The sequence below is a fragment of the Oncorhynchus nerka genome, linkage group LG5, assembly GCF_034236695.1.
Source record: "Oncorhynchus nerka isolate Pitt River linkage group LG5, Oner_Uvic_2.0, whole genome shotgun sequence".
NCBI classification, from domain to species: domain Eukaryota; kingdom Metazoa; phylum Chordata; class Actinopteri; order Salmoniformes; family Salmonidae; genus Oncorhynchus; species Oncorhynchus nerka.
The window spans coordinates 62,650,733-62,711,680 of record NC_088400.1 but is presented as its reverse complement, the minus strand read 5'-3'; the positions used below and the strand labels follow the sequence as shown (position 1 = coordinate 62,711,680).

The window sequence follows — 60,948 nt, the reverse complement described above, 5'->3', positions numbered from 1 at the left end:
GTTGTGACAGATCTCCTAGTTACGGGATACAGGGAAAATAGATTGCTTCAGACTCCAGTGAGTTAAGGAATGGTAATGTGCTGTAACGCCCTAAACTTACTGGCATAGAGGCACAGTGCAACCTTTCATATCTGACCTATGACCTTGCTAGGTCAGACTTATCACCTGGAGGTGAATGTTGTCCTCTGTCTGATGTCCAGTCTACTTTACTCAGGGTTGGGTCTGGGAGATGCCCCTGTGCGGTACAGGACAGGTACTGGTGGAGGTATTTGGAGGTTGTGTGTGTTTCTGAGCATGTGACTCTGAAAATGTTGACCTTTGCCACTGGCTGACCTGTCAGTGACCCTGGAGGTATTCTAGACTGGGATGAAGGACTTCCATCTGGCTCAGTGCAGATTCCTGATGAACTCATGATGAATCTTCAGATGTAGATCACTAGTTATCTAAGACTTCCTCATGCCATTCTAGTACTACGAGAATGACCTCGGAAAATGGTGCTCTTGTCAACTATTCTCTTTAGCAAGAAAACAAAAAGCTGACTGCAATAAAGTAACAGGCAGTCTGGTGGCATGTTGGGGTTGAACTGACTCTCTTCCCTGGGAAACTGACCTCTGACTTTTTAATCTTTGACCTTTACTAGTCTGGCTGACGACCTGTGTCCAACCTCTTCCTCTGCACACCACACAAGATTAGTGCAGTGACCTATAAAATGATCTGTGACTGACATCTAACCTCTGACTTTGATCTTTGACCTCCTCTGGTCTAGCGCTGGTGTCGTGTAAGGACGGGGGAACATCTGGGCAGTGTACTGCTCTATTCTGGGAGAGGGGACATGGAAATCTAAGTTTCTGTTTCACAGGGCTTTCTCTCTGTCACACACAGTCATGAACGTACACACCCAATACTGCTACACACATGTGTTTGCCAGCTGTGTGTGTCTGGTTGGTCAACCAAGCATTGAGGCACACCAACCTTTTTGCTTCACACATGATTTTATGTTGACTTGATATGGATTATTCATCCTCAATGGGACTATTTCACCTGCATCTTTCTGATAAGGATGGATATTTGTAGACATGGGAGGTTGGAAGAGTTATGAAACTAGGTTGTAACCATTATTTCTGAGTTTGTAAAGTGGTTATATTGGTGATGTCATATAACAAGACCGTTAGTTCTGTGTTCAGAGGACCAGTGATGTGTGTCATTTCGAGCAGGAGGTTTTTGTACGGCTCTAAATCACTGTGTGAAGATACTTCTACTGTTGAGATAGTGGTAACTCTTACAGTAGTAAACTGCTGCATCTTCAGCCTGGACTCCACTGATGGTCAGAGTGAAGTCACTCTCAGACCCACTGCCACTGAATCTAGCAGGAATCCCATCTAGCCGTGTCTTTACGTTTCTTATCAGGAGTTTGGGAGCTTCTCCAGGTCTCTGTTGATACCAGTACGCACCCTCATTTTCAATATCCCATTTGTACACTTTAGGGTTGGTTGTACAAGTCAGAGTGACAGGGTCTCCTGGAGAAAATGTCACTACAGGAGGCTGAGTCACAGTCACCTGACCTCTGGATCCTGAAGAGGAAAAATATTAATTGATCAACGAGTATATAAAGGATATTATTTATATTTCATAATATTTTATACAGGGACAGTAATTATTTGAGATCCATTTCAATGATTATACAAGGCGCTCAACAATATGTAATTTTTCCATTGTAAGAGTTATAAACCAACAGACCTTTGAGGCAGCAGCAGACCAGTGTCCAGATGAAGATGGTGATCAGAGTCATGGTTGTCATGGTTTCTGTTGTGTTGAAGGACAGCTCTCAGTCCTGCAGTCTGAAACTCACAGGGCTATAAACACTTCCAGAGCACTGAAGCATGAGCTGCCAATGCAAAGCACCTCCTCTATGGAAATACCCTTCCTCAGGACAGAATAATAAACTGCAAATAATCATCCTGTGAATTGCTTTATATTTCTGTTGTTGACAGTAAAATGTCACGATTGTCAATATTGATATTTGCTGCAAATGAAATGTTCCACTCTGCCCATATGCAATCTGATAACAAGTGACATTGTTGGATGAAAAACATTTTGCAGTGAATTTGGGTGAAGAGACTTTAGAGGCTCAAATCAGAGACTTCATTAATCAGAGTATGCTATATAGGTACATAAAGTGCTTAATGATTGTGGTTGTCCCACCTAGCTATCTTAAGATGAATGCACAGAGATGCTCTGGATAAGAGTGTCTGCTAAATGACTCTAATGCGAATGATAAAACATGAGTATTACCTGCTATAATATTTCCTATATTAAGAGTGTCAAATACTGTAGTTGTATGTGAAGATGTGCAATGCTTTATGAGTATAGTAAAGATGTACAACGCTGTGTGGAGCTGTATGAGTGGTTCTGTTAGTGCAGTGTGTGTTCACTCTTGTGTGAAGGAGGTTGTTGTACGACGTCTCAACTAGACTGTATCACTGTGGTTCACGTTCGGTGAAGGGACCAAACTGCTGCTGAAAAGTAAGTGTTTTTTCCTTTACTACTTACAAAACACTTCAAAGTAACGAAATACTGAACACCAGACATTCCTCTGGAATGTAACATTAAAACGTTCTCTTCTTTCCAGCTGGTCCTACTGTCAGTCCCACGGTGTCTCTGCTCCCCCCCTCCTCTGAGCAGCTCTCTAGGGGCTCTGCCTCACTGGCCTGCCTGCTGACTGACTACTTCCCTCAGGGGGCGCTGGTGAGCTGGGAGGTGGACGGGCTGGAGGTGAGCCAGGGGGTCGTGACCAGTCCAGAAGAAGAGAAGGAAGGCCTTTACAGACGCAGCAGCATCCTGACCCTGAGCAAGGCAGGCTGGGAGCAGGGAGAGCTCTACACCTGCAGGGTCTCCCACTTCCAACACACCCAGGCCTCCACCCTTCGCAGGAGCCAGTGTCTGGTCTAGGACCTACTGGAGGAGGCCCACAACAGGAGCTCTGTCTGGGGATGCAGGAGTAGACGAGGCTCTGGTCTGGTCTGGGGCCTGGTTGGAGCAGTAGTAGTGTGTTAGAGTGTTAGAGTAGTATATTGAGTAAACTCTAGTACTGTTGGGGAGACCACAGTCCTGGTAGTAATGTGTATTTTATAGATTACAGGAGACTTCAATGTGTTCTGTACTCAGACTGTTACTGTGATGTTGCTGCCTGTCTCAGTTCTAATAAAGTTGGATTTGGAAAATAACATCATGGATTAGTTGACAAATGTATTTATTGTAACAACAAATGGAAATGTAGTTGTAGAGGTTAGTAGTTTTAGTCATAACTTTATTCTTTCTCTAAATGAGAGTAAGATATGTCATCTGTCCTGTAGTGACTGTTTGTTGTATGTGCAGTCTGCTGTTTCATGCTTAGTCTCTCTCTCTCTCTCTCTCTCTCTCTCTCTCTCACTGTCTCTCTCTCTCACTGTCTCTCTCTCTCTCACTGTCTCTCTCTCTCACTGTCTCTCTCTCTCTCTCTCTCTCTCACTGTCTCTCTCTCTCACTGTCTCTCTCTCTCTCTCTCTCTCTCTGTCTCTCTCTCTCTCTCTCTCTCACTGTCTCTCTCTCTCTCTGTCTCACTCTCTCTCTCTCTCACTGTCTCTCTCTCTCTCTCTCTGTCTCTCTCTCTCTGTCTCACTCTCTCTCTCTCTCTCTCTCTCTCTCTCTCACTGTCTCTCTCTCTCTCTCTCTCTCTCTCTCTCCCTCTCTCACTGTCTCTCTCTCTCTCTCACTGTCTCTCTCTCTCTCTCTGTCTCACTCTCTCTCTCTCTCTCTCTCTCTCTTTCTCTCTGTCTCTGTCTCTCTCTGTTTCTGTCTCTGTCTCTCTCTCTCTCTCACACTGTCTCTCACTGTCTCTCTCTCTCACTGTCTCTCTCTCTGTCTCTTTCTGCTCTATTCTGGGAGAAGCAAAACCATCCCACCATGACTATGCAAATCAGGGCTGCATTCAGTGAGGAAAAGCATTTTGAACGTTACAGATAGAAGTACAATGAATAGAGCTAACACTCAATGTTCTATTTGACAGATAATGATGTCTGTTCTACACAATGTATTTCTATGTGAACATTCCAGAGATGAAGGTCAATGGTCTGGTAGTAAAGTGGTTGTTTCTATTCGGAGGTGAAGTTATGGTTATGGTTGTGTAGAGGAGGTGGTTTGGTGAACTATGATCCTGTCATGAGTAACCAGGGTAACATTGTCCTGGTGTGGGACTGTCTAAAGCTGTGTGAGGATCTTAGGCTGGCATTCAGTGAACCAGTGTTTCATGTCTGTTGCTCCTCAACACCTGCAGTAGGTCCCAGCTGCAGCAGTACAGTCTCTGTACAGTCTGACTGAGGAAGGTGCTTGTATGACTCTAAATTACTGTGTGAACACTGGTCCACCATATACACCCATACCATAGTAATCTCCTGCATCTTCAGCTTGGACATCAGTGATTGTAAGAGTGTACTCAGTACCTGATCTCCTGCCACTGAATATAGATGGTGTTCCAGGCTGAATGGTTTTTACTGTATAGATCAGGAGTTTAGGAGCCTGTCCAGGTTTCAGCAGGTACCAGCTCATGTCATTACCAATACCTGAACCTCCTGTAGCACTGAGAGACACAGTCTTTCCCAGACTAACAGATTTCATTTTTCAGCATGATTCAGGGAATTATTTGCAGATGACACTGAAATGGAAAAAGTGGGAAATAAGGACTGATTAATCATAGTAATCAAAATCATTGTAAACACCAAACACGAACAAACAGGAGCATAGGTTTCTCAAACTATCTTAAAATATTCTCAAAGCTTCTCTGTCTCTTTACATATCTTGTCTGAAGCAACAGCTCAGAGAGAAGACTTTCCCATTCAAACCTATTAGAACCAGTAGAGAGATGCTGAGACTTTCTCACCCTGAGTCAGGAACCCCAGAGGGGTTGGACTAGGCACTTCAGCTTTGATAGACACACTCTCTCCCAGGCAAACAGACTTTGATTAATCAGCTTGATTCAGGACACGTGCAGATGACTCTGAACTGGAAACAGTGAATAATTTGCTTTGAGTCGTCACAATAATCCAAATAAAGGCATTGGAATCGTGTTCCATGTGCAAACATATAGAAGCCCATTAAAACCTGTTAAAACCAGTAGACCACAATGAGATGCTGAGAGTTCCTCACCCTGAGTCAGGAGGAACGCCAGCATGATCAGCATCTTCCTCATCTGTGGCTCTAAGAAGACTGACTGGACACAACGAGGATAACACTGCAGTCTTAGTGTCAGGAGCAGTGAGGCTCAACAGCTATGGAAAACACCACTCTATGGGCAAACACACCTGCTGGGTGTGAAAGAGAGAGAGGAGACAGATAGATTGAGAGGTAACAGAGAGAGAACTTGTATATCTGTTATTTTGCTGTTAGCTGTGAGTCATTCCATTCTAGGGGTCAACTATAGGAGGATTACTAAATCATGTATTAAAGGGTAGGTTCACCACCAAATAAAAAAATGTGTCAGACATATTACATCCAAAGTGTTGTATCAAGCTGAGCCCAAATTGTATTTCATTTTAGGATGAACATCCCGCTGGTATACCATTCCTCAAATGTTAATAGCCAGGATCCAACAGACTGCACAAATGAGTCGGCCTACAGGTGATGCCTAGCCTAACAGGAGCCTTACTAACTACTGTACAGTGATGACCATTTACATTGACCCCCCCTTTTGTACACTGCTGTTACTTGCTGTTTATCATCTATGCATAGTCACTTCACCCCCACCTACATGTACAAATGACCTCAACTACCCTGTACCCCCGCACACTGACTCTGTACCGGTGCCCTCTGTATATCACCTCATTATTGTTATTCTTATTGTGTTACTTTTAAATGTTAGTCTACTTGGTAAATATTTTCTTAACTTTTATTGAACTGCACTGTTAAGAGCTTGTAAGTAAGCATTTCACGGTAAAGTCTTCAAATGTTGTAGTTGGCGCACGTGACAAATAAAGTTAGATTTGATTTGATTCTCATATTTGCAGGTTGATGGCGCCCTCTTGTGCTAAAATGGTGTCATGCTGAAGTTCAGTTCAGACAGAGAATAGTTATTTGTCCAGTAGTGGCAGGCTCAGCGTCAGCTGTTGGTAGAATTACAGACCGGGCCTGCAAGCTCTTTCACTGCTACTTGACATAAATAACTAGATAGATGTGCAAGGACTAGGGCCCCGTGTTTTGGACAGTCATGTCACATGACCTGGATTTTAACCTTTGTTTAAAGAGTTTTCATCAAACGGTCCCCTTTCTTTTTATATCAGATGGTCCAGCACCATCTTCAAAAAAATGCTTTAATTTTTGGTATAATTCTAATTTATGGAACGGCTTAAAATAAATGTTAAAATCTAGGTCACGTAGCATGGTAGACCAAAACACATGGCCCTAGCAATGACAGAAACATCTAAACACCAACACTCACCAGATATTAGTACTGTAGCATAATGGTTAACTGAACTTTACTGTCGGCAATAAAAATTGACTTTCATCACCTGTTGCTTCAACTAGCTGTCAACAAAATCGTTTTCTGATTGGTTGTACCTTAATTAAAGTCCTCCCTCTCGCTCGTTTGCTTCGCCAGGAACCGTATGCCCAACAGCTTGTAGGCACGCACGGATATTTCGGTGTGTTAAACTTTAAACATATAAAATATTTTTTACGTTTTTCGCTTCTTTTATTGACCGTAACATTTTGATTGGGTTTGTTGTTTGTGTAGGCTACGCATCCCAAAAAATCAACACGTTTTACACGGCGCCACTACAACAATGTTTGCCCAACTTCATAACCGCTATGAGGCTTTGTTGAATGAAAATAACTTTGTGACAGATCTCCTAGCTACGATGGAGGAGAAAACTGGGATACAGAAGAAATATATCGCTTCAGGTAATAGTTTATATTAAATCCACTTGCAATGTCGGACTTTGCCAGTTGCTTGGTTGTAAATGCTGCTCTGTCAATGTTGAAACATTGTAACATCACCCTCTGGTCTAGCCGCTTGTGGTTACTTTCTCGTTATGCAACGTTTGGCAAGGTCGGCACATATGACAGTTATTTTGCTGACATGTCACATTAACTAACTAGCCTACCAGCAACAGTTGTAGCTGTTAAACAGTAACGCAGTCTAGCCCAGTTAGGCCTAACACAAACAAACCATAGAAAACAAACGGTGTCACCAGACCAAATATTGTTTTAACTTGACTGTTTGTATTTATTATGGATCCCCATAAGTTGTAGGCCTAGGCTGCCTACAATATGGTTTTACGACACTCATTTGAAGTAGCAAAGGTCGGATGGCCTAGACTGCAGTTAATCCACTGTTAGTGGTCGATGTAGCTGCTTCTAATGTCTAGCTAGCAGCTGGTCCCTAGCCAAGGGGTGTATTTATAACTCCTACAGAAATACCAACTGCTATGTTGAGATGGCAGATTTTAGGGTGACCTGCTGTCTTCAGTTGAGTTGTGCTCCTTCAGAGGTTGTGCCTGTCTGTTTGTGCCGTAATGCCTACTCATTCACTGACATTGACAACAATGAAGTTGACAAGAGCACGAACAGATCTGGCACCAGGCTAGTTCTGTTGCTGTCGTAATATTGTCCTTTTTGGGGTATTATTGACACACACACGGTCTGCCAGTACTGATGTTTATGGAAATGTCCTGAGAGCAACAACAGAATTTGACATTGGACTGAGGTGGACTTTCTGGTGAGTACTGAACTAACTGGACCTAATATTCAATAAAGAGAGTATATAAGACAATGTACCTTAGAGGTGTGTGTGTGTGTGTGTGTGCGCGCCTTGGTCTGGTCAAGTATGAAGTGAAGTACTTTAACGTCTGGTGGGAAGTTCTCTGCGGCCAATGTGTGTTCAGTACCGGGAGGAGAAGTTTCCGGTAGGATATCATATGTAGTTTAGCTCTTCTGGAGAAGGAACCCCAGCCCATTAGTCTTCCATCAACGTCAGAGAGGGACTCTGTCTGCTCTACCGCTGCCTGTGGAGGGACTCTGATCACGTCACCAAGCATTCAGACATGGTGTCCACTGGGCAACCTAAGCTGTTCGGTGGAGGAAGGGGAAGGCACTGGTTCGTCACTATATTAATGACGCCTAGGACTATTGTCATGTCCAAACTAGGGCTCAGGGAAATTTCCAAGGTTGGGACTTGGCTACTTCAAGCAGCATGGCAAATGAAGGACTGTTATAGCAAGGTATTCAAACAGTCTCTGTTATGTGGGAATGGGTTTTTGATGAAGTCTGTAGCGTCCCGGTCCGTATGTGGGGAGTTCCAGCATGTTTGTGGATGACACTTGATGCACTCCAAATCAGGAATTTCACAAAACACCATTGACACATTTGAGAATAATTTCGATGTGCCCAGTGTTGCTTTTCCAAGTCATAGTTTTGTGACCATATATAGCCGTCTGCCATAACTGAAACTAGTCATGAGTCTTGAAGATCATGAGGTGTATTGATTGATTGGTGTATTGGACTATAACCTGCAGATGAAAAGCCTGGTGCCATATGTCTAAATGATTTCCCTATGCAAACAGGAGCTAAACCAAACAAAAGCCGATTACCTGCTAGCTAGGGTTACAATAGCAGGCAGCAGCTGCTTCTCTCCTTTTCTCTGTCCAGCTCTAAAACTCTGACCCTATTCAAAAAATATATATAATTTTTTTTACATGGGAATCCATTGTACATATGTTGACTGAAATGTGTGAAGGGTTAATTTGACAGACAGTGAAGTTCACGGCTGTAGGTTAATGTAGTTGCTAGTTTGTTGGTTTAGGTTAGAGCGGACCAGTATCTATGTGGAATCTCTGTCTCCTATTCCAAAGTTCATATTCCACACGGTTACACTAGATGTCTTATGTACATTGAATTTGTGAATGTCAGTGTTTTGAATAGAGTTTCACACGAAGCCTTGTCCTGTTTATTCATCCAACATCCTGCTCTAACACACACACACAGACGTATCATTATATGAAGATGCTTTGAAATGTTTCCAGATTGACTGATATCTGGTATGAATCTCTCTGTCTCTAGGTGTGGTCTCTCTGATCAGTCTGTATCTGTTGTTTGGCTATGGAGCCTCTCTCCTCTGTAACCTGATTGGCTTTGTCTACCCAGCGTACCTCTCGTAAGTAGCACCTCAACATATCTAAAAAGGGGTGTTGTCATGCTCACATCTATGCTCCAGGTGAAGGGTTAAACATGATTTATGTTCATTGATTATTTCCATTCATCACTTGTCCTGTTGTCCAATCAGAATCAAGGCCATAGAGAGTAAGAAGAAAGACGATGACACTCAGTGGTTGACCTACTGGGTGGTCTACGGATTCTTCAGTATTGCAGAGGCTTTCTCTGACATCTTCCTCTCCTGGTTCCCCTTCTACTATGCTGGCAAGGTGTGTGTGTAACATTCAATATACAGGAGGCCAAAAGAACATCATCATAGAATCTCTCTCTCAATCCCCCTCTCCTACAGTGTTTGTTCCTGGTGTGGTGTATGGCTCCGGTGACGTGGAACGGTTCTGCTATTCTCTACACCCGTGTGGTCCGTCCCGTGTTCCTCAGACACCAGGCTACCCTGGACAGTGTCGTCAACAACCTGAGTGATAAGGCCAAGAACATTGCTGATACTGTCACGAAAGAAGGTGAGGCACAGACCCACAAGTTAGATTTCTATTGTGGAGATGCGGAAACAACAGTCCCGGCTCCCGACACCTCAGTTTTTCCCCGACGCCGCTGACGCAAATTAGTACTGGTAGAGTAATTGTCACCCATGGCGTGCTCAAATGTAAAGTGACTGCACGTTGGGCTAGAAAATGATCCAGGAGAATCTGACTGCTTCAGAAAAGGCATCTGAAGCAGTCTGACTGCTCCGAACTCTAATTCACATGTAATGTACGATACTTGGTTATCCCGCATCTCTGCAATGTAAATCTAGCTGTACACACACGGTCACCAGATCTGTCAGTCAAACTAATAACTAATGTTTTTATTGTCGTTTTTTTCTTCTCCAGCTGTCAACCAGGTCCTCAAGAATGACAAGAACCAGTGACCGACCGATGTATGACCACAAGCCTCAAAGACGCCTCGACTCCAATAAACACACAGAACCACACAACCGAGTGTGTGATGTCCCATGAAGGATAATGGACCGTGTCATGTGATCAGTGGCCGGTGACCACCCTGCAGCACACAAGGGACTTGTTTGTTTTTTCACATTCTAGTCTGTCTTTTTAAGTTGCATGTATCAATGTTATATGATGAGTTTCCCATAATCCAGTCGTTGTGGCATCTGTTAATCGGCACAGCGTGACTGTTTTTAAAGACCGGTTGAAATGCAACCAGAAGCTTAGGGTAGCCACCACACAATCCAGCTGACCTCTAAACAATGCAAATATCTTAATGTAATCTGTAGCCTACTGTCAGGTAACCCATGTGCTGTAGATGTCTGTGAATCAGTGGACTCTCTCTCTCTCTCGACGGAGACACGTTGACTTCACAAATCCACCCTTAGCCAATTTCCCCCTTTGACCTACCCCAGCACTAACACACCAGATTCAATAAGTCAGACTTGATAAATTAGCTTGTTAAACCAGGTGGGTTAGTGCTGGGCTAGAACAAAAATGGCCCCATAATAATGAATTGGGAAACACGGTACCAGGGGGTAGGGGCTAATGGAGGTGTCTAGGGGTATGTTTGGGATAGAGCCATTCTGAGCTGGGTCATTTCCTACAAGGTAGCCATGTTATTTCAGTCTCTTGTAATTAGTGCATACAGTAGCATGTCTCCGCAATGTCTGCAGATCTGTGCCAAAGATTTTTACTCCATCACCCTGCCTGAACAAAATTATTTATGTATGTAAACTGAACTGGAAAGTATGTTTGTTTAGTACGTTCTCTATTCTCGTTGTCTTTAATAAATCAAACTGGAACTTGAGTAATGTTTCGTCTGTACTCTGTTCACACTTTTCCACAACTGGAGTCTGTTACACCATGCCGTTCTCAATTATTTAGGAATTATGAAATATGAATTTATTTTGGACTATTTAGGAAAGTTATAACTCATTGATCCTACTTTATGAAATACTCCCTGTCAGAGGAATCTGGGAATTCAATTCTCAATCAATTGAACTACCAGAGAGAACCAGCAGTACTGTATATATGACGGCTGGAGTGGAATAGCCCTGCACTAAGATGTTGATATACCCAGTTGACCTGTGCTCAGTACATTTACTGGTATACAGGAAGTAAAATCATCTGGGATATGTTTTGGTGAATGTTCACTCTCAGACAAGTCTGAATGGGATGGCTCTTATGTCCATGCTGGGAGTGTAATGTCTGACTAAACTGACTAATGGCCACACCTACTCACTGTCCCAGGGACTGTGTGTGTTCTCTCTCTGTGTTTGTAGTAATTTGGGAACCTGGCAAAAGTCTAAATGCACTTCCTTTAATCAAATCATAAATGCCAGACTGTGGGGGTGATAGCAGAGCATTGCATGTCTAACTCATCCTGTACTGTCTCTCTCCCATCCTCCCTGAGACTTTTCTCCCCGGCTGTTCCTTTACTCTGAAGACTGCCTTTGCTGTCCACACATACGTGTGTGTGTGTGTGTGTGTGTGTGTGTGTATGGTCTTGAGTTTACCTGGGGGACTGTGGTGTGTAATCCTTGCAGTACTCTAACTCACTGACCGAGGGAGACAAACACTCTTTACAGGCAGTACAGGCTTTAGTTCCAGCGCTGGTCCCGGAGAGATACAGATCAAATCACTTATTTAAAGTACATTTAAACATGTCTTAATACGCTTTACAAACAAATTATAATATACTAATTAAACAAACCTCAAATGAATCAAAAACAGAAACTGCAGACATACAAAGTGTACATTGACACAAAAACATGAAGGGGCAAGACAGAGTGGGCTACAGGGAAATACATGGGGTTAAGACAGCAGTAAAACATTAGGGGGTTCGGTAGGGCAGGAGTGACAGCCAGGCAGAGTGGGCTACAGGGAAATACATGGGGTTAAGACAGCAGTAAAACATTAGAGGGTTCGGTAGGGCAGGAGTGACAGCCAGGCAGAGTGGGCTACAGGGAAATACATGGGGTTAAGACAGCAGTAAAACATTAGAGGGTTCGGTAGGGCAGGAGTGACAGCCAGGCAGAGTGGGCTACAGGGAAATACATGGGGTTAAGACAGCAGTAAAACATTAGGGGGTTCGGTAGGGCAGGAGTGACAGCCAGGCAGAGTGGGCTACAGGGAAATACATGGGGTTAAGACAGCAGTAAAACATTAGAGGGTTCGGTAGGGCAGGAGTGACAGCCAGGCAGAGTGGGCTACAGGGAAATACATGGGGTTAAGACAGCAGTAAAACATTAGGGGTTCGGTAGGGCAGGAGTGACAGCCAGGCAGAGTGGGCTACAGGGAAATACATGGGGTTAAGACAGCAGTAAAACATAAGAGGGTTCGGTAGGGCAGGAGTGACAGCCAGGCAGAGTGACCGCAGGGTGGGACATTGGAGTGGATAGATCGGAGGGGTCTGGTGGGCGGGTCAGTGTGTGGACTGGTGGTTGGATGTTTGGCTCACAGGCTGGTGGCTGCCTAAGTGGGGGATGGTGGGCAGGTCAGTGTGTGGACTGGTGGTTGGATGTTTGGCTCACAGGTTGGTGGCTGCCTAAGTGGGGGATGGTGGGCGGGTCAGTGTGTGGACTGGTGGTTGGATGTTTGGCTCACAGGTTGGTGGCTGCCTAAGTGGGGGATGGTGGGTGGGTCAGTGTGTGGACTGGTGGTTGGATGTTTGGCTCACAGGTTGGTGGCTGCCTAAGTGGGGGATGGTGGGCGGGTCAGTGTGTGGACTGGTGGTTGGATGTTTGGCTCACAGGCTGGTGGCTGCCTAAGTGGGGGATGGTGAGAGCGGCAGAAAGGATACAGACAAGAAATGTACAAATGTACAGGGTTCCAGTCCTAGTGACCTGGTGCTGCAAACACCAGACACTCCATGCCAATGTCCACTCAGAATAGGATTCTTGGATTTGTTTTTATGCCAAGATGGTGGCACCTGAAAGCCTTTACTAACGGTACCCAAATCTGACAGCTGACTTTAATATGAAACTGTGCCTTTAGCCAATAAAGCAATAGGACTTTTTGGTTGGGACTGATCATGCAGTAGGCTAAGCAACCCTTTTTGTTTATCTGCCAAATATAGGCTATAAATAAGTGGGGAGCACCTTCAGCACCCCTACTTCCTGCGGCTATGGAGGGACAGTGGGATGCAACTAGAAGGTTCATTTTCTTCAGTTTACTCCCAAAACGTATTTTGCTGTTAATTCGACAGTCTGGCTAAAGTATGGCTTCACTTGATCTGCTGAAATAAAAACTCGGTAATTCACGAAACCGTGCCCGGTCCTGCGTTTACAGTCGCTAAAACGTTAGCCCTATTTGTGCGTTTCTGTGTGTTGTGTGATGACGCGTTGATCCGCAAGCCATAAGGGGATCGATGGAGACCGGTATAGATGGAGACATACCGATAGAGGGAGGAGAGACATTGTGGCACTAGAACTGTAGTGCATGGGAATATCAAGTAGAGAAAGCGATAAATATAGCTTCAACAAGGAGAGAGATAGAGAGAGAGCACGGGCTGTGAATTCGCGGACGACATGAGAGCTCTACATGAATAGAATACAATGCTTTTAAAACTCAGCGTTTTGCTTTACTAACGTGTTGTCCGAAGACAACCACTAAAACGGGACTACACATCACATTTAGGTATGTAGCACTTAACCACAACCAGATCTATCTTTAGAAAAATCCGTTAGGCTATGTCGGTCAGAGAATGTTGATTATTGTGTGGCGTTGCCTCTCTTGGACAGTTGCCTTGGTAAATATGGGGCAGCAGTTTAAAAAAAATTGCAAACCGTTCATGTTATTTCTACCATATGTTAAAATGTTACTGCGCCATAAACCGTGTGCATTATCTTCAGGAATGCGCGAGAGGGAGAGAGGATGATATTCTATGCAGGGATCTAACATGTCTCGTTTTGAAGATTTGGAGGATGTGATTGCGCCTTTGAAATTATGCCACCGCCACCAAAGCGAGATGGCGAAGTATTTTATGAATGAAAGGGGTAGAGTAGGTTAGCCTGTGACAACAGGCTGACAACAAACGAGGTCGTTTTTAACTCTTACTTTGCCTATAGCATACTCTGCTAGAAGCCCGCCATGGACATGCATTATCTCTCACACACATACACACACACACACACACAGTAGGCTACATTCCACCAACATGATGGCAACGTGACGCATAGTCTCTGACTAACAGTAGGCCTATGCTAAACCATTTTTAACCCATATTTTCAGGCGGTACATCTGGACATTGTATGCTTGCCCGATTAACGTTATATGTGCTGTTTATGGCAGGCTTTCTTCCATGACTATCATTGCTGTGTGTGTGTGTTCCCGGTCCTTGTGTTTGTGTGGGTTCATAGTAGGAGGATGAGAGGAGAGGTAGAGGGATGACAGTAATTCCAGTGATTAAGCTTTGTAGTGTAGCAGATGGTAGTAAAGAGGGATTGGACCATGGCTGCGTGTGTGTAGGTGGGTGTTGGAGGAAATGTGTGTGTCATCTTTCATGCCCACTTTATGGTTGCATCATCACAGTTTGGGGACTGAGCTATGATGAGTGGACACATCAGAGTTAGGGTTAGTAATTGTCCATACTACTGTCCTTTCTAGCACGGGGATATGGTGACCAGCAAGGGCCTGAATTACTGATGTCCTTTCTAGCACAGGGATATGGTGACCAGCAAGGGCCTGAATAACTGGTGTCCTTTCTAAGAATGGCGAGTGAGTGTCCTGAAAGACCCAGAGTTTTTATGAGTGGCACCTATTTCCTTTGATGTTTATGTGATTTTTGTCTGCACCTCAGCTCACACTGGTTGAAGTGTTGTCTCTGTACCTCTCCTTCTCGCTGTCTGTCCGTACCTCTCCTGCTCGCTGTCTGTCCGTACCTCTCCTGCTCGCTGTCTGTCCGTACCTCTCCTGCTCGCTGTCTGTCCGTACCTCTCCTGCTCGCTGTCTGTCCGTACCTCTCCTGCCCGCTGTCTGTCCGCTCCTCTCCTGCTGTCTGTCCGTACCTCTCCTGCTCGCTGTCTGTCTGTCCGCTCCTCTCCTGCTCGCTGTCTGTCTGTCCGTACCTCTCCTGCTCGCTGTCTGTCCGTACCTCTCCTGCTCGCTGTCTGTCCGTACCTCTCCTGCTCGCTGTCTGTCCACTCCTCTCCTGCTGTCTGTCCGTACCTCTCCTGCTCGCCGCTGTCTGTCCGCTCCTCTCCTGCTCGCTGTCTGTCTGTCCGTACCTCTCCTGCTCGCTGTCTGTCTGTCCGCTCCTCTCCTGCTCGCTGTCTGTCTGTCCGCTCCTCTCCTGCTCGCTGTCTGTCCGTACCTCTCCTGCCCGCTGTCTGTCCGCTCCTCTCCTGCTGTCTGTCCGTACCTCTCCTGCTCGCTGTCTGTCCGCTCCTGCTCCTGCTGTCTGTCCGCTCCTCTCCTGCTCGCTGTCTGTCCGCTCGCTCCTCTCCTGCTGTCTGTCCGCTTCTCTCCTGCTGTCTCTCCTGCTTCTCCTGCTGCTGTCTGTCCGCTCTCTCCTGCTGTCTGTCCGCTCCTCTCCTGCTGTCTATCCGCTCCTCTCCTGCTGTCTGTCCGCTCCTCTCCTGCTGTCTGTCTGCTTCTCCTGCTGTCTGTCCGCTCCTGCTGTCTGTCCGCTCCTCTCCTGCTGTCTGTCCGCTCCTCTCCTGCTGTCTGTCCGCTCCTCTCCTGCTGTCTGTCCGCTTCTCTCCTGCTGTCTGTCCGCTTCTCTCCTGCTGTCTGTCCGCTTCTCTCCTGCTGTCTGTCCGCTCCTCTCCTGCTGTCTGTCCGCTCCTCTCCTGCTGTCTGTCCGCTCCTCTCCTGCTGTCTGTCCGCTCCTCTCCTGCTGTCTGTCCGCTCCTCTCCTGCTGTCTGTCCGCTCCTCTCCTGCTGCTGTCTGTCTGTCCGCTCCTCTCCTGCTCGCTGTCTGTCTGTCCGCTCCTCTCCTGCTCGCTGTCTGTCTGTCCGTACCTCTCCTGCTCGCTGTCTGTCTGTCCGCTCCTCTCCTGCTCGCTGTCTGTCCGTACCTCTCCTGCCCGCTGTCTGTCCGCTCCTCTCCTGCTGTCTGTCCGTACCTCTCCTGCTCGCTGTCTGTCCGCTCCTCTCCTGCTGTCTGTCCGCTCCTCTCCTGCTGTCTGTCCGCTCCTCTCCTGCTGTCTCTGTCTGCTTCTCTCCTGCTGTCTGTCCGCTTCTCTCCTGCTGTCTGTCCGCTCCTCTCCTGCTGTCTGTCCGCTCCTCTCCTGCTGTCTGTCCGCTCCTCTCCTGCTGTCTGTCCGCTCCTCTCCTGCTGTCTGTCCGCTTCTCTCCTGCATGTCCCCCAGATACTGCCCAGCAGGAGCATGGATTATGGATGTCAGGATCATCATGGTTTACTATCCTACACTCTGTGTGTTTTGTATGTGAAGGAGGCGTGCTGCTAAGTTAAGACCTGGGAATTGGGTCAATGCAGACAGTCCAGAAGAACAGAGAGGTTAGGCTCAATGATTAGCTGCTAAGCCTAGACCCCTGTGGTGCAATCTGTAACACACACACATGCATAAACACACTTATATACATACAAACACACACACACACACACACACTAAGCCCATCTTAATGTCGGAGAAATCTGTTGGAGTGACGGAATGAAGGGATTGTTGTCTAGAACTGGGATGAAGATGGGTTATGAAGTGGGTTTTAAATGTTCTACAAACAAAGCTTTCTAATGTGAAATGTATATGCGGGACACCGAGATTTGAATGCTTATTACCTCTGTTTGCATCACTCTCCATCACACCCATGCACGGACACGCGCATGCATGCACACCCACAGAGAGAACAGATGAAGCATTGAAGCGGTGTGTGAGTAGATGTGAACATTCTATACGTGTGTGTGTGTGTGAGAGAGGTATAGAATGGAAGACTCCTGGACTCATGTGTACACAGAGTATCAGTATGTATTTTCCCTGGCTGCAGACACACACACACCTCCGCCAGCTGTGATAAGATCTGACAGCAGAAGTCAGCCAAGGGTGTGTGTGGAACTGCATTCATTCATAGGGGCGACACACACATTTGCACATACACAAAAAGCTGACAGGTGTGTGTGCGACAGACAGATAGTCAGTCTCTCGGGCAGCTAACCACTGAGACTGTCAGGCACACAAACACACACAGGAGGAGAGATGAGGAGAAGAGAGCGAAGGACAAATGCTGAGTAGAGGAGTATTGGTCTGTGCCAAAGTGATCTCCTAATGTAGAGATGAAAGAAAGATGGTCAGAGTGAGACAGTCCCATTTGGTAAGAGTGTCATCAATCTCTGTGCCCTAGTGTCAAGAGTGTGTGTGTGTGTGGACCTTTAGACTGAAATTCCCACATTGGTCCATGAATATTAGTATGTCTGCACCGAGTGGTGGTGTTCTAGTTTGAAGTGGGATTGTAATTCCAGTGTTGTCATTTGGTGTTAGAGGTCCTTATAACAGGGTTTAGCCCCAGAGCTGTTCAATAATACACATGCATGCACACACACGGCCAAGAATGCAGAATAGTATTTGAGGAATAGGTTCAGATACAGAAAGATGAGTTAACGGTAGTTAAAAGCTTTTGTTTCATCAGGGATACCCCCTTGTCAGTACATGTGTCTGTCTCCACCTGGGGTCAGTACATGTGTCTGTCTCCACCTGGGGTCAGTACATGTGTCTGTCTCCACCTGGGGTCAGTACATGTGTCTGTCTCCACCTGGGGTCAGTACATGTGTCTGTCTCCACCTGGGGTCAGTACATGTGTCTGTCTCCACCTGGGGTCAGTACATGTGTCTGTCTCCACCTGGGGTCAGTGTCTGTCTCCACCTGGGGTGTGTCTGTCTCCACCTGGGGTCAGTGTCTGTCTCCACATGTGTCTGTCTCCACCTGGGGTCAGTACATGTGTCTGTCTCCACCTGGGGTCAGTACATGTGTCTGTCTCCACCTGGGGTCAGTACATGTGTCTGTCTCCACCTGGGGTCAGTACATGTGTCTGTCTCCACCTGGGGTCAGTACATTGTGTCTGTCTCCACCTGGGGTCAGTACATTGTGTCTGTCTCCACCTGGGGTCAGTACATTGTGTCTGTCTCCACCTGGGGTCAGTACATTGTGTCTGTCTCCACCTGGGGTCAGTACATTGTGTCTGTCTCCACCTGGGGTCAGTACATTGTGTCTGTCTCCACCTGGGGTCAGTACATTGTGGCTGTCTCCACCTGGGGTCAGTACATGTGGCTGTCTCCACCTGGGGTCAGTACTGCAATTCACATATTCCCTCTTCTCTCTGTGTGTGTTTAATACTGTGTCCAGGCAGTAGGGGGCAGCATGCCTGAGCAGAGTAATGACTACAGGGTGGTGGTGTTTGGAGCGGGGGGAGTGGGCAAGAGCTCCCTGGTCCTACGCTTCGTTAAAGGCACCTTCAGGGACACCTATATCCCCACTGTGGAGGACACCTATCGACAGGTGAGACAGGGAGAGGAAGGAAGACTGAGGCAGCGTCTGGGATGGCACCCTAATCTCTGTTTAGTCCACTACTTTGACCATGGCCTGAAAATAGTGCACTTCAGAGAATAGGGTGCCGTTTCAGAATAGGGTGCCGTTGACAGGTAATCAGGGATGGGCAGTAGGCCAACTGCTTTATATAGACGTAATGACCATATATAGTGTGTCCAGAGGGCTATTTTTATCCACTGATCTGATGCACCAAGTCAAATGATACAACTTAGTGATCAAAAGAGCATTGAGTATAAGCAATGGGTTTTTTTTTTCAATGATTGATCATGGATTACCCTAATGATACTAATTGTGTGTGTCTACAGGTGATCAGCTGTGATAAGAGTGTGTGTACGCTCCAGATAACTGATACAACAGGCAGTCATCAGTTCCCTGCCATGCAGAGGCTGTCCATATCTAAAGGACATGCCTTCATACTGGTCTACTCTGTAACCAGCAAACAGTCACTGGAGGAACTCAAGCCTATCTACCAACAGGTGTGTGTGTGTGTGTGTGTGTGTGTGTGTGTGTGTGTGTGTGTGTGTGTGTGTGTGTGTGTGTGTGTGTGTGTGTGTGAGTGTGTTGTAATCTCTCCTTGTGTTCTCCAGGTGATAGCCATAAAGGGGAACATAGAGGCCATCCCCATCATGTTGGTGGGCAACAAGAGTGATGAGACCCAGAGAGAGGTGGAGACTAAAGATGGAGAGGCACAGGTCTGTAACGTAAACAAACAAAACAAAATCTGACCTGGGTTCAGTAGAACTACATAATGTCAAATACTTTAAAATATCGATTCAGTTTGGAATAGTGCCAAAAGTGCAAACCCCAAGTTAAAAATCCCACCTCAAAGTAGTTGATCTGTGTATATTTTACCCAGGTCTGGTATTGACGGGCCGATTTGCTGTAAAGCGAATTCCCGTTCTACTTTCTCCTGTTAATAACAATAATCTAATGAATCCTATTAATAATCCTACTGTGTGGTCTTCAAGGCGACCACGTGGAAGTGTGCGTTCATGGAGACGTCAGCTAAGACCAACCACAACGTGACCGAGCTGTTCCAGGAGCTGCTCAACCTGGACAAGAAGAGAAACATGAGTCTCAACATCGACGGGAAACGGTCCGGAAAACAGTCCAGAGCTGAGAGACTGAAGGGGAAATGTAGTGTCATGTAGAGAAGAGGGTGGGAGGGAAGGAAGGAAGGAAGGAAGGAAGGAAGGAAGGTCACAAGGAAGACAGAAAGTGAGAGGATAAAAGACGCACAGAAGAGGGGGAGAGGAAGAGAAGAGCGAGACGGAGAAGAGTGAAGAGAGGACCACTGGTGGGTTCTATACCTCACCCTCTCAGTATCCTCCTCTCTCATCTCCTGTCTGCCTGACCAGGGTCCTAACCCTCCATACAGTCCCACTGTAGTGAAAAGATTAGGGGGGGTAGTCTGAACACGACTCGAACCCGCAACCCTGCATCTGTCAGCATCAGTCCAACACCTCAGCCATCACGCCGTGAGGTCCCAACCTCTTGGCGAGGTCACTAGATGTTACACTAGGGACACTCCAACATGTACATATCCTATGAATACATGGCCTCCCTCCCTAAGCACCTCTGAAAGACACAGACAGTATACCCCCTAACCGTCTCTGTCATCATGCTAAATGGAGAATCCTCTCAACTCCTCATTCAAGTGGCTTCAAAATGGATTGAAATCATTACTTGAACTGGAGAAACGTTGAACTTGTGACATCAACAATCCCTCTAAGACTTTAGCTCAGTGACAAACAAGGGAATGGCAGTGGTTCACGTCTGACTTGGAATCCGAGGAAAGGGAACCTGGGAAAGAAAGACTGAAATGTTAAGAAGTCTACCTGGGACACTTGGTAGTTGGACTGAAATGATAAGAAGTCTACCTGAGACACTTTGGTAGTTGGACTGACATGTTAAGAAGTCTACCTGGGACACTTGGTAGTTGGACTGAAATGTTAAGAAGTCTACCTGGGACACTTGGTAGTTGGACTGAAATGATAAGAAGTCTACCTGAGACACTTTGGTAGTTGGACTGACATGTTAAGAAGTCTACCTGGGACACTTGGTAGTTGGACTGAAATGTTAAGAAGTCTACCTGGGACACTTGGTAGTTGGACTGCAATGTTAAGAAGTCTACCTGGGACACTTGGTAGTTGGACTGAAATGTTAAGAAGTCTACCTGGGACACTTGGTAGTTGGACTGCAATGTTAAGAAGTCTACCTGGGACACTTGGTAGTTGGACTTTGGTTGGATGGACGATGGAGTGGACTTGGAACATGTGAAGAGGTATTAGAAAAGTTTGTTGTGGGATTTGGACTGGGAATACTGCGGATGATGTCGTTGGGAATGTTTGCGTCGGTTGGGATTTGGACTGGGAATACTGCGGATGATGTCGTTGGGAATGTTTGCGTCGGTTGGGATTTGGACTGGGAATACTGCGGATGTCGTTGGGAATGTTTGCGTCGGTTGGGATTTGGACTGGGAATACTGCGGATGATGTCGCTGGGAATGTTTGCGTCGGTTGGCTTTGGCCCTTGTTGTTTCATGTGAGGAGCCTTTCTGTTGGCCTTGTGTTTCCCAGGCCAAGCTGCTGAATCCTCTTCGTACACAGAGAAGCACAGAGAGGATGGAGTGACGACTCTACTCGGCGGAGGGAAGACACTCGATTAGTTTAATGCCATGCAAATACCATCACATTGCACTTAATGTCACACACACACACACAAATATAAATGCACACACACGCACATGCTTTTTGGAGACCAGTGGTCATTCACCAAGTGTATTCCTACATAGTATGTAAATGAAAAAGGAGTGATGTAATTATATTATTGTCCCAAACACCTCTATTGGTTTATGTAACGCAATAAGGTTGTTTGTCAAAGTACAGAATATATATATATATATATACTCCAGATGGAAGTTGCCCCTAACCGCAGATCTAGGATCAGCTTACTCCCCAAATAATAACTTTAACCATTAGGGGGGAAATGCAAAACTGATCTTAGATCAGCATTTATGGCCACAGTCATCCTACTTACTATACAGGAGAGCTAAAAGCACAATCATTTGATTGACGTTGTGTTTTTGTTTTACCATGTTCCGTTATCTATCTTGCAGAATAAATGACGGCCAATATATTTTGGACAGAGGTGGGGGAAGGAGGGAGCAGCTCTCCTGTAGTTATTATTCCAGGTGACTTGTAATGTGTACAGTGTTTAAACGTGTGTGTACAGAGCACCATAAGGCTGTGGGTTGGTTATATAGCACGGTATTGTAACAAAGCAGACAAAAAGGTTAAGCTGCATCGCAAATGGCACCCTATTCTCTAATAGTGCACTATTTTTTTGGACCAGAGCCCATATGCTCTGATCTAAAGTAATGCACTATATAGGGTACCATTTAGGACATAAACTATGTAAGGGAACCCGGATCTAAACTGGACCCAAAGAAGTAGAAAACACCACTTCATATCTCTCTAAAAAAGAAGCACGGAATTGATTAGTGTTTCAACCAGGGATTTAATTTTCAATTCGGAATATTAATTGAAATTCTGTTCATAAAAGGAAAACTCTGTCATTGGAAAAACAATGAGCAAATTGAATAGACTGAATTAGAAAGGGAATGGTCTCCATCACTGTGTATAGGGTATTGAGAAGGTACGTTGTGTTGCTATGTGCTGTGTTATACTTATGGCCCAAATGTTTTCCTGACCTCATGCCCTGACCAGGAAAACGCTGATCCCCAGTTGTAGGCTATAGCTAAGGCTCAGTGTTGTTCCTGTTCAGATCACATGCTCAGGAAAAGGTCCTGGATCTGATTAGAAAACAGTGTTATAGTGCAGTATTACACTAGAACTATAATAAAGTATACAGTCATCTATTATTCAGATCAGATTGACATAACCCACATTTTAGTGAATTATGTGAAACATTCTACATCAAATAGTATCAAACTAGGATGTCGAGTGTGTGTGTGTGTGTGTGTGTGTGTGTACAGTGTTAGATTGAATAGGCACAGACGCCTCTACCCCATCCTCCCACAACCGGTCTCATTGCATCTGCCAAAGGCCAATATTCAGTGTGTGTGTGTGTGTGAATGCGGTTTTATGAAGTGTCGGTCAGAGGTTCCCTGTGGAGATGACCCACACGTTCTGCATGAGTCAGACTGCTCAGGCTCATGCACACACAGTGGTGGAAAAAGTACCCAATTTTCATACTTGAGTAAAAGTACAGATACCTCATTAGAAAGTTACTCAAGTGAAAGTCACCCAGTAAAATACTACTTGAGTAAAAGTCTGTATTTTGTTCTAAATATTCTTAAGTATCAAAAGTCAGTGGACTTGGTCAAATATACTTAAGTAGTAAAAGTATAAATAATTTCAAAATCCTTATATTAAGCAAAGCAGATGGCAACTGTTTTCTGTTTTTTAACATGTACAGACATCATTTACAAAGGACGCATTTGTGTTTAGTGAGTCTGCCAGATCAGAGGCAGTAGGGATGACCATGTGTTCTCTTGATAAGTGCGTGTGAATTTGACCATTTTCCTGTCCTGCTAAGCACACATGTAACAAGTACTTTTGTGTGTATGGAGTATGTATGTATGGAGTAAAAAGTACATTTTCTTTAGGAATGTAGTAAAGTAAAAGTTGTCAAAAATAGTAAAGTACAGATACCCCAAAAAAACTACTGAAGTAATACTTTAAAAATATTTTTACTTAAGTACTTAACACCACTGCGTGTACACGCACACATATATAAATACACAGGCATACCAATCAAACAACCTTTGTGCCATAGAAACCTCATTATCTGCGTCTCATGCGGCACCTGATCCCATGTGATTCTGGTCAAAGTAGTGCACTACATAGGGAATAGGGTGTCGTGAGATTTGGACATTGTCTGTTTTTCTGCACTACTGTGTCACCCTATAACCCGTCTGTTGTACACTTCCTATTAGTTTTACCACTCCCCTTCACTCCACATCTGCAGATAGCTGTAAATAGCAATTAGTTATATAGCTGGAGGTGGATATAGACTCGATAGAGGATTTAGGAACGTTAGGGAATGGTGACATCATGGCCCTCTTCAAAGGATTGTGGGTAGTGTGGTTCTCTTAGGAGTGAAAAGGTAGAGCTGCCAACTGTGATTCCACAGTATGTTATTAGAATCAGAGAAGGGATGGGCACTGAGGAAGATCTCTCACCTCATTGGATGAGCACCTGGGGGACTGGCCAGAGTCCAAATGGGCGGAGTCCTCCAGAGATTAACCAATGTGAGGGTTTCTTTTTTTCACGTGTAGAGTGCTGGATCCTGTCTTGAGATCCACACACACACACACACACCTACTTTCCTCACAAATATATCAATAACATGATTTACGTGAAAGTCTGATTTTGTTGTATGTCAAGTTACGAATGGGTTCAAAGAGCATTCCTATAATGACTCAGGAATGGACAAAGAGGCTGCTGTATGGCTGAATCAAAACCAAGATCGAAACACACAACAGAGCTGATATGATTCTAGAATAGATTATACAAGCCAGAGAGTTGTCTGTTCTATGTAGTTTCTACCTGAAAAAGCCCCTACATCCTTTCACTGATGTGTGTTATCAGAAAGTCATGTTGCTGGAAACTGGGTACTGGTCATGTTGCAGAAGAGAAGTGGCACAAAGGACTATGGGAAGAGTAGTTCATTGAGTGTAGTTAATCAGAAACATGTTCTCGAAACTCATCCTACCAGGGATGCAGTTTGGAATTTTTGCATCAACCCAGATCATACTATCAGCCCAGAAACAACTCCTTGCCCCTAGCATTTCAAATATCTGAAGGGACTGGATAGGGGACAGGGTTAACTATTAGGCTTTGGGGAACTTCCGCCATATTGTTTACACTTGTCTGCTCTGCCAAACACAAAACGTGGAAGTGCCTCAAAGTTGTTTCTGGACTGGGCCTCTGAGGGGTGAAATGACTTCTGGGTAGTGTAGTTCTACTAACCTCTGTCCTTCCCTCCCTGCATGGCCCCAATAAGTGTTCCCAGCCAGCATGAGAACTAATAAGGATGCAAACTGTGAAATTAACATATTTGTATTTTATTATTATAATTGTTCTGCATTAATAATGGCTTTGGTTTGAAAAGGGTAACTGTTTTTAATCTCTTATTGTTTTTGTAAACATTTTTAACATAATGATCATGTATAGACATTTTTATTTTATTTTTAAGATAGTTGTTATTATAATGAATTATTATTCTAGCCATTTATTCTAGCAAAAGTCTTCCAACTATAATGTATTGTGGCAATGCATCCTAACTATAAGATATTATGTATATGAAGAAATTATCATATCGACTCTGCAAAAGGATTTTCTTAATAAAAACAACAGTTAAGAATCTGCCTCTTGTGTGATATTTCCTTTCACAATGTGTGTGAAATGACAGAAAGATGACCTGAAGACTACTGTTGGCTCCTATATTGAGCACCTAGGATTATGCTTAGTGGGCTGACATGGTCTTGCATTGTATAGATCAAGGTTTCCCAAACCCGATCCTGGGGCCCCCATATGGGTGCACGTTTTGGTTTTTGCACTAGCACTACACATGGATTTAGTACTGTAGATATGTGGTGGAGTAGGGGCCTGAGGGCACACAGTGTGTTGGGAATGTATTGTAAGGAAGAGTAGCTGCGGCATTGGAAGCAGCTAATGGGGATCCATAATAAATACAAATACTACACAGCTGACTCAAATAAGCAAAGCTTGATGATGAGCTGGTTATTTGATTCAGCTGTGTAGTGCTAGGGCAAAAAACAAAATGTGCACCCGGGGGTGTATAGGACCGAGTATAGGAAACCCTGGTATAGATAACCGGGTTTGATACCAGGTCGGTTACGTTGACTGATGGTGCGCTCAACACAACTCGGAACTAGTAAGTCTCCGACTTCTGATTTTGATGCATGCAAGACCCCCCACCCCCCTCTCCAAAAAAAGACCAAATTAAAGAACTCTGAATGGCGAAAAATAATTTGGAAAGGACATCCAACTCAGAATTACAAGTCAAACTCTGGCATCCATCTTAGAGCCCCGACTTCTCTGACCTGAAGATCACTGACATCACGATTTTTCCCAATTAGAGCTTGTTTCTTTTCAGAGATCCCAGTTGTCTTGAAGGCACCATGACAACAGCTTGCAGCCTCATACTGTGTCATACTGTTCTCCACTCCCTGACAGCATGCCTGCAAAGCAAAGCACATTCTCTCTTTCTCTATCTGCTTGAGGATTCTTCACCCAATGTGGTTGCTATGGCGACCCAGTGACGGCTACGGTTGCCGCGTCAGAATGTGGTGTGACCCAGGTGATGCGTTACGACAACCGTAGATCTTCTAGGCAGAGTGTGTGTGTCAGGCTGTAATGTGAGGAGACCTGACGTTAGCTGCCCTCTGTAGGATCTTAATGAGGGCGACACACACACTTCACGTGCCTCTGGGGTTACACAAACACACTCTTGATGCCATCTTTGTGTAAGTGTAACTAATTAGCCACTAACATCTCTGACATAATGCTGTTTACATACAACACCCATCAACACTGTTTTAACATAATCAAAAACACAAACACAGTAGACCCTGTTTTAACATAGAGACTATAAAACAAACAACACACACACCCGGCCCAGGGTATAATGAAGTTAACAGCCATCTCATGGAGAGGAGTTTCTCACAGGCTCTATGAGTCAGAGAGCGGTGGGAAGAGAGAACAGGGAGAGAGAGAGTCAGAGAGTGGTGGGAAGAGAGAACAGGGAGAGAGAGAGTCAGAGAGAGAGAGAGAGAGTCAGAGAGAGAGCGAGAGTCAGAGAGAGAGCGAGAGAGTCAGAGAGCGGTGGGAAGAGAGAACAGGGAGAGAGAGAGTCAGAGAGCGGTGGGAAGAGAGAACAGGGAGAGAGAGAGTCAGAGAGCGGTGGGAAGAGAGAACAGGGAGAGAGAGAGTCAGAGAGCGGTGGGAAGAGAGAACGGGGAGAGAGAGAGTCAGAGAGCGGTGGGAAGAGAGAACAGGGAGAGAGAGAGTCAGAGAGCGGTGGGAAGAGAGAACAGGGAGAGAGAGAGTCAGAGAGAGAGAGAGAGTCAGAGAGAGAGCGAGAGTCAGAGAGAGAGAGAGAGAGAGAGTCAGAGAGCGGTGGGAAGAGAGAACAGGGCGAGAGAGAGTCAGAGAGCGGTGGGAAGAGAGAACAGGGAGAGAGAGAGTCAGAGAGCGGTGGGAAGAGAGAACAGGGAGAGAGAGAGTCAGAGAGCGGTGGGAAGAGAGAACAGGGAGAGAGAGAGAGTCAGAGAGCGGTGGGAAGAGAGAACAGGGAGAGAGAGAGTCAGAGAGCGGTGGGAAGAGAGAACAGGGAGAGAGAGAGTCAGAGAGCGGTGGGAAGAGAGAACAGGGAGAGAGAGAGTCAGAGAGCGGTGGGAAGAGAGAACAGGGAGAGAGAGAGTCAGAGAGAGAGAGAGAGAGTCAGAGAGAGAGCGAGAGTCAGAGAGAGAGCGAGAGAGTCAGAGAGCGGTGGGAAGAGAGAACAGGGAAAGAGAGAGTCAGAGAGCGGTGGGAAGAGAGAACAGGGAGAGAGAGAGTCAGAGAGTGGTGGGAAGAGAGAACAGGGAGAGAGAGAGTCAGAGAGAGAGAGAGAGTCAGAGAGAGAGCGAGAGTCAGAGAGAGAGCGAGAGAGTCAGAGAGCGGTGGGAAGAGAGAACAGGGAGAGAGAGAGTCAGAGAGCGGTGGGAAGAGAGAACAGGGAGAGAGAGAGTCAGAGAGCGGTGGGAAGAGAGAACAGGGAGAGAGAGAGTCAGAGAGCGGTGGGAAGAGAGAACAGGGAGAGAGAGTCAGAGAGCGGTGGGAAGAGAGAACAGGGAGAGAGAGAGTCAGAGAGCGGTGGGAAGAGAGAACAGGGAGAGAGAGAGTCAGAGAGCGGTGGGAAGAGAGAACAGGGAGAGAGAGAGTCAGAGAGCGGTGGGAAGAGAGAACAGGGAGAGAGAGAGTCAGAGAGCGGTGGGAAGAGAGAACAGGGAGAGAGAGAGTCAGCGAGAGAGAGAGAGAGTCAGAGAGAGAGCGAGAGTCAGAGAGAGAGCGAGAGAGTCAGAGAGCGGTGGGAAGAGAGAACAGGGAGAGAGAGAGTCAGAGAGCGGTGGGAAGAGAGAACAGGGAGAGAGAGAGTCAGAGAGCGGTGGGAAGAGAGAACAGGGAGAGAGAGAGTCAGAGAGCGGTGGGAAGAGAGAACAGGGAGAGAGAGAGTCAGAGAGCGGTGGGAAGAGAGAACAGGGAGAGAGAGTCAGAGAGAGAGAGAGAGCGAGAGTCAGAGAGAGAGCGAGAGTCAGAGAGAGAGCGAGAGAGTCAGAGAGTGGTGGGAAGAGAGAACAGGGAGAGAGAGAGTCAGAGAGAGAGAGTGTCTATATGTCCCTTTGGTCACCACTCATGAGTCATATATTGTATAGAGAGACTATGGCCATTGTGGTTTCAACACATAACCATGACAATGCTCTTAGATAACATCACATCATTTTAGCACCTACTGGGGGCTACTGACTAGTAACAGTTCAGGGTGATGGGGAGGATTTTAAACCCAGCTGATTTAACGGAAATACAGTCCTTAGTCTTTTGACCAACTGGGTTTAATGCCGGGTCATCTGCGTGCCACACAACTGTGTTCACCTGAGTTTGGTTCACCAAATGACCTCTGTTACATGCTCATATACTGCTAAACTGATCTAGAATCCAAATGGTACTGTGAGAATTCCAATTCAGTACTGATCTAGAATCCAAATGGTACTGTGAGAATTCCAATTCAGTACTGATCTAGAATCCAAATGTTACTGTGAGAATTCCAATTCAGTACTGATCTAGAATCCAAATGGTACTGTGAGAATTCCAATTCAGTACTGATCTAGAATCCAAATGGTACTGTGAGAATTCCAATTCAGTACTGATCTAGAATCCAAATGGTACTGTGAGAATTCCAATTCAGTACTGATCTAGAATCCAAATGGTACTGTGAGAATTCCAATTCAGTACTGATCTAGAATCCAAATGGTACTGTGAGAATTCCAATTCAGTACTGATCTAGAATCCAAATGGTACTGTGAGAATTCCAATTCAGTACTGAGCGTACTGCAATGTTCTGTAGTTTGTGTTAGTGCTTCAGCTACATTTGATACTGCTGCTGCTGCTCACATCAGAGAGAGATGGAGAGGGAGAGAGGGAGGGGAGAGGGGTGAGCAAGAGGGAGGGAGAGAGAGACAGAGGGAGGGAGGGGAGAAAGAGAGGAATGAGAGAGAGAGATGGACGAAAGATGGAGGGAAAAAGAGAAAGGAGAGAGAGACATCAAAGGAGAGGAAATGAAAGCTAAATGTACCATCAGCATAATTTCATACTTCAGTAGAAATGAGGCCAATGCGGTAAATGCTCTCTCCCTCTCCCTCCCTCCCTCCCTCCCTCCCTCCCTCTCTCTTTCTCCCTCCCTCCCTTGCTCTCTCATTCTCTCCCTCCCTTTCTCTCTCTCTCACCTCTCCCTGCTATTTTTAGCTCTCTGGTGGGGAATGACTATAGACTGCCACTGTAGGGGAAAACTGGGCCTGCAGAGATGCGTGTATTTGTGTCTGTCTGTCTGTCTGTCTGTCTGTCTGTCTGTCTGTCTGTCTGTCTGTGTGTTTTCACTTTAGGTGAAAATACGGCAGAGATTTTCTGTCTACCAACTAGGCCTAGTAAGTTGCTTGTATATCAGTCGGAATGAAGTGTCATTTCTCTTTGTAAATAACATTGCGTACGGGCGCCTCCCTGAGTGTATATGTGTTACTGCACCCTGCTGCTTGATACTGTATCAATTCGGTGTCCAGATGCGGATACATTGAAAGCAGCTCACACTCTGGGCACATAACGACGTCAAAGAGAAAATACTTACATGAATATCTGATGTTCGATAGTTCTACATAAAGCACCACAATCTAAATGTTTATGCAATTGTACAATACCGATTGGTTTTCGATTTGGAACAAGGGCCATCTTATTGAACTCCCGTAACCACTGATCTAGGATCTGTTCATCCTCCCCAATTCTAACCTTAACCATCGGTGGGAAAAACGCTAAACTGAACCTAGATAGACGTCTAAGTGCAACTTCATGCTTTATGCTCTGAATCAACCCATTTGTTATGAGAGCGCTAGCTGGCTGTCAGAAGTGACGGAGTAAGGGAGGGAGGGGAATAGGGTGGACAGACACCGCTAGCCAACAGAGGGGGTGGCGTTTGATTCGGTAAAAACCGAGATTGAACGAACGGACTGTGTAACCGACGAAACTGCCCCTTTAAATCAAGAATACAGCGCATTCGGAGGTGAGTTGGGAAATATCACTCTATTTTATCTGTTTATATCACCTCTTTACAGAACCGTGTACTTATTTGCGGTTTATGTGCTCTTGCCTTCCCGATTTTGGTCATGGAAAAGCAGCGTTTATGGGGAAGAGAGAGTCATGAATTCGGGTTTCCCAAGGCAGGGCGGAGAGAGAGGGTGGGGAGGAGAGAAACTGGGGGACAGGGTCTGTGGGAGAAACGTTATCAAAACGTCGGTAGCGCACGCTGTAGCTGACAGATCAGAGGGAAGCAGCGATGTCTAAACAGCTGGATGTTTTATTGAGGGAAGTGTCAAATTTTCATAATAGGCTATTTGCAAGACATGCATTATTTCCAACAGGCGAATAGCGCCCATAAGCATTCTAACGACATGTCAACAACCTATTCTCCGGCTGAGATTCGACTATGCAGTAGGCCTATTACCGTAGTAGGCCTATACGTGCGTGTGCGCGCGTGGCCGAGGAATAGGACACTGTTTCACCCGTCAAAATGCCCGCATTCTGTTTTAAATCGACAGAACAGGCTGACAGGCATGCAGGGACAACACACACACACACACACAGAGACCCATGTAGTCCATTGTTGGGAATTTACGCGTGTCGCGTCAGCTATAGGGTCCATATTGGATGCTCAGCCATTTCATTTGCCTACCAGTGGAATTGCCATGAACTGATAAATACCGTCAAATCAATACCGTGTATTGTCTAATCATGTTAGCCTACTAATGTGATGGTCTATACTAGCACACTGCACAAGACTCGACGATACTGTTTATAACTGGCTATTCTTTGGCCTATAGGCCTGGATATAATTCGGAGTGTCGAAACATAAATCATATAGGCAGTCAAACAATGCTTCAGGTCACTTACCCTTTGTCTGGGAATGAGAGAATATACCCTCGTTAGGAAAGTTTGAAACTAGTTGGAACATCAACAGGCGTATGAAATTAGCTCTGTGTTAACAGGCGGGCCATAAGGCCTAACGTTTCTGAAACGTTTTAACGGATATGACAGCATGTATGACCGTTTTCTTTGCATGCCTTACATTTTATCATGCACATTTACTGCCTTTAAACTGTCAAACTTTATATATAGTTAGTAGCTCATACATAATGTTCTCTCTCTCTCTCTCTCTCTCTCTCTCTCTCTCTCTCTCTCTCTCTCACACACACACACACACACACACACAGCCCTAATTAGAACCATTAATCTCAAGGTCCTCCACAGTAGAGTAATCACAGCAGGACTCCTGAGAGAGAGAGAGTGAGAGAGAGAGTGAGAAAGAGAGAGAGAGTGAGCGAGAAAGAGAGAGAAAGAGGGAGGGAGAGGCACATATTTTCTGGTGAATAGTTTGGTACGGTACTTTATTCTACAGCCCTGTGACAACATGAATGTATTGAAACTATGGGAACTTTCTAGCACATGACACACACAATCAAAGACAGTTAGAAATTACTATGTAGTTGAAACGTGTATATGACTGTAACATAATAGTCACCAAATGTTAAATCTACAGTACCTTCATCACTCCAGTATCCCTGCTCATTGTAAATATGGTATTGGAACTGACCCTGTATAAAGTATGTTTACTTACTTATTGTGTTCTCCATATTTCTTCTTATTTCTCATGTGTTTTTTTTTCTAATATTACATTGTTATTATTGATTATCGCATTGTTGGGTTTTGAGTCTGCAAGAAAGTTATTTCACTGTACTGTGCATGTGATATTAATAATGTGAAACTTCTACTCTGCAGGAGGTGAAGGTTTACAGCTGACCATCTGACCTGAGATCACAACCACTCCTGACCATCTGACCTGAGGTCACAACCACTCCTGACCATCTGACCTGAGGTCACAACCACTCCTGACCATCTGACCTGAGGTCACAACCACTCCTGACCATCTGACCTGAGGTCACAACCACTCCTGACCATCTGACCTGAGGTCACAACCACTCCTGACCATCTGACCTGAGGTCACAACCACTCCTGACCATCTGACCTGAGGTCACAACCACTCCTGACCATCTGACCTGAGATCACAACCACTCCTGACCATCTGACCTGAGGTCACAACCACTCCTGTCCATCTGACCTGAGGTCACAACCACTCCTGACCATCTGACCTGAGGTCACAACCACTCCTGTCCATCTGACCTGAGGTCACAACCACTCCTGTCCATCTGACCTGAGGTCACAACCACTCCTGACCATCTGACCTGAGGTCACAACCACTCCTGTCCATCTGACCTGAGATCACAACCACTCCTGTCCATCTGACCTGAGGTCACAACCACTCCTGTCCAGCTGAGTGACCCAACTCACCTCGTCAGTCCTTCCCCTGCACACACACCTGCCCTACCTGGTACACCTGTCTACCAACCCAACACACACCTGCCCTACCTGGTACACCTGGCTACCAACCCAACACACACCTGTCTGGCCCTTGGTGCAGACTGGCCCTCCGATCTGCACACCATCCGCCAGGTGTGTGTTTGTGTGTGTGTGTGTGTGTGTGTGTGTGTGTGTGTGTGTGTGTGTGTGTGTGTGTGTGTGTGTGTGTGTGTGTGTGTGTGTGTGTGTGTGTGTGATTTAGGACAGTAAATGTACATTCAAGCCTGAGGGGGGAAAAAACACGATGACTGTAGCAGAAAACCACATGAGGGCAGTATAAAGCTGCTTTTAAATGATTTCTTTCTCTCCCCCTTCTCTTCTCCCCTCCCCCTCTCCATAGTGGGGGTGTGTGTATTGATGGATCAGGATGTCAACCAATAACAACATCGCGCAGGCCAGGAAACTGGTGGAACAACTGAGGATCGAGGCAGGGATCGAACGTATTAAGGTGTGTGTCAACGCTAAGGTTTTTATTAGCATGTAAGGAGCAATCCACTGTAAGGATCAGTCCACTGTAACGAGCAACACACTGTAAGAAGCAATCCACTGTAAGGAGCAATCCACTGTAAGGATCAGTTCACTGTAAGGAGCAATCCACTGTAAGGAGCAATCAACTGTAAGAAGCAATCCACTGTAAGGAGCAATCAACTGTAAGAAGCAATCCACTGTAAGGATCAGCCACTGTAAGAAGCAATCCACTGTAAGGAGCAATCAACTGTAAGAAGCAATCCACTGTAAGGAGCAATCCACTGTAAGAAGCAATCCACTGTAAGGATCAGCCACTGTAAGAAGCAATCCACTGTAAGGAGCAATCCACTGTAAGAGCAATCCACTGTAAGGATCAGCCACTGTAAGATGCAATCCACTGTAAGGAGCAATCCACTGTAAGAGCAATCCACTGTAAGAAGCAATCCACTGTAAGGATCAGTCCACTGTAAGAAGCAATCAACTGTAAGATTCAATCCACTGTAAGGATCAGTCCACTGTAAGGATCAGTCCACTGTAAGGATCAATCCACTTTTAAGAAGCAAACCACTGTAAGAAGCAATCCACTGTAAGAAGCAATCCACTGTAAGGATCAGTCCACTGTAGGAAGCAATCCACTGTAAGAAGCAATCCATTGTAAGGTGATGTCCACTGTAAGAAGCAATCCATTGTAAGGTGATGTCCACTGTAAGAAGCAAACCACTGTAAGGTGATGTCCACTGTAAGAAGCAAACCACTGTAAGGTGATGTCCACTGTAAGAAGCTATTCACTGTAAGGAGCAATCCACTGTAAGAGCAATCCACTGTAAGGAGCAGTCCACTGTAAGGAGCAATCCACTGTAAGGATAAGTCCACTGTAAGGAGCAATCCACTGTAAGGAGCAGTCCACTGTAAGGATCAGTCCACTGTAAGGAGCAATCCACCGTAAAGGAGCAATCCACTGTAAGGAGCAATCCACTGTAAGGAGCAATCAACCGTAAGGAGCAATCCACTGTAAGGAGCAATCCACCGTAAGGAGCAATCCATCGTAAGGAGCAATCCACTGTAAGGAGCAGTCCACTGTAAGGAGCAGTCCACTGTAAGGAGCAATCCACTGTAAGGAGCAGTCCACTGTAAGGAGCAGTCCACTGTAAGGAGCAATCCACTGTAAGGAGCAATCCACTGTAAGGATCAGTCCACTGTAAGGATCAGTCCACTGTAAGGAGCAATCCACTGTAAGGATCAGTCCACTGTAAGGAGCAATCCACTGTAAGGATCAGTCCACTGTAAGGATCAGTCCACTGTAAGGATCAGTCCACTGTAAGGATCAGTCCACTGTAAGGATCAGTCCACTGTAAGGAGCAATCCACTGTAAGGATCAGTCCACTGTAAGGATCAGTCCACTGTAAGGATCAGTCCACTGTAAGGAGCAATCCACTGTAAGGATCAGTCCACTGTAAGGAGCAATCCACTGTAAGGATCAGTCCACTGTAAGGAGCAATCCACTGTAAGGAGCAGTCCACTGTAAGGAGCAATCCACTGTAAGGATCAGTCCACTGTAAGGATCAGTCCACTGTAAGGATCAGTCCACTGTAAGGATCAGTCCAATGTAAGGAGCAATCCACTGTAAGGAGCAATCCACTGTAAGGATCAGTCCACTGTTGCCAAAGCATCCCAATTTCCCTCTCCCTGCCTCCTTTCTCTCTCCACTCATCCTCTCACCCTATCCCCCTTCTCTCCCTCTACCCCCCCTCTCCCCCTCTCTCTCCCCAGGTGTCTAAGGCAGCGGCAGACCTGATGAGTTACTGTGAGCAGCACGCCCGTAACGACCCGCTCCTCGTTGGCATCCCAACGTCAGAAAACCCTTTCAAAGACAAGAAACCCTGCATCATCCTATAGCTGCACACTCATCTCTGCACATCAGACACACACACACCTCTGCCCACACACACACTCCCACTGGCTGACTCTGCAACAGCCAACAAGGCCCAGCTCTGTCAAGCTATACATACAACACATACACACACACACACACACACACACAGAGAGAAACGAAATAGCCACTCTGGAAAAGCGCCATACTCAATAGCCACAGCTAGGGGGCGGTGTCTGTGTTTACAGACCACATTGCCACGTTAGTGATATTAGCCCTGAGTTGTGTCTCTGTGGTGCTGAGGGTAAGCCTGCACTAACATGCAGCCCTAACTGATACTGGTTACTGACTCACCCACAGAGATAGTGACACTCAAGTGGAGATGACAGATTTACTTCAAAAAGGGATTAGGACAATAATCTTAATAGGAATCCACAGTCGCCTACATGAAGTTATAGGCTGATGTATAGCATGTATTTTAGTGAATCAAGGATTTATTGATTCATTGATTAATCGATTGATTGATAGCAGTATCTGTTGAGGTGGGGGTTTAGGTGTGACCAATCTGGTGTAAAACCTGGGTCGTTCGTGTGATACAAGCTGTGTTAGCCCTCTCAGCTAAAGCCTAGCCATTAGCCGTGGAAGTTAATATAAGTCTTCAGGTCTCAGGCATGGTTACCCATCACTAAAGCACCGTGGCTATACACGGTGTGTTTGTTAGCCATATAGTGGCTGACTTGCCACTGACTTGCTAAGTATCACAATGGGGATGGCCCCTTCCTGAAACCTTGGGTCAACGGTAATGTCAGTGTTTCCACAAGACATTGTGTTTTTGTGAACATAGCATTGTAAACACTGAGCAGGTTGGTACATGCTGCATATGTACCCACTGTGTTTAAACCCGGATCATCTGCAATGCCACAAGACTGTGTTAGCCCACTGAGCTAAAGCATAGGCCACATACACTCCCACTCTAGCGACGGTTATCGATCAACAGTGTTACTGCTTTGGTTTTGATTTCTTCGTCAGTGGGTTTTCTATCGGCCAAAACTCCAGCTGTGTCGACTTGTGGAGTAAGTTGCCCCTATATACTGATCTAAGATCAGTCTTGTGTTTTCCCTCTAATGGTAAAGGGTAGGATTTAGAGAGGGTAATCTGATGCTAGATCTGTCTAAAAGGCTGCGTTTACATAGGCATAGGATAGGATCTTTGTCCACTAATTGGTCTTTTGGCCAATCAGATCAGCTCTTTTTCCCAATAATTGGGCAAAAGATCAGAATTTAGCTGCCTGTGTAAACGCAGCCTAATGAAACTTCTATCTTGAGTACTGAGAGGCTAACTGTTCAAGTTTTTAACCCCAGAAGTATATATATATGTTTTTTAATTACTTATCGTTTCAATATTTTGTGAATTTATTGCCATACAGTTAGCAGATACTGTAGGTTTCCATTCACTCCTTAACTTACCCTTGAGGCAAAAGTTTACCTTAACCACAGATCTAGGATCATATTATCATCCCCAATCTTAACTTGAACCATAAGGGGAGTGTACAAATATCTGATCCTATATCAGTGGTTAGATACATCACTAGTTCTGACAATGAGAGCAAGCATCAATTCTTGGGCTTTGCTTATTGGCTCATCGTGTGTTCTATTGAGGAACAAGAGTGAATTACAAAGTGGTGTCCCGTGTCCCCACCTCCACAGTCCTATTCCTCTACTCCCAAACCAAACTTGATTGTAAAAAATGTAAAAGACACTAGAGAAAATACAAACAAAAGTGTATAAACTTTCTTTAAGTGCAGAAGTGATACGTTTTGAGAGTAGCTGTTTTGGGTTTGGTTTGAGTTTCTTTCTAAATGGAAGCAGGTCAGTCGAGTATTATTATCGAACTGTACAGTGTTTGTAAGATAAAACCTAGGCCAGAAATCAATCAAAGTGCATTAAACTTTTTCCACCCCAAAAAAAACAAAATGCGCTTTAATTGAATGTCAGCCTGTTGCAGAATCTTTTCTGTGGATGTTCAATTTTTGCGTAAATGTTTCCCTTCTGTCAGAATTTTGTCTGTTTCCTCATTCAGCTTGAGGCAGGTTCACACACACACACACACACCACACACACACACACAATCCCCTAGTGACCAAATGGGGTGTCCGTACTCATAGCATAGCTTCTTATACACAGGCACAGCACTGTGAGAAACAAACTTGAACCATTAAATCACTGTCTCTCTCTCACACGCACACAGACAGACACACACACAGTTTCCTAATGTCTTTTAAAAGTGATTATCTGAGGGAGAATATTGTTATTTCTTAATTCATTCATTCCACTGACGGTTATTTTGATTGATTGGTTGTTTGATTGATTGGTTGATTGATGGTTTGCCTTGTTGTGGTGTATTGTGTTGTATGCTGGTTAGGACCAGGAGTTTTACCTGGTCAAGTCACATGGTCAGGAACAACATTCTAGCCCTAGACTTAAGAATAGTTGAGAGTATTTGAGTGAACAGTCTTAAAAGAGGACACAAAGCTCTAGAATGGAAGTCTTGTGGTGCTCCCATTCCCACATCATTCACTATAGCTGATCTAGGTCAGTTTCAAGTTTTCTCCCCCTAAAGATTATGTCAGGATTTGGGGAATGGAATCTGATCATAGGTCTTACCCAGAGCAGAACGCTAGAACCCTAAAACAAAATTCTGCCCCTAGACACTGATCTCAGGTCAGTTTTACCTGGACTCATCATTGTGTTTTATTTATCTCCTGTGTATGCATATACAGTATGTATCTCTGGTAACACTTTGTTTTACAGTCTCCTTTAACTTGGTATTTGCTTATAAATAACATGGTAAAAACATGTGTTTCGTTGCAAGCGAGGACTATTTGGTCCCAGGTTGAAAGTCCCCATTGTTACCACAATGTGTTCCTTCCGGCTGGGACAGGACTGTAAAGTCAAGCGTTACCGTATGTTTTTGCCTTGATTAATTGTGAATGATCAGTTATAGATTATGAAGGAAATGTAATACCTATTTTTTTGTATCTGGTCGCTCTGATGTGCCATAACTCATGTTTTCTTGCACACTGTTCATATTTTACAGTTAAATACTTTACTGTTAAGAATTTACTGTTAAGACTTTACTGTTCATATTTTACAGTTAAATACTTTACTGTTAATATTTTTTTGTGGATATTGCTGTTAAAAAAAAGATGATATTGAAAAAGTAGACAACATGAATAAAATATAATAACGCCCGTGTTGTTCTGACCTGTCGCTCCTCTTCTTACACACACACACACACACACACACACACACACACACATCCATCCACACCTGAGAATTGTACAGGTCATTTTAAAGTGATGTTATATAAATATTCATACACATAGCTTATATATTATACAGCGCTAAGCTAATCCGCCTGACCCAAGTCATTTCACGTACCCCTGCTAAAATAGGAACCAGGTCACTCTCCCTGCAATAAAACTACCCCCCTAACACTATCCCCTCAGCTCTGTTGTCTTACCACCCCAGGAAACAAAGACAATCCATCGCAAGAACACATACACCCAGCCATAAAACTGACCATTCCTGTTCTCTTCTTTCACAACCCCCTCTGCTCTCCTGTATCAGATTTCCTGACACACAAATACTTTCTTGCATGAACACACACACCCATCTCAGTCCAGGTCAAAGGGAGCTCAGAGAACAAGACTCTGCTATGCACCAATGGGGCCCGCTCTGGCTAGAGCAAGGCCCGCCTCCAACTCTTTGTGACCAGTCAGAAGACCAAAACGACAAGACTCCACCTACTTTATTATATGTATAAAAATGAATGTAACCTTTGAATAAGGTCTCTTTTTCACCTGACTCCTCTTCGGGTTATATGAACTAGATCCGTGCACGATGTAGAACAAGATATCTTTGACCAATAAACAGCCTTTTTGATACACCTGATTCCACTCTGTCCAGCGTCGTTGTTTTGCATTCCCTCTCCAGTATGAAACACCAACAGTGACCATAGACGTTTCTCTAGCCTCAGATAGAATTACAGCTCATTGTCAATTAAATACCATTATGTTATATTTCTAAGACATGAATAATTCCTATCCTACTGTAGAAGCCCTGGATTTCCTGACATGACTTGTGGAGGGAAGGCTACAGGCTGTGCAAGTTGCACTCCCTCTTCCGGGCTGCACATCGAGAAATGCTACTAAAAAAAAGAAGCTAACCCCGACCACCGGCGTGCCAGAAGAGCTCTATCAAGCATACTAGCGGCCCTTTCCTGTATTGAAAACAAAAAGAAAGGCAAGTTGTGTGACTCAAAGCAGCCGAAGTTTCGGTTTTAAGAAAAGGAAAGCTTGAAATGTCTATGTTTTATACTGCGCGACCTGGATGTTGTGATTGATTATATAGTTGTTGTGAATGATTGAAGCCCAGCAGCCCACTGCATTAGAATAGTTATATTTCTAACGCGATCATCAGTTACAAACGGTAAGATCACCTACATCATAACAATCTAAAGAAAGCGCTTCAAAAGAAGTAATTCTAACAGATATTTGTGTGGTAGCATCTATGAAAATATGAGTTTGTCCACTCTACATTCCTTTCGCTCTTTCCTCGGTGTGTGTCTATACAGCGAGGTGAGGGTCATCAGTATGATGGGTTTCTGTTACTATTTATTGCTGGTCTTTCTACCTCAGGTCCTTAGTGACATAATGAGTGTTGTGAAGTCCAGTCTGTCAGTAGAACAGGAGAAGAAGTTGCTGTCTCTGTTCGGCCATGTCAGACTCCACCTGCTCTACAAAGGTTTGTCAGAACAATGGACTTCATTTTAATGGCATCTTTAAAAAAAACGTTTTTTTTAAGGAGATTCATTTTTTCAGGCCAGATACCAGCAATGCAGGCAGAACAAAGCAATTAGGTCAGTAAAATGTAATAAAGTACTTTTCTATTATATTTTGTTCTGCTCAAAGCCAGCGTCCACAGCTACATGCATTCAGCCTTCCACAACCGCTGTGATGGCCAGGGACCCACCGTACTTGTGGCCTACAACAAGGCTGGGTTTGTTTTCGGAGGTTACATCAGTAAGAACTACGCCCAGACTGGACAAGTGATCAACGATGATAAGGCCTTTCTCTACAGCATCACTGACCAGAGAGAAAAGCCACTGCGTGTGTCCAGTACCGATGGCCAGTATGGTTTCACAGATGGAAAGAATGGTCTTAATGTCGGTGCCTTGTGGTTTCTTAATAATAACACCTCTACAGTTCAAATTGTTGCAGGGAACAGCTACACCTTTGAAGGGGAAGAGATGCATGGCAATGACCTGCAGCTGACAGAGTGTGAGGTGTACAGAGTGGAAGGTGAGTGGTCATTTATAGCCACTACTCCCTAGGCACTACTGAAACATGTTGGATACATGTGACCAATATGGCAAAATATTAAAACCAGTCAGAAGGCAATGTGAATCTAATCAAATGTTATTTGTCACATGCGCCAAATACAGGTGTAGGTAGACCTTACCGTGAAATGCTTACTTACAAGCCCTTTAACCAACCGTGCAGTTCAAGAAAGAGTTAAGGAAATATTTATTAAATAAAGTTTTTTTTAAATGTAATAAAAAGCAACACATAATGTAATGAACACAGAGAGATGGTTTCAAGCGCAGGGCGCAGCAGGTGTTTATTGCAGAGGACCACAGGAGGAGGCAGGTAGCTGGGTCCAGGGGCAGGCAGAAGGTCATACACAGGGGGTCCAAAAAGGCAACAGTACAGGCAGGGAAAAGGCTAGTAACGTCATCCAGGAGATCAGGCAATAGGGAGATAACAGGAAATCCAATAGGCTAAAGTACAGGCAGGGAAGAGGCGTCATAGTGAGGCAGACAAAAACTATCATACACGGGAGGAGTAAATCACGGGGAAAACCAGAACTCTGAAGGACGTATGTCACGTGATAATGACATACAGGTGTGTGAACAGGTGATTAGAATTCAGGTGATTGGGATCTGGAGAGTGAGCTGCTTTCAGGGGATCTAGGTGTTTGCGGGTGTGAGCTGGAAAGTGAGCTGTGTTTAGGGTATCTACGTGTTTGAGGGTGTGAGTTGGAAGCAGACATTACACATAACAATAACACGGCTATATACAGGGGGGTACCTGTTCCCGAGTCAATGTTTGAGGGTACAGGTTAGTCGAAGTAATTTGTACATGTAGGTAGGGGTAAAGTGAATAGTGGCCATTTGATTAATTGTTCAGCAATCTTATGGCTTGGGGGTAGAAGCTGTTATAGAGCCTTTTGGACCTAGACTTGGCGCTCCGGTACCGCTTGCCATGCGGTGGCAGAGAGAACAGTCTATGACTAGGGTGACAGGCATCTTTGACAACAAAAAAATATCCTTCCTCTGACACCGCCTATTATATAGGTCCTGGATGTCAGGAAGCTTGGCCCCAGTGATTGTACTGGGCCGTTCGCACTACCCTCTGTCGTGCCTTACGGTCAGATGCCGAGCAGTTGCCATACCAGGCGGTGATGCAACCGGTCAGGATGCTCTCGATGGTGCAGCTGTATAACTTTTTGAGGATCTGGGGACCCATGCCAAATCTTTTCAGTCTCCTGAGGGGGAATAGGTTTTGTCGTGCCCTCTTCATGACTGTCTTGGTGTGTTTGGACCAGGATAGTTGTTGGTGATGTGGACACCAATGAACTTGAAACTCTCGACCGACTCCACTACAGCCCCATCGATGTTAATGGGGGCCTGTTCGGCCCTCCTTTTCCTGTAGTCCTCGATCATCTCCTTTGTCTTGCTCACATTGTGGGAGAGGTTGTTGAAGCAATGAGTGTATTGATTAAATCAGTTTTTTTTTTTTTTGGTCTCAATTTCTGGCAGACTGTGGAGGCCTTCTGAAGACTCCTTGGAGGGAAATTGACTGGGAAGGATATAGGTATCCTGTCTGTTAAATCTCAAAAGCAATACAAACATCATAATACTATGCAACTAGTGATGCATCTAGTACCACTTCTGCTGTTCCAATGAATATACTTAAATCAATCAATCCAGTCTGTCACCCATCGCTCTCTCTTCCTTTCTCCATCCATCTCTATCATTAACAGCACCAAGGAACGCCTGATGGACTATATTAAGAACTATAAGCCTGAGGTAAAGTCTGTGTTCCAGGCCAGAGTTCTGCTGGTGGGTCCGGTCGGGGCCGGCAAGTCCAGCTTCTTCAACTCCATCAACTCTGTCTTCAAAGGACATGTTACCGGGCAGGCTAACACCGGCAGCGCTGGCACCAGCCTCACCACACAGGTACTGTTTGTGTGCTCGCATGAGTGTGTGTGTGTGGTTGTGGCTTAAAGATGCAGACTGGGATCTTAAAGGACAATTCTGTCACTTTTCACCTCGTATTTATTATCTCCAGCACCATATCAGTGTCTACTTATGGGCAAATTGCATCTGTGATTTAAAAGGAAATGTCTTAAAAAATACTTCTCTGTGACACCACGGTAGGGTAGGATTAAAAGTCAAGAAAACTCTACTTTTCTAAACCTGCAGTGAGTTTCTAGCCAGAAGGAGGGTATTTTCTTGCTCCCCACAAATCTCATAGTTGTTTGAAAACCGCTGTTTACGTTTTATTGTATTTTTTTTGATGTCATCAGGTAGAACTTTATTTTTTTATTGAATTTTAAAACATACCATCTACCTGCAGTGAAGCCGCTCAACATTTACATTAAGTATAGTCATCTAGCAGAAACTCTCATCCAGAGCGACCCACAGGAGCAACCAGGTTCAATGGCACATCTACAGATCTCCCGAATCGGGGACCCGAACCATCGACCTCCCAGCCACTGGCCCAATCTCCCAACCGCCAGGCCACCAACCATCCAAGACCCCCCCCGTTTTGGCTCATGAGCACCACTTTCAAAACTGTCTGAAATTATACAAGACTTCTGGAACATCCCTATTGTATTGGACTTAACATTCCACATCTCTCTCTCTGTAGTTCCGTACCTACAGCATCAAGGCAGAGCAGGGTGGGAAGGCTCTCCCTCTGGTCTTGTGTGACACCATGGGTCTGGAGGAAGGACCCAGCGCAGGGCTGGATATAGACGACGTCAACGGTATCCTGAAGGGCCACGTACAGGACCGGTACCAGGTGTGTAAAACTGGCAAATGGTAGCAGTGGAGGCTGTTGGAGGAAGATAGAATGAATAGAAATGTATCAACAAGAGGATTTCATGTGTTTGATAGCAATCATTCCAGCCATTACAATGAGCCTGTCATCCGAGTTAAAGTAGAACCAGCCTCATGTTAGGGAAAGCATGTGGTTGATAGTACAGTAGCAGTATATTTATCTTGGGGGCTGATGTCCTGTTTCTCTCCCCCAGTTCAACCCGTCCATGTCTGTCCAGACGGATGGTGTTGGGTTCTGTAAGTCGCCCAGCCTGAAGGACACGATCCACTGTGTGGTCTACGTACTGGATGCCTGCAAGTTCACTCTGCTCTCTGCCAAGATGGTGGACAAGCTTGCCGCCATCCGCAAGGGGATCAACAAGCTGGGTAAGGAAGGAAGTGAGTGCGCGCGTGGGTTTACATGTCTGTGTATGTGTGTGTTCATGTGTGTTTTGTCACTAGGTGTTCCCCAGCTGGTCCTGCTTACCAAGGTGGATGAGGCCTGTCCTCTAGTGAGAGATGACCTGACCAACATCTACCTGAGCCACTACATAGAGAGGATGGTGAGTGCATGGCTGAGTCTGGAACCCTATTCTCACATAGTACACCATGTTTATTTAACTACAACCGTGTGTGTGTGTGTGTGTTTTCAGACCCGTGAGGTGAGTGTGTGTCTGGGTGTGTCCCAGTCCTGTGTCCTGCCAGTGAAGAACTACAGTCGTGAGTTTGAGCTGGACGTCCACACAGACATCCTCCTGCTCACTGCCGTGGTCCAGATGCTTCGCTACTCTAACGGCTACTTTGATGACATCTATCAGGCTGGGGACCAGAAGTCTGAGTGGCTAGGGTTGTAGGTGTGATACTGATCTGAAGTCAGTTTGGGATTTTACCTTCTAATAGTTAAGGATAGGATTCTGGGGAATACACTGATCCCAGATGTGTTTCAAAGGCAACTTTTAGTTATCGCTTTATAAACCTTTTTATCTTAATTCTCCGAGTCTATTCCATTCTGACTTTGCCCAGTTACAATTTAAACTGAGTATATCAAACATTAGGAACATCTTCCTAATATTGATGTTCTTTAGGTGGTGGACACACGGGAAATTGTTGAACTTGAAAAACCCAGCAGCGTTTCGGTTCTTGACACAAACCGGTGTGCCTGGCACCTACCCCGTTTAAAGGCACTTCAATCTTTTGTCTCTCCCATTCACCCTGTGAATGGCTCACACACACAATCCATGTCTCAAGGCTTAACAATCTTATTTAACCTGTCTCCTCCCCTTCATCTACACAGATTGAAGTGGATTTAATAAGCAACATCATTAAGGGATCATAGCTTTCACCTGGATTCACCTGGTCAGTCTGTCATGGGAAGAGGTGTTCTTAATGTTTTATCCACTCAGTGTATATTGTAATTAGATACAATATGTGTATGTAGTATTGTATGGTTGTCTGCAGAGTCTCTACTGCTATTGGTCAGATAAGACATACTGCTCATTGTACTTTGTTCACTACAGTATTTTCATTTTAACAAAACTAAATGCTGAATAAATATCTGTTGCATATCTAGGGCCTGACTCACTCAGACTTGCTCTACAGTTGTCCAAACTTTCATAAAGACAGAGAGAGACATCCAACAAGAGACATGTAGAGATGCAGTCCTGTACAAACAGCAAACAATTTTACAACAATCATTGAGTAAAAACAGAAGAGTGAATCATTTTAATGAAATATTAAAGGAGTATGGTAAAAACATGAATCCGTAACAACAATGTTGATCATGAAAGTAGTGTGATGGAAAATGTTATATTGTGCGAGACAGCCTTGAAAATTTTAATCTTGTCTTAGTGTCATAAATATTCCTTGGTTCCTACCTGTGCTTGGTAAAGATATGAGAGCGGGTGACATGAGCCCCTCCTCAGGAGCATCTGGCAGAACGCCCAGAATATGTTTTAGAAATTAAGATAGCCAGACACATGCCCGGAACCAACCTTATGAACCATGCCTATGTAATGTGTCTGTAACCAGTATATAAGAGAACTAACAGGACTGCCCTGGGGGAGCTCACTTCAGAACAGTACTTTATGCATCTAAGTTGGACTTTAACCTCCCCAGCTTGCTGTTCATTAACAATGATTCATTTAATATTGACTGAGTGTCCCTGTGTTGAATTTCCACAACAGTAGTATATTAGAAGCTGGGGAACAGGACAATAGATGGGGAGCCCCACCTCTGGTGGAGTACAACCTGGCAGAGAAGATAGACACAGACCAACAACATATAGATGAGGAGCCCCACCTCTGGTGGAGTACAACCTGGCAGAGAAGATAGACACAGACCAACAACATATAGATGAGGAGCCCCACCTCTGGTGGAGTACAACCTGGCAGAGAAGATAGACACAGACCAACAACATATAGATGAGGAGTCCCACCTCTGGTGGAGTACAACCTGGCAGAGAAGATAGACACAGACCAACAACATATAGATGAGGAGTCCCACCTCTGGTGGAGTACAACCTGGCAGAGAAGATAGACACAGACCAACAACATATAGATGAGGAGCCCCACCTCTGGTGGAGTACAACCTGGCAGAGAAGATAGACACAGACCAACAACATATAGATGGGGAGCCCCACCTCTGGTGGAGTACAACCTGGCAGAGAAGATAGACACAGACCAACAACATATAGATGGGGAGCCCCACCTCTGGTGGAGTACAACCTGGCAGAGAAGATACACAGACCAACAACATATAGATGAGGAGTCCCACCTCTGGTGGAGTACAACCTGGCAGAGAAGATAGACACAGACCAACAACATATAGATGAGGAGTCCCACCTCTGGTGGAGTACAACCTGGCAGAGAAGATAGACACAGACCAACAACATATAGATGAGGAGCCCCACCTCTGGTGGAGTACAACCTGGCAGAGAAGATAGACACAGACCAACAACATATAGATGAGAGTCCCACCTCTGGTGGAGTACAACCTGGCAGAGAAGATAGACACAGACCAACAACATATAGATGAGGAGCCCCACCTCTGGTGGAGTACAACCTGGCAGAGAAGATAGACACAGACCAACAACATATAGATGAGGAGTCCCACCTCTGGTGGAGTACAACCTGGCAGAGAAGATAGACACAGACCAACAACATATAGATGGGGAGCCCCACCTCTGGTGGAGTACAACCTGGCAGAGAAGATACACAGACCAACAACATATAGATGAGGAGTCCCACCTCTGGTGGAGTACAACCTGGCAGAGAAGATAGACACAGACCAACAACATATAGATGAGGAGTCCCACCTCTGGTGGAGTACAACCTGGCAGAGAAGATAGACACAGACCAACAACATATAGATGAGGAGCCCCACCTCTGGTGGAGTACAACCTGGCAGAGAAGATAGACACAGACCAACAACATATAGATAAGGAGTCCCACCTCTGGTGGAGTACAACCTGGCAGAGAAGATAGACACAGACCAACAACATATAGATGAGGAGTCCCACCTCTGGTGGAGTACAACCTGGCAGAGAAGATAGACACAGACCAACAACATATAGATGAGGAGCCCCACCTCTGGTGGAGTACAACCTGGCAGAGAAGATAGACACAGACCAACAACATATAGATGAGGAGCCCCACCTCTGGTGGAGTACAACCTGGCAGAGAAGATAGACACAGACCAACAACATATAGATGAGGAGTCCCACCTCTGGTGGAGTACAACCTGGCAGAGAAGATAGACACAGACCAACAACATATAGATGAGGAGCCCACCTCTGGTGGAGTACAACCTGGCAGAGAAGATAGACACAGACCAACAACATATAGATGAGGAGCCCCACCTCTGGTGGAGTACAACCTGGCAGAGAAGATAGACACAGACCAACAACATATAGATTTCCCACCTCTGGTGGAGTACAACCTGGCAGAAGATAGACACAGACCAACAACATATAGATGAGGAGTCCCACCTCTGGTGGAACAGTACAACCTTTCAGAGAAGATAGACACAGACCAACAACATATAGATGAGGGAGTCCACCTCTGGTGGAGTACAACCTGGCAGAGAAGATAGACACAGACCAACAACATATAGATGAGGAGCCCCACCTCTGGTGGAGTACAACCTGGCAGAGAAGATAGACACAGACCAACAACATATAGATGAGGAGCCCCACCTCTGGTGGAGTACAACCTGGCAGAGAAGATAGACACAGACCAACAACATATAGATGGGGAGCCCCACCTCTGGTGGAGTACAACCTGGCAGAGAAGACAGCTACCCGGGAGAGCAGCTCCGTCTTGCCGAGGATTCACAGACCAACAACATATAGATGGGGAGTCCCACCTCTGGTGGAGTACAACCTGGCAGAGAAGATAGACACAGACCAACAACATATAGATGAGGAGTCCCACCTCTGGTGGAGTACAACCTGGCAGAGAAGATAGACACAGACCAACAACATATAGATGAGGAGTCCCACCTCTGGTGGAGTACAACCTGGCAGAGAAGATAGACACAGACCAACAACATATAGATGAGAATGAGTCCCACCTCTGGTGAGTACAACCTGGCAGAGAAGATAGACACAGACCAACAACATATAGATGAGGAGTCCCACCTCTGGTGGAGTACAACCTGGCAGAGAAGATAGACACAGACCAACAACATATAGATGAGGAGCCCCACTCTCTGGTGGAGTACAACCTGGCAGAGAAGATCTGGAGACACAGACCAACAACATATAGATGGGAGTCCACCTCTGGTGGAGTACAACCTGGCAGAGAAGATAGACACAGACCAACAACATATAGATGAGGAGTCCCACCTCTGGTGGAGTACAACCTGGCAGAGAAGATAGACACAGACCAACAACATATAGATGAGGAGCCCCACCTCTGGTGGAGTACAACCTTTAGCAGGCAGAGAAGATAGACACAGACCAAAAACATATAGATGAGGGAGCCCCACCTCTGGTGGAGTACAACCTGGCAGAGAAGATAGACACAGACCGACAACATATAGATGAGGAGCCCCACCTCTGGTGGAGTACAACCTGGCAGAGAAGATAGACACAGACCGACAACATATAGATGGGGAGCCCCACCTCTGAGGGAGGAGTACAACCTGGCAGAGAAGATAGACACAGACCAACAACATATAGATGGGGAGCCCCACCTCTGGTGGAGTACAACCTGGCAGAGAAGATAGACACAGACCAACAACATATAGATGGGGAGCCACACCTCTGGTGGAGTACAACCTGGCAGAGAAGATAGACACAGACCGACAACATATAGATGGGGAGCCCCACCTCTGGTGGAGTACAACCTGGCAGAAAAGATAGACACAGACCAACAACATATAGATGAGGAGTCCCACCTCTGGTGGAGTACAACCTGGCAGAGAAGATAGACACAGACCAACAACATATAGATGAGGAGCCCCACCTCTGGTGGAGTACAACCTGGCAGAGAAGATAGACACAGACCAACAACATATAGATGAGGAGTCCCACCTCTGGTGGAGTACAACCTGGCAGAGAAGATAGACACAGACCAACAACATATAGATGAGGAGCCCCACCTCTGGTGGAGTACAACCTGGCAGAGAAGATAGACACAGACCAACAACATATAGATGGGGAGCCCCACCTCTGGTGGAGTACAACCTGGCAGAGAAGATAGACACAGACCAACAACATATAGATGAGGAGCCCCACCTCTGGTGGAGTACAACCTGGCAGAGAAGATAGACACAGACCAACAACATATAGATGAGGAGCCCCACCTCTGGTGGAGTACAACCTGGCAGAGAAGATAGACACAGACCAACAACATATAGATAAGGAGTCCCACCTCTGGTGGAGTACAACCTGGCAGAGAAGATAGACACAGACCAACAACATATAGATGAGGAGTCCCACCTCTGGTGGAGTACAACCTGGCAGAGAAGATAGACACAGACCAACAACATATAGATGAGGAGTCCCACCTCTGGTGGAGTACAACCTGGCAGAGAAGATAGACACAGACCAACAACATATAGATGAGGAGCCCCACCTCTGGTGGAGTACAACCTGGCAGAGAAGATAGACACAGACCAACAACATATAGATGAGGAGCCCCACCTCTGGTGGAGTACAACCTGGCAGAGAAGATAGACACAGACCAACAACATATAGATGGGGAGCCCCACCTCTGGTGGAGTACAACCTGGCAGAGAAGATACACAGACCAACAACATATAGATGGGGAGTCCCACCTCTGGTGGAGTACAACCTGGCAGAGAAGATAGACACAGACCAACAACATATAGATGGGGAGCCCCACCTCTGGTGGAGTACAACCTGGCAGAGAAGATAGACACAGACCAACAACATATAGATGAGGAGCCCACCTCTGGTGGAGTACAACCTGGCAGAGAAGATAGACACAGACCAACAACATATAGATAAGGAGTCCACCTCTGGTGGAGTACAACCTGGCAGAGAAGATAGACACAGACCAACAACATATAGATGAGGAGTCCACCTCTGGTGGAGTACAACCTGGCAGAGAAGATAGACACAGACCAACAACATATAGATGAGGAGTCCCACCTCTGGTGGAGTACAACCTGGCAGAGAAGATAGACACAGACCAACAACATATAGATGAGGAGCCCCACCTCTGGTGGAGTACAACCTGGCAGAGAAGATAGACACAGACCAACAACATATAGATGAGGAGCCCCACCTCTGGTGGAGTACAACCTGGCAGAGAAGATAGACACAGACCAACAACATATAGATGGGGAGCCCCACCTCTGGTGGAGTACAACCTGGCAGAGAAGATACACAGACCAACAACATATAGATGGGGAGTCCCACCTCTGGTGAGTACAACCTGGCAGAGAAGATAGACACAGACCAACAACATATAGATGGGGAGCCCACCTCTGGTGGAGTACAACCTGGCAGAGAAGATAGACACAGACCAACAACATATAGATGAGGAGCCCCACCTCTGGTGGAGTACAACCTGGCAGAGAAGATAGACACAGACCAACAACATATAGATGAGGAGTCCCACCTCTGGTGGAGTACAACCTGGCAGAGAAGATAGACACAGACCAACAACATATAAATGAGGAGTCCCACCTCTGGTGGAGTACAACCTGGCAGAGAAGATAGACACAGACCAACAACATATAGATGAGGAGTCCCACCTCTGGTGGAGTACAACCTGGCAGAGAAGATAGACACAGACCAACAACATATAGATGAGGAGCCCCACCTCTGGTGGAGTACAACCTGGCAGAGAAGATAGACACAGACCAACAACATATAGATGAGGAGTCCCACCTCTGGTGGAGTACAACCTGGCAGAAGATAGACACAGACCAACAACATATAGATGGGGAGCCCCACCTCTGGTGGAGTACAACCTGGCAGAGAAGATAGACACAGACCAACAACATATAGATGATGGGAGTCCCACCTCTGGTGGAGTACAACCTGGCAGAGAAGATAGACACAGACCAACAACATATAGATGGGGAGCCCCACCTCTGGTGGAGTACAACCTGGCAGAGAAGATAGACACAGACCAACAACATATAGATGAGGAGCCCCACCTCTGGTGGAGTACAACCTGGCAGAGAAGATAGACACAGACCAACAACATATAGATAAGGAGTCCCACCTCTGGTGGAGTACAACCTGGCAGAGAAGATAGACACAGACCAACAACATATAGATGAGGAGTCCCACCTCTGGTGGAGAGTACAACCTGGCAGAGAAGATAGACACAGACCAACAACATATAGATGAGGAGTCCCACCTCTGGTGGAGTACAACCTGGCAGAGAAGATAGACACAGACCAACAACATATAGATGAGGAGCCCACCTCTGGTGGAGTACAACCTGGCAGAGAAGATAGACACAGACCAACAACATATAGATGAGGAGTCCCACCTCTGGTGGAGTACAACCTGGCAGAGAAGATAGACACAGACCAACAACATATAGATGGGGAGCCCACCTCTGGTGGAGTACAACCTGGCAGAGAAGATAGACACAGACCAACAACATATAGATGAGGAGCCCCACCTCTGGTGGAGTACAACCTGGCAGAGAAGATAGACACAGACCAACAACATATAGATGAGGAGTCCCACCTCTGGTGGAGTACAACCTGGCAGAGAAGATAGACACAGACCAACAACATATAGATGAGGAGTCCCACCTCTGGTGGAGTACAACCTGGCAGAGAAGATAGACACAGACCAACAACATATAGATAAGGAGTCCCACCTCTGGTGGAGTACAACCTGGCAGAGAAGATAGACACAGACCAACAACATATAGATGAGGAGTCCCACCTCTGGTGGAGTACAACCTGGCAGAGAAGATAGACACAGACCAACAACATATAGATGAGGAGTCCCACCTCTGGTGGAGTACAACCTGGCAGAGAAGATAGACACAGACCAACAACATATAGATGAGGAGCCCCACCTCTGGTGGAGTACAACCCTGGCAGAGAAGATAGACACAGACCAACAACATATAGATGAGGAGCCCCACCTCTGGTGGAGTACAACCTGGCAGAGAAGATAGACACAGACCAACAACATATAGATGGGGAGCCCACCTCTGGTGGAGTACAACCTGGCAGAGAAGATAGACACAGACCAACAACATATAGATGGGGAGTCCCACCTCTGGTGGAGTACAACCTGGCAGAGAAGATAGACACAGACCAACAACATATAGATGAGGAGTCCCACCTCTGGTGGAGTACAACCTGGCAGAGAAGATAGACACAGACCAACAACATATAGATGAGGAGTCCCACCTCTGGTGGAGTACAACCTGGCAGAGAAGATAGACACAGACCAACAACATATAGATGAGGAGTCCCACCTCTGGTGGAGTACAACCTGGCAGAAAGATAGACACAGACCAACAACATATAGATGAGGAGCCCCACCTCTGGTGGAGTACAACCTGGCAGAGAAGATAGACACAGACCAACAACATATAGATGGGGAGCCCCACCTCTGGTGGAGTACAACCTGGCAGAGAAGATAGACACAGACCAACAACATATAGATGGGGAGCCCCACCTCTGGTGGAGTACAACCTGGCAGAGAAGATAGACACAGACCAACAACATATAGATGGGGAGCCCCACCTCTGGTGGGAAGTACAACCTGGCAGAGAAGATAGACACAGACCAACAACATATAGATGGGGAGTCCCACCTCTGGTGGAGTACAACCTGGCAGAGAAGATAGACACAGACCAACAACATATAGATGAGGAGTCCCACCTCTGGTGGAGTACAACCTGGCAGAGAAGATAGACACAGACCAACAACATATAGATGAGGAGTCCCACCTCTGGTGGAGTACAACCTGGCAGAGAAGATAGACACAGACCAACAACATATAGATGAGGAGTCCCACCTCTGGTGGAGTACAACCTGGCAGAGAAGATAGACACAGACCAACAACATATAGATGGGAGCCCCACCTCTGGTGGAGTACAACCTGGCAGAGAAGATAGACACAGACCAACAACATATAGATGAGGAGCCCCACCTCTGGTGGAGTACAACCTGGCAGAGAAGATAGACACAGACCAACAACATATAGATGGGAGCCCACCTCTGGTGGAGTACAACCTGGCAGAGAAGATAGACACAGACCAACAACATATAGATGGGGAGCCCCACCTCTGGTGAGTACAACCTGGCAGAGAAGATAGACACAGACCAACAACATATAGATGGGGAGCCCACCTCTGGTGGAGTACAACCTGGCAGAGAAGATCGACACAGACCAACAACATATAGATGGGGAGCCCCACCTCTGGTGGAGTACAACCTGGCAGAGAAGATAGACACAGACCAACAACATATAGATGAGGAGTCCCACCTCTGGTGGAGTACAACCTGGCAGAGAAGATAGACACAGACCAACAACATATAGATGAGGAGCCCCACCTCTGGTGGAGTACAACCTGGCAGAGAAGATAGACACAGACCAACAACATATAGATGAGGAGACCCACCTCTGGTGGAGTACAACCTGGCAGAGAAGATAGACACAGACCAACAACATATAGATGGGGAGCCACACCTCTGGTGGAGTACAACCTGGCAGAGAAGATAGACACAGACCAACAACATATAGATGGGGAGCCCCACCTCTGGTGGAGTACAACCTGGCAGAGAAGATAGACACAGACCAACAACATATAGATGGGGAGCCCCACCTCTGGTGGAGTACAACCTGGCAGAGAAGATAGACACAGACCAACAACATATAGATGAGGAGCCCCACCTCTGGTGGAGTACAACCTGGCAGAGAAGATAGACACAGACCAACAACATATAGATGAGGAGTCCCACCTCTGGTGGAGTACAACCTGGCAGAGAAGATAGACACAGACCAACAACATATAGATGAGGAGTCCCACCTCTGGTGGAGTACAACCTGGCAGAGAAGATAGACACAGACCAACAACATATAGATGAGGAGTCCCACCTCTGGTGGAGTACAACCTGGCAGAGAAGATAGACACAGACCAACAACATATAGATGAGGAGCCCCACCTCTGGTGGAGTACAACCTGGCAGAGAAGATAGACACAGACCAACAACATATAGATGAGGAGCCCCACCTCTGGTGGAGTACAACCTGGCAGAGAAGATAGACACAGACCAACAACATATAGATGGGGAGCCCACCTCTGGTGGAGTACAACCTGGCAGAGAAGATAGACACAGACCAACAACATATAGATGGGGAGTCCCACCTCTGGTGGAGTACAACCTGGCAGAGAAGATAGACACAGACCAACAACATATAGATGGGAGCCCCACCTCTGGTGGAGTACAACCTGGCAGAGAAGATAGACACAGACCAACAACATATAGATGAGGAGCCCCACCTCTGGTGGAGTACAACCTGGCAGAGAAGATAGACACAGACCAACAACATATAGATAGGAGTCCCACCTCTGGTGGAGTACAACCTGGCAGAGAAGATAGACACAGACCAACAACATATAGATGAGGAGTCCCACCTCTGGTGGAGTACAACCTGGCAGAGAAGATAGACACAGACCAACAACATATAGATGAGGAGTCCCACCTCTGGTGGAGTACAACCTGGCAGAGAAGATAGACACAGACCAACAACATATAGATGAGGAGCCCCACCTCTGGTGGAGTACAACCTGGCAGAGAAGATAGACACAGACCAACAACATATAGATGAGGAGCCCCACCTCTGGTGGAGTACAACCTGGCAGAGAAGATAGACACAGACCAACAACATATAGATGGGGAGCCCCACCTCTGGTGGAGTACAACCTGGCAGAGAAGATACACAGACCAACAACATATAGATGGGGAGTCCCACCTCTGGTGGAGTACAACCTGGCAGAGAAGATAGACACAGACCAACAACATATAGATGAGGAGTCCCACCTCTGGTGGAGTACAACCTGGCAGAGAAGATAGACACAGACCAACAACATATAGATGAGGAGTCCCACCTCTGGTGGAGTACAACCTGGCAGAGAAGATAGACACAGACCAACAACATATAGATAAGGAGTCCCACCTCTGGTGGAGTACAACCTGGCAGAGAAGATAGACACAGACCAACAACATATAGATGAGGAGTCCCACCTCTGGTGGAGTACAACCTGGCAGAGAAGATAGACACAGACCAACAACATATAGATGAGGAGTCCCACCTCTGGTGGAGTACAACCTGGCAGAGAAGATAGACACAGACCAACAACATATAGATGAGGAGCCCACCTCTGGTGGAGTACAACCTGGCAGAGAAGATAGACACAGACCAACAACATATAGATGAGGAGCCCACCTCTGGTGGAGTACAACCTGGCAGAGAAGATAGACACAGACCAACAACATATAGATGGGGAGCCCCACCTCTGGTGGAGTACAACCTGGCAGAGAAGATACACAGACCAACAACATATAGATGGGGAGTCCCACCTCTGGTGGAGTACAACCTGGCAGAGAAGATAGACACAGACCAACAACATATAGATGAGGAGTCCCACCTCTGGTGGAGTACAACCTGGCAGAGAAGATAGACACAGACCAACAACATATAGATGAGGAGTCCCACCTCTGGTGGAGTACAACCTGGCAGAGAAGATAGACACAGACCAACAACATATAGATGAGGCCCCACCTCTGGTGGAGTACAACCTGGCAGAGAAGATAGACACAGACCAACAACATATAGATGAGGAGTCCCACCTCTGGTGGAGTACAACCTGGCAGAGAAGATAGACACAGACCAACAACATATAGATGAGGAGCCCCACCTCTGGTGGAGTATAACCTGGCAGAGAAGATAGACACAGACCAACAACATATAGATGGGGAGCCCCACCTCTGGTGGAGTACAACCTGGCAGAGAAGATAGACACAGACCAACAACATATAGATGGGGAGTCCCACCTCTGGTGGAGTACAACCTGGCAGAGAAGATAGACACAGACCAACAACATATAGATGAGGAGTCCCACCTCTGGTGGAGTACAACCTGGCAGAGAAGATAGACACAGACCAACAACATATAGATGGGGAGCCCCACCTCTGGTGGAGTACAACCTGGCAGAGAAGATACACAGACCAACAACATATAGATGGGGAGTCCCACCTCTGGTGGAGTACAACCTGGCAGAGAAGATAGACACAGACCAACAACATATAGATGGGAGTCCCACCTCTGGTGGAGTACAACCTGGCAGAGAAGATAGACACAGACCAACAACATATAGATGGGGAGCCCCACCTCTGGTGGAGTACAACCTGGCAGAGAAGATAGACACAGACCAACAACATATAGATGGGGAGTCCCACCTCTGGTGGAGTACAACCTGGCAGAGAAGATAGACACAGACCAACAACATATAGATGAGGAGCCCCACCTCTGGTGGAGTATAACCTGGCAGAGAAGATAGACACAGACCAACAACATATAGATGGGGAGCCCCACCTCTGGTGGAGTACAACCTGGCAGAGAAGATAGACACAGACCAACAACATATAGATGGGGAGTCCCACCTCTGGTGGAGTACAACCTGGCAGAGAAGATAGACACAGACCAACAACATATAGATGAGGAGTCCCACCTCTGGTGGAGTACAACCTGGCAGAGAAGATAGACACAGACCAACAACATATAGATGGGGAGCCCCACCTCTGGTGGAGTACAACCTGGCAGAGAAGATACACAGACCAACAACATATAGATGGGGAGTCCCACCTCTGGTGGAGTACAACCTGGCAGAGAAGATAGACACAGACCAACAACATATAGATGGGGAGTCCCACCTCTGGTGGAGTACAACCTGGCAGAGAAGATACACAGACCAACAACATATAGATGGGGAGCCCCACCTCTGGTGGAGTACAACCTGGCAGAGAAGATAGACACAGACCAACAACATATAGATGGGGAGTCCCACCTCTGGTGGAGTACAACCTGGCAGAGAAGATAGACACAGACCAACAACATATAGATGAGGAGTCCCACCTCTGGTGGAGTACAACCTGGCAGAGAAGATAGACACAGACCAACAACATATAGATGAGGAGTCCCACCTCTGGTGGAGTACAACCTGGCAGAGAAGATAGACACAGACCAACAACATATAGATGCATGAAACCTATACTTGGTTATATTACTGCATCTTACCCAGGAAATATAGGTAACTCAAACAATGTTCTTTGAGTATGTTTACATCCACACTAATAATTGTATATTAAACTGATTATGGCAGTAGGAAGATTATGCAATAGTCATTCAAACACCTTACTCTGTTTATGTTAAATCAGTGTCAGGTTGAAATTGAAGTAAGCATACGCGGATTAAAACACCTGGTTTTCTGAGCAGTCTTTCTAATTATTAGGACATGGAAACACTTTAATTGGGGTTCCAGTGGTGTATTTCATCAGTGAATGTTCTATCACCAACCGAGCGAGCCTCCCTCTAGCGCGACTGACATGTGTTCGGGACAACTGAATGTATGCATCTTTCTAAGGAGTTTTCACATACAAACTGTATATGTCCGATTGTCTGCATTTATCAGTGTGCGGTCAGGTAGTCTGATTTCAGATGTATCCATGCAAACAGGATAATTAGGGAAATAGTTATTCTAAGCAAAGCAAGTAAACATTTTAATCAAACTATTATATTAATCTGGCTATCCACAATAATCACATTATTGTGTGCATGTAACAGTACTTGTCTCTGTTGGCTCAGGTTTGGGGCTGAACCGGGGTTTAGATGCATGCAGCTCTTCCTGCTCCTCTAGCTGCTTTTTGAAGCTGTCAGCATAGTTCAACATCTGGTTCAGACTGGGCAGCAGGATATCAGTGTTGGGGTCCTGCTCACACTCCTGGCTGTAGTTGTTCATTGGCGGAATACAAGAAGGAATACCCAGGGACGCATTTAACTCGTGGGTCTAAAAAAACACACAAACACATTTAGAAATGACTTAAAGTCATTATTGAATTTACCACAGGTGGATTCCAATCAAGTTGTAGAAACATTTTAAGGATGATCCATGGAAACAGGAAGCACCTGAAACCGTGCCAAGGAAACTAAACCGAAGCATGGATTGAGGTCATACCTTGTCCATAGACTGCTTACAGGGTAAGGAAACAGATGTCATTTTGTAATTTGTGGGAACTAATCCCTTTAATTTAGCCAATTAGCGCTTTGTGTTGATCTTTAACGGCCATGCCGTTACATGCAATTTGTAAACATCTCACCTTCCTCTATGTAGTGGCTGAGGTAAACATTCTGCAGCTCCTCTGCCACCAGGCGGCAGGCCTCATCCACTTTGGTCAGCAGTAACAGCCGGAGGCCTCGTCCACTTTGGTCAGCAGTAACTGCCGGAGGCCTCATCCACTTTGGTCAGCAGTAACAGCCGGAGGCCTCATCCACTTTGGTCAGCAGTAACAGCCGGAGTCCTCGTGCACTTTGGTCAGCAGTAACAGCCGGAGGTCTCGTCCACTTTGGTCAGCAGTAACAGCCGGAGGCCTCGTCCACTTTCGTCAGCAGTAACAGCCGGAGTCCTCGTCCACTTTGGTCAGCAGTAACAGCCGGAGGCCTCGTCCACTTTGGTCAGCAGTAACAGCCGGAGGCCTCGTCCACTTTGGTCAGCAGTAACAGCCGGAGGCCTCGTCCACTTTGGTCAGCAGTAACAGCCGGAGGCCTCGTCCACTTTGGTCAGCAGTACGAGCTGGGGAATGCCTGGGATCAACATACAATGGGAAATAATGACTGTCAGGAGGACTGCATATGAGAGCAATGCATTTCATGTAATGTTTCACACTCACATAGGAGGGTCTGAATAGGATATACAGTGCCTTCGGAAACTATTCACACCCCTTGACTTTTTCCACATGGTTACATTACAGCATTATTCTAAAATGGATCAAATAATAATAATAACAATCCTCAGCAATCTACACACAATACCCCATAATGACAAAGTGAAAACAGGTTTTTAGAACATTTTACAAATATATAAAAAAATGTAAAACTGAAATACTTTATTTACATAAGTATTCAGACCCTTTGCTACCTGACTAGTGGTTAGAGCATTGGACTAGTAACCGAAAGGTTGCAAGTTCATATCCCCGAGCTGACAAGGTACAACATCTGTCATTCTGCCCCTGAACAGGCAGTTAACCCACTGTTCTTAGGCCATAATTGAAAATAAGAATTTGTTCTTAACTGACTTGCCTAGTTAAATAAAGGTAAAATAAAACAAATTGAGCTCAGGTGCATCATGTTTCCATTGATCATCCTTAAGATGTTTCTACAACTTGATTGGAGTCCACCTGTGGTAAATTAAATTGATTGGACATTGGAAAGGCACACACCTGTCTATATAACGTCCCACAGTTGACAGTGCATGCCAGAGCAAAAACCAAGCCATGAGGTCGAAGAAATTTTCCGTAGAGCCCGAGACCGAATAGTGTCGAGGCAGAGCCACTCCTCAGTAAAAGGCACATGACAGCCCACTTGGAGTTTGCCAAAAGGCACCTACAGACTCTCAGACCATGAGAAACAAGATTCTATGGTCTGATGAAACTCTTTGGCCTGAATGCCAAACGTCATGTCTGGAAGAAACCTGGCACCATCCCTATAGTGAAGCATGGTGGTGGCAGCATCATGCTGTGGGGATGTTTTTCAGTGGCAGGGACTGGAATACTAGTCAGGATCGAGGCAAATATGATCAGAGCAAAGTACAGAGAGGTCCTTGATGAAAACCTGCTCCAGAGCGCTCAGGACCTCAGACTGGAGCGAAGGTTCAATCTTCCAACAGGACAACGACCCTAAGCACACAGCCAAGACAACGCAGAAGTGGGTTCGGGACAAGTCTCTGAATGTCCTTGAGTGGCCCAGCCAGAGCCCGGTCTGGAACCCGATCGAACATCTCTGAAGAGACCTGAAAATAGCTGTGCAGCAGCGCTCCCCATACAACCTGGCCGAGCTTGAGGATCTGCAGAGAAGAATGTGAGAAACTCCCCAGATACAGGTGTGTCGAGCTTGTAGCATCATACCTAAGAAGAATCAAGGCTGTAATCACTGCCAAAGGGGTTGTGGCGGAAGAATCAGAATGAGTTGAGTAACATAGATAATTAAGATGTCTTATCTGCATAATATGCTTATATGATATACTTGTTATTAGAATGTATCCTTCGGACTCTGGTGTTGGCAGTTGCACTTCCTCCCTCATTTGGGGCTCAGTCACCTGTTCTCCTTCAATTAATTCTCTATTCCTACACTTTTGTATAATAACTGAATTGCTGTGTTTTTGGTATGTGGTGTGCAGGTTAGGTTCAAAGACTAATACTTACTCAAATGTCCAAAGTGCGTTTCTCCAGGACTTTGCCAGACGATCTCCTAAGTCTGCAGGGATAGAAATGGGGTTAATATGTACTGTATCAATGGGCATACATTGTTCCAGGGTATCTTCAAAGGTCTGTAAATCTAATCCTGTTCATTACATTAAAAAAGTAGTCCACTATAAAAGGAATATGGTACCATGTGAGATTTGTCCTAAGTGACTGTCTCTCACATTCCACTCTGTAGACCTCACACTCGGTCAACACCAGGTCGTTGCCATGCATCTCTGCAGCATTGACTTTGTAATGATTTCCTGGTATACAACTGACCTGTGCTTTATTGCCATTCAAAAACATTAAGACACCTACATTAAGACCATGCCTTCCATCTGTGAAACCATACTGGCCACCGGGGGTATCGTCAGACGGGGCCACAGTGACCCTGCTGGTCATCTGTGAACGTTGAAACATCTTGGCCATGTACTGTTATAATCTCCACTCGGCGCAGCCAGAAGAGGACTGGCTCCTCTCTAGATTTCTTCCTAGTTGCCTGCATTTCTAGGGAGTTTTTCCTAGCCACCGTGCTTCTACATCTGCCTTGCTTTCTGTTTGGGGTTTTAGGCTGGGTTTCTGTATAACACTGACATCGGCTGATGTAAAAAAAAGGGCTTTATAAATACATTTGATTGATTGATTTTTGACAGACGTAGTGGCTTTTCTCTCTGGTCAGTGATGCTGTAGAGAAAGGCCTTATTATCATTGATCACCTGTCCAGTCTGGACGTAGTCCTAACTGATGTAACCTCCAAAAACAAATCCAGCCTTGTTGTAGGCCACAAGTACAGTGGGTCCCTGGCGGTTGCAGTGGTTGCTGAAATCGATTATCCATGGAAGCTGCCTTTGGATAGAATGGAATCAAATAGAATGTAACATTTTATCATAGTCTTTTTTTTTTGTACTTTCAAATTGTTGTATTGATTTATTAACGTTTTTTTATTTATTGTAACAGCAAAGTAATTGAGGGTTTTTAATGATAACTCTTTGTAATAGCCTATACTAATGCTGAAA

At 45.8% G+C, this 60,948-nt stretch overlaps 4 protein-coding genes and 2 long non-coding RNA genes across 7 annotated transcripts; 5 read left to right on the top strand and 1 right to left on the bottom strand.

The window, feature by feature from the left end:
• Positions 1–973: 973 nt before the first annotated feature.
• Positions 974–2,229, bottom strand: LOC115129834 (uncharacterized). The gene is made up of 2 exons (XR_010463984.1): positions 1,738–2,229; positions 974–1,571 (listed from the first exon to the last, which is right to left on the bottom strand). It is a non-coding gene; the product is annotated as an uncharacterized LOC115129834 (long non-coding RNA).
• Positions 2,230–2,415: 186 nt separating this feature from the next.
• LOC115129882 (uncharacterized) lies at positions 2,416–3,224 on the top strand. The gene is made up of 2 exons (XR_010463985.1): positions 2,416–2,523; positions 2,630–3,224. It is a non-coding gene; the product is annotated as an uncharacterized LOC115129882 (long non-coding RNA).
• A 3,377-nt stretch (positions 3,225–6,601) lies between these two features.
• zgc:101744 (Receptor expression-enhancing protein 6-like) lies at positions 6,602–10,989 on the top strand. Its single transcript, XM_029660579.2, has 5 exons — positions 6,602–6,930; positions 9,088–9,181; positions 9,311–9,449; positions 9,530–9,698; positions 10,068–10,989. The coding sequence occupies exons 1-5, from the start codon at positions 6,813–6,815 to the stop codon at positions 10,103–10,105; spliced, it is 558 nt and encodes a 185-aa protein (XP_029516439.1). The 5' UTR covers positions 6,602–6,812; the 3' UTR covers positions 10,106–10,989.
• Positions 10,990–13,421: 2,432 nt separating this feature from the next.
• Positions 13,422–25,092, top strand: diras1b (DIRAS family, GTP-binding RAS-like 1b). Its single transcript, XM_029660576.2, has 5 exons — positions 13,422–13,820; positions 18,482–18,634; positions 18,991–19,161; positions 19,273–19,377; positions 19,654–25,092. The coding sequence occupies exons 2-5, from the start codon at positions 18,497–18,499 to the stop codon at positions 19,834–19,836; spliced, it is 597 nt and encodes a 198-aa protein (XP_029516436.2). The 5' UTR covers positions 13,422–13,820; positions 18,482–18,496; the 3' UTR covers positions 19,837–25,092.
• A 4,845-nt stretch (positions 25,093–29,937) lies between these two features.
• On the top strand, positions 29,938–35,982 carry LOC115129836 (guanine nucleotide-binding protein G(I)/G(S)/G(O) subunit gamma-7-like). Its single transcript, XM_065018860.1, has 4 exons — positions 29,938–30,043; positions 31,816–32,547; positions 32,795–32,902; positions 34,693–35,982. The coding sequence occupies exons 3-4, from the start codon at positions 32,822–32,824 to the stop codon at positions 34,816–34,818; spliced, it is 207 nt and encodes a 68-aa protein (XP_064874932.1). The 5' UTR covers positions 29,938–30,043; positions 31,816–32,547; positions 32,795–32,821; the 3' UTR covers positions 34,819–35,982.
• Positions 35,983–38,674: 2,692 nt separating this feature from the next.
• LOC115129819 (interferon-induced protein 44-like) lies at positions 38,675–44,527 on the top strand. 2 transcript variants are annotated; one of them, XM_029660559.2, is made up of 9 exons: positions 38,675–39,096; positions 39,492–39,597; positions 39,765–40,154; positions 41,675–41,729; positions 41,899–42,094; positions 42,789–42,941; positions 43,174–43,345; positions 43,421–43,521; positions 43,612–44,527. In XM_029660559.2, the coding sequence occupies exons 2-9, from the start codon at positions 39,507–39,509 to the stop codon at positions 43,810–43,812; spliced, it is 1,359 nt and encodes a 452-aa protein (XP_029516419.1). In that variant the 5' UTR covers positions 38,675–39,096; positions 39,492–39,506; the 3' UTR covers positions 43,813–44,527. The 2 variants fall into 2 exon arrangements, with proteins under 2 accessions (XP_029516419.1, XP_029516418.1); XM_029660558.2 differs by lacking the exon at positions 38,675–39,096 and adding an exon at positions 39,103–39,282.
• Positions 44,528–60,948: the final 16,421 nt, after the last annotated feature.

What these genes read in the sequence shown, in the direction of transcription:
- zgc:101744 (XM_029660579.2), top strand. Translation starts at nt 6,813, where the DNA reads ATGTTTGCCCAACTTCATAACCGCTATGAGGCTTTGTTGAATGAAAAT. An exon ending in GAAGAAATATATCGCTTCAG is followed by an intron (nt 6,931 to 9,087) that starts GTAATAGTTTAT and finishes CTCTGTCTCTAG; the next exon opens with GTGTGGTCTCTCTGATCAGT. An exon ending in TGATACTGTCACGAAAGAAG is followed by an intron (nt 9,699 to 10,067) that starts GTGAGGCACAGA and finishes TTTCTTCTCCAG; the next exon opens with CTGTCAACCAGGTCCTCAAG.
- diras1b (XM_029660576.2), top strand. Translation starts at nt 18,497, where the DNA reads ATGCCTGAGCAGAGTAATGACTACAGGGTGGTGGTGTTTGGAGCGGGG. An exon ending in TCAAGCCTATCTACCAACAG is followed by an intron (nt 19,162 to 19,272) that starts GTGTGTGTGTGT and finishes TGTGTTCTCCAG; the next exon opens with GTGATAGCCATAAAGGGGAA. An exon ending in CTAAAGATGGAGAGGCACAG is followed by an intron (nt 19,378 to 19,653) that starts GTCTGTAACGTA and finishes GTGGTCTTCAAG; the next exon opens with GCGACCACGTGGAAGTGTGC.
- LOC115129836 (XM_065018860.1), top strand. Translation starts at nt 32,822, where the DNA reads ATGTCAACCAATAACAACATCGCGCAGGCCAGGAAACTGGTGGAACAA. An exon ending in CAGGGATCGAACGTATTAAG is followed by an intron (nt 32,903 to 34,692) that starts GTGTGTGTCAAC and finishes CTCTCTCCCCAG; the next exon opens with GTGTCTAAGGCAGCGGCAGA.
- LOC115129819 (XM_029660559.2), top strand. Translation starts at nt 39,507, where the DNA reads ATGAGTGTTGTGAAGTCCAGTCTGTCAGTAGAACAGGAGAAGAAGTTG. An exon ending in GCACCAGCCTCACCACACAG is followed by an intron (nt 42,095 to 42,788) that starts GTACTGTTTGTG and finishes CTCTCTCTGTAG; the next exon opens with TTCCGTACCTACAGCATCAA. An exon ending in GCCACTACATAGAGAGGATG is followed by an intron (nt 43,522 to 43,611) that starts GTGAGTGCATGG and finishes GTGTGTTTTCAG; the next exon opens with ACCCGTGAGGTGAGTGTGTG.